The sequence below is a fragment of the Melopsittacus undulatus genome, chromosome 2 (genome assembly GCF_012275295.1).
Source record: "Melopsittacus undulatus isolate bMelUnd1 chromosome 2, bMelUnd1.mat.Z, whole genome shotgun sequence".
Lineage (NCBI taxonomy): Eukaryota > Metazoa > Chordata > Aves > Psittaciformes > Psittaculidae > Melopsittacus > Melopsittacus undulatus.
Genome location: NC_047528.1, coordinates 105,328,368 through 105,400,456, shown reverse-complemented (window position 1 = coordinate 105,400,456; position 72,089 = coordinate 105,328,368). Strand labels below are relative to the sequence as shown.

General features: G+C 38.6%; 2 protein-coding genes across 8 annotated transcripts; one reads left to right on the top strand and one right to left on the bottom strand.

Annotated features, from left to right (window-relative positions):
• Positions 1-37,578: 37,578 nt before the first annotated feature.
• CHMP2B (charged multivesicular body protein 2B) lies at positions 37,579-49,540 on the top strand. The gene is made up of 6 exons (XM_034060125.1): positions 37,579-37,743; positions 40,862-40,953; positions 43,523-43,717; positions 46,086-46,188; positions 47,284-47,390; positions 47,552-49,540. Exons 1-6 carry the CDS (start codon positions 37,710-37,712, stop codon positions 47,663-47,665), a joined length of 645 nt encoding a protein of 214 aa, XP_033916016.1. The 5' UTR covers positions 37,579-37,709; the 3' UTR covers positions 47,666-49,540.
• Positions 49,541-55,659: 6,119 nt separating this feature from the next.
• On the bottom strand, positions 55,660-66,561 carry POU1F1 (POU class 1 homeobox 1). Of its 7 annotated transcripts, XM_031045029.2 has the most exons (8): positions 66,420-66,561; positions 65,914-65,915; positions 63,585-63,650; positions 62,574-62,691; positions 61,332-61,573; positions 59,794-59,958; positions 57,849-57,909; positions 55,660-55,891 (listed from the first exon to the last, which is right to left on the bottom strand). In XM_031045029.2, exons 3-8 carry the CDS (start codon positions 63,589-63,591, stop codon positions 55,678-55,680), a joined length of 807 nt encoding a protein of 268 aa, XP_030900889.2. In that variant the 5' UTR covers positions 63,592-63,650; positions 65,914-65,915; positions 66,420-66,561; the 3' UTR covers positions 55,660-55,677. The 7 variants fall into 7 exon arrangements, with proteins under 7 accessions (XP_030900889.2, XP_005144549.2, XP_005144544.2 ...); XM_005144492.3 differs by lacking the exons at positions 62,574-62,691; positions 65,914-65,915 and adding an exon at positions 64,437-64,442 and having other exon boundaries at positions 61,332-61,577; XM_005144487.3 differs by lacking the exon at positions 65,914-65,915 and having other exon boundaries at positions 63,585-63,734.
• Positions 66,562-72,089: the final 5,528 nt, after the last annotated feature.

Genomic DNA, 72,089 nt, shown 5'->3' with positions numbered 1-72,089 from the left:
ATGAAAGAAATAAGCAGCAGGAGCAGAGGAGCCCTTAACCCACAAGAGATCATAATTTTCAGGAAAATGTACTTAGCAATTAAAAACAAACACAAAAATGTGCTGAAAACAATGCATTAACAGAACCAGCTGGTTAAAAAATGCAATGTTTTCCTGGTTTTTTCTTTTTTCTCCAGTATTTACCAGCAATTTTAATCCAAAAAGATTTGATTTTGAAATTATTTAGATGACTACATGAATTAATCAACATGAAAATAGATAACAGTTGAGGTAAAAACATATGATTTGCTTAGTGAAGAATGAGTGTCAAAAGAATGGAACAAATCACAGTATAAAATAATATGATATTGTCAATTAGCATTTGTAGAGTTGATTATTTGATATTCAGCTACATGTGAATTTGTTTTTCTATTTCTTCTAACATTCAAACACCATATTACACTACTGATCATTTCTCTTTTTTTTAGCACAAAAATAATTAATGACCACCATTAAAATGCACACACAAGTGAGTCAAGGCTCCCATAGAGATTTACTTCCCCTTTTATAGAACTGTCTTGAGTCCTGCATTATAAATAAAGTTCCTGGTTTGCTCTGTTTAGAGATTAGGATGACTTTTCACATGACAGAAATTTTTATCTCTGTTTGAACTATGACATCAGTATTAATCCTTCTGGGGTTTTAAACATTTACTATCTCACTAGCAGATTGAAAACCCTGGTAATTTTTAAGCAGATGTGAAGCCTATGGAAAGATTTTCTTTCTTTTTTCTTTTTTTATATAGAAATTGCTATTTTTGAAGAAAAAAATTACTCTGAAACCAGTAAATTATTCTGTGCTCAATCACACAGCCACCATGCCAAAGAACAATTACTTATAAAAATCCAAGGCAGTACAAAGCATGTGAAAAATATTTTTTCACATTATTTCAGTCCATCAAATTAGTTTTACAACTAAATTTAAAAATGGAATTACTGACACTTTTAAAAATTAGAATTTCTATACATCATGAGCCAGTTTCTCTGCTAACCTAAGGGAGAAAACTTCACTGAAGCCTCTGTAGATGTATTCAGCTTTACAAAAGCCACTTACTATTGTCAAAGCCTGTCAATTTTTTGTCATCTGTTGGAGTACATTCTATTTAAAACTGGGAGTGCAATCAAATGTGAAGCAGCAGAGGACTTTCCTGCTTTGTCTTCTATGAAGTGGTCACCAAATGGTCTGCTGGTAACAAAACCTTTGTTATTTCAGAGGAGAGCTGGGGGGGCTGCTCCAACATTGACCCATCTCTACCTACCTCTTCTGAAACAAAGTCAAATTCTAAATGGTTATTGCAGTCAGTTCATAAACAGATTTATTTTTTAAACAAAGCAGGTGAGCAAAAGGTAATCAGTAAATAAAAAAAAAAAGAATTAGTAAAAAAAAAAAACAAACAAGCTAATTCTCCATGATCTGAAGTGGCCATAATCCAGTGAAGCTACCAATAAGCACTTATAAATCCTGAAGCCTGAAGCAAGTGTAACAAATACTGGTTAGTTAGTAAAGTCTGTCTATAGTAAGGAAATGCATTATGTTATAAAAGGTATATGCATCTGCATGCTCATGTTTTATGGTATGATAGAATGGGGGGGTGGGGAGGTGTAAAGGTTCGCTGGCAACAGTTAATGCTGAATATATGCAACAGACGGTATGTACTCATTAGTTACCATAAAAATATGCAATTAAGAACAACTTTCGTAACACATTGACATACTTAAATTTACAGAATTTTCCTAATCCAAAAAAAATTTTCCATATGTAACCAGCCTTTTAAAGTTCAGTAGTCTATTCCTTACCTTGCCAAAGTATCAAAACCAGAAAGAGAACTATATCCTATCTCCTGTTTTGATTTATTACTGGTTTATTTTATGTTTCTTGTTAGAGTAAATGGCCTTCAGCAATATACATAACAGTTAAACAAATTCCAAGTAAAATCAGATCATTTTTTATAGGTCCTTAGCTTGAGTTGTGTCCTGGGCTGAAAAGGTCTTCCATCTAAACTGGAAAGCAATAGTGTAGTTTTATTAGCCCCATTGAAAACTTGAAAAGAATTTCTTCCTCTCAAACAAGAACTTTCTTTGAATTAAAATAAATACAATTACTGCAATATCCACTGAAAAGTGTCTTTAAAGAATACACAGTGGCCAGTCCAGTGCTATTTAAAATCTGCAGACATAATGAAGTGCAAAACCATCAACATTCCAAAAGGTGTATAAATTCACTTTTTAAAACATTATATTCTTTTATATGTCATAAAACAAGACTATTTAAAATTAAATTTAAAGCAAAACAATGTACATTAAGCTCCAAATTTACTACAACTTATTAAAATTTCCAAAATGTAATTTAATACTTAACATCTTAAGCAGTTCATGTTTGTGCTGAAGTTTTAAAGTAGACCAAACCACAGGATCAATGGGAAAAGTTATTAAGTAGACAAAGTTTATTGAAGTGATATTTCAGTTCTTGGCAGCAGTAGCTCCACTTGCAGATGTAAAGAACATTCATTCAAATCAATTATTTCAATACCTAGCTCATACAATGTTATTAGCTAACTGGTAAATTAACTAAGCAGAGCTTACTTTTTCATTCTAAAAACTGCTGTAGGATCATGTAATTCTGAAAAATGGACAAATACGGTATCTAGAATATTTACTAACCATATGTAATGTTTCCTTTGGTTTAGAAGCATGTGAAAAAAGGTGCAATTCAAGAACACTTGTTAACGTTTTATTGACTTGATGTTATTTGCTAATGTTTTTGTGCATTTTAATTAAATCTTCTTTTGTGTCAAGATCAAATTGGGTGGAAACTGAAGTTAATAGTCTTTCAATGATAAAAGCTCTTCTTGGTGATTCCTGACTAATAAAATAAAATACAAACAGACCAAATATATTTACTGTATTACATAATTTCTTAAATAAATGTTCATAATATTTCCCATAGCATATTTCCATTTGGAAATATGAGCTTTGTACTCACTTGCAATCAACATCTTTAATGGCTGCCAAAGGGAGGAAATCAACTCCCCTTCAGAGAATTTACTAGATCAGTGCAAATGCAAGGCAAGTTTAGAACTATTATTTTATTTTAGTCTTCCTGATTGTGGATCAGAATCATGATATTGATGATTTAATCACTTCAGTTCAATCTTTGCAAATTTTGTTGCAATGAAAGCATTGCTGATTGAATCACAGCTAAGACATTGCACTACAAAGATAGGTTCATAACTTATCTATCCCAAATCTCAATGCTTGAGAAACTGAAAGGATCACAAGAAAGATGGACAGATGGGTATTTTGTCTTTGGAGCTACACAAATGATACAAGCAATGTCCGGGAATGCCAAATATGCTCAGCCTTTGATTTGATTTTAATTTTCACAAGAACCGAAACTATTTGCTTGCTTTTTCAGGCAGTATCTACAAACGAAATGCCCAATGGATGAAAATCTTACCAGTTATAAGAATGTATATCCACACGGTCACCAATTTCAATATACTGGTGTATCAGAGAAAAACATTTCAGACAGGAACTGAAGATAATCTTAGCAGGTGCAGAGCTGCCCCCTCTAAACCAAGGTCACTGCTAGTCCTCTCCAAGTTAGAATCCACATCTGTGACATTTTCATGCCACAAACAATTTTAAAAATAAATACAGCTTCATAATAATGTGCTTTTCCTCTGCCCCCTCCCCAGCTTACCGGATTCACTCCCTTCCCCACAAGCAGGCTGGTTCCCATGGCAATGGATCCACCTTCATCTGCTCTTTTGTAGCACCCCCTACTTTTACACCCCCACCCTGGCACACCCCAAATATAATGAATGTGGAAATTCTGGCAAGTTTACTCATATTGGTAAAATTAGCAGTGTGGGGGCTTGAGGGATGTAAACTCAAACCTCCTCACTCAGATGTATATCACTGATAACCTTCCCAGAGCTTGAACAAGCAAACAAATGTAATAAATGCCAACCATGTGTCATGAAGTTACTTCTTCATGTAACCATGGCAAAATGTAGGCAGTTAAGCAAAACTGATAGTTTTGAATGGTTTAAAATATTCTTATTGTCATTAGAGGGGCCAACAGATTGCCAAATAGGGTTTAGACCAACTGTGTGATTCAGGATTAGAGACTAAACCAGAGTTGGTATTTGTTTTCATTGGATCCTGTTAGAAAATTCTGATTTGAGGAAACGAGGAAATTCAAAATTATAGTTAATTTTTAGACATGACTCCTTTCCTTTTATCCCCCAGGGTCTAAAAGTCTAGGCAGCCATGAAATCAAAGTAAAAGCAACACAGTAGAAGTCCCTTTACCCCCTTTTTAAATGTGGTGCAGTAGATAGCCGTCACTGGCAGCCCCTTGGCTTCCTGGGCGTTTCTACATAACTAAGCCAATGATATGACACATATGAGAAAACATTCCAAGGAAATTTTTGCTGGTTAGCAGCTATTACTGTTTTGAAGTGTAATGGTAAACTAACAGTGTAATAAGTTTTTGTGGCTGCTTGAAAATCTCTTATTAGCTTGCCTGAGCCATGATTTTTCTATAGAATTACCATTTTAATAACACTAGACAACTTACAGGGTTTTTTTTTCCCTTTCTGCTGCAGCCTGACCAAACTTATTGCAAACTGGTATACTCTTACTTAAAAACAAACAAAAATTCATCTTGTCTAACATTGCTCATATGTTATCATATGCAAAGCAACATCAGTAAAGCAGACAGCTATGCAACTTTGCAGAGCAATAGACAGAGCTCAAATTGACACATTTTAGGGTTGCTTGGTTTGTTGCTTTTTTTTTGACAGCAAGTTGACTAGAGCAAAGACCCAAGTGTCTGATGCCACTTGAAAAAATAGTGGTCTTTCTCATATCTTTGAGTCACATGGAATTGCAGAACGTATGGACATTTAGTTGAGTGGGCCCTGTTCAATGGCATTCCGAGAAGCAAAACTGACTGAATGGCATCCATATGGCCAACAGCTTGATATGCCAAGTAACAAGGTAAACATTTTGGCAGGAGAAGAGGGTAAGAAACATATTTTGAATATAATTTTTCAACTTATTTATTTAGCAGTAGGTAGCTATCAGCATCCTGTCTATTCATCTGGGAGAGAATAACTACCAATACAGCCCATTGTTTTCAGTATGTGCAATACCAGAATTGTATGAGACAGTTATCATAATGGTAAGACCTAGAGCTGGAAACTGAAGATAGTGATGTGATTGCCAGTATGTTGTTAGTGAAAAAATTGGCCTTAGAGAATAATGTCACTGGATCAAAGATACTAAGTACAAATAAGAAACCTAAAATCTTTCACTATTTATTTCTATTGAGAGTGTTTCCATAATATATAGTGAAGTACCTTTATGCACAGCATGTTTATATAACTTAGTATCAGCCTTGATGCCTCAAATTTCCTCATACATGAAAAAGCCTAGACACTCTTAAGAGTGTCATCCCTGCCCTGCCTTCTCAGTCATACACACACACACCATCTGAAAATTTTATCTATTTTTTCTCTCTCAATCATTCCTCACGTCTTTTCCTCTCAATTACTGCTGAGCAAACTTGATGTATACAAAATGCTTAAACACAGTTAAGGTAACATTTTACTCCCAAAAGGCTATAAAGCATAAAGTGATGGCATACCATACTATGTTACAGTTTTCAGGTTACATAAGTAAAAAGAGAAACATTATGAATTTACACATATGCAGTTTGCCAGGATCCAAAAGCCAATGAAAGCTGAACAGAGGATCCTCACTTTTTTCAGATTAAAATTGGTTTTGGCTGACTATATTGCCTTCTACCTAATGCAAAATTGCACAAGAGCAAGTATAAAAGCATTTTCAGAAAGTAACTGCTTTACTCTTGTTGGCTGGAGGATTTACAAACTCATACTTCTCAGTAGATACAGCAATTCATATTACAGAGGTTGTGCACCTTCATTCAATACAGCATGCTGGAAAAAGGGGAAATAACTTTGACTGGGAAATGAACCTTCAACCCCAAACTCAAGCCAGAATCTAACATTCTTTGCAAGTGTCCATAGTTCCTTTAATTACATATAAAACTTGTAAACACGAAAAGTGTTTACACATGTACAAAATGGCTAATTTCTAAGTCATTGGCCAACTCCCTCTCCCCTACCTCTTTCCTCCCTCCCCTCCAAAATCCCCGTGACTTAACCGTGATTTATGGGGAAAAAAAAAAGAAAAAAATAAGGTGAAATTCTTTGGTCATGTCTGTAATATAGAATTGGTAATAGCACATATGGGAACAATATTATCTTTATTATTTTATCAGCTCTGGGCTCCAGGGTGGTCAGCACTAACAATCACTAGAAAAGATGACATGGAAGTAAATCTGTGAGAAGTTATAGAGGAAGTAAAAGTGATATATTCATTCTTCCATCTTACTTGCTTAACGGAATTATCCTTCCATTTATTACCTTTATCCCTAAATTATAATAAACCAGGAACCTGCAAATTGGAATTCTTGACAGAGTGAGTTATGTTTCCTCTTCCCCATACAACACTGCATTAAGGACCACTCATTTCTAGTCTTCCAATTCATCATGTTTTCTAAAAGGTCTGACTTTTAGCCTGTATATTTTCTGATACATTGTTTTACATGTTGTCCTGGGTTCAGCAGTAGCAGTCATTTTTCTCCTCCCTAGTAGCTGGTGCAGTGCTGTGGTTTTGACTTTCAGCCTGGGAACAGCACTGATAACACTAATGTTTTTAGTTGCTGCTCAGTAATGTTTACTCTGACCAAGGACTTTCTGAGTCTCATGCTCTGCCGGGGGGAAGGGAAGCTGGGAGGAAGCAGAGACAGGACACCTGACCCAAACTAACCAAAGAGGTATTCCATACCACAGCATGTCATGCCCAGTGTATAAACTGGGGGCAGTTACCTGGAAGGGTTAGATCACTGCTCAGGTCGGGCTGGGCATCGGTCAGCAGGTGGTGAGCAATTGTATTCTCTTCCCTTGTTATTTCCCTTATCATTATTATTATTGGTGGCAGCAGCAGTGGTTTTGTGTGCTACCTTAGCTACTGTACTGTACTTATCTCAACCCATGGGAGTTATATTCTTTCAATTCTCCTCCCCTTCCCTCCTGCAGTGGGGGAAGGAACCGGGGGTGGGGGGGTGGAGGGGGAGCAAGCAGCTGCATGGTTCTGGGCTGCCAGCTGGGTTTAAACCACAACACAGGCCCAAGTAATTAATACATGTTTCTGCTGTACTTAGCAACTGCTTAGGCCCACTTCAGAATAATCAGTTGTCCTATTACCTGTTGCATTTGCAATCAACTACTTAAACTTGGGTGAGCAAGTTTCAGAGATCTGTCCTAAACCCCGTTATTACCTAGCTTATTGGTATCTTCAAGGGTATGCCACATACGTCCAAGAGATACCGCATAGAAAATTAAGTTTTTGCTCTCGGTGTATTTATCACTGTGCAGAAAGTCAAGGAAATTGAGTAACTGGCACTACTTAAATGTGAATTTGTACAGGATTAGTTTTTAATTCAAAGCATAAATAGGGCATAAAAAATACAGGTACAGAAGAAGTATTACAGAATGGTCAAGGGTGGAAGGGACTGCTGAAAGTCCTAGGCTCAATTGCTCATGACTATATCTAGACAGTTTTTGAATGTCACTAAGAATGGAGAATCCACAGCCTCTCTGGGTAACCTGTGCCACTGCTTGATCACCCTCACAGTAGATACCTGTCTCCTGATGTTCAGAAGGAATCTCATGTGTTTCAGTTTGTGCCCATTGTGTCATCTGCCCTTGGGTACCACTGAAAAAAGCCCAGCTCCATCTCCTTTACACCCTCCCTTCAGATAAAAGATATCAGCATATAAAACACTTCTCCCACACCTTTTCTTCAGGCTGAACACACCCAGCTCAGATTTTCCTCACAGGAGAGATGCTCAGTCCCATACTCATAATCAAGTGAGTGACCAAGTTACTTCGACTATTTCTGTTTCCCTCTTAGTTGATTGGGTTCATAATTTACAACCTTCAGTGGACCATCATAACACCAACTTCTGATTCCAAGCCTGCAGACCCTTTGGGCATCCTTCAGGTACCTCCCATTTGACCAGAGAACACCCTGCCTTATCTGTGTCCTTGTTACAGAGAAGTTCATGATGGTTAGAATCTTCATTTTCTAGTCCCTGCTGAGAGCAACCCAAAGTAGGGAAGGCAAGAGACCCTAGTTTCTTAAGCTGTGGCAAATTAATCATGCCTCCTAGAAGGAGCTGAACACAGCCTGTCTTTTCAGACAAGGTTATCCAAAGTCAAATAGATTTACTATAACAGATACCCTTTAAAAATGCATCTTCTATTGCAATGAATAAGCCTTAGAAGCAGTGGAAGAGAGGTTTAGCCATATATTCATAATTATGAAGAATAAGTATTTAACTTCTTGAGACATTTGTCATGTTCTTATTCTTTTGGACTTCATTCTGTGTCTCCTCATACAGTTTATCAAAGACAAAATCAATTACTTCTGAACCCTCACAAACCAAAATCCAAATCCTGTAAAACACACAAGCATATGTCTAGACCAAATCAAAAGGCCCTGTATAACTTTGCACATGCACACTTCAATGTTTTACACAAGGACTCAAAATAGTATTTTGTTTTCAGATATCTGGTATGGAAGAAGAGTCTCAATAAATTACTTGATACAGCATCTAATTGTTACTAAATGTCCAAGTCTTAATACAGGCATTATTTCCCCTCCTTGCATGTTCTCTCAGCATTTGGGTTTTGACTGATTTGTGCTGTGTATTCTGTTTATTCATTAAATCAAAGCATGTGACTTTTAGAAGACAGGGATCTCTTATTTTTCTGAAGTGCTGGGGTTTAAAAATACAGAACATGTGTTACTCATCTGCAGTAGTAGAAAAGAATTTCTGAAACTCTCGGGTTTTATTTGTCTTTTAGACAACACATGTAAACTTCTCATTTGCTTTGCAACACTTAGATGTGCAACAGTAAAAATGTTTTTTGAGCTAGTCAAGTATCTAAGAAACAGCAGATATTAATTTCAAATACTTTAAAAGCATCACAGAGCCATAAATAGATTTAAAAGTTATGCACAATTATCCATAAATACAATAAATTCCCTAGGAAAGCTTTGAAACAGCATTAAGCACCATAGGAACAAGAAAGTACAGGTGATTCTGACCAAAACTGCAAGAAACAGAAGCAGCTGTATGTTAACAGCAATCAATATCTAAATGTATAGAAATATTTGTCTTCAGTGGAGCATTTTTGTGTGGATACTTCTTAGCAGTACATAACCAAAGTCATCTGCTTTCTAAGCTGGATTTATAAAGCTCACCTTTGAGTATACCAGCAGACTTAGATGTACATAAAAAAGCAAAACAACAAAGGTATCATGCGCAAGGCAAGTAGATGTTTGCTTGAGGAGCTTCATGAAAATACATACAAATTTTGCACAGTAAGTATAAAACCATCGATTCAAAACACCACAGATAGCCATGACTCAGCAGTGACTTCAGTGATCTACATGAATGTTAACACTTCCATTTATGTTTGGGGTTTGTTTGCTTGCTTTGCTTTTTCAAAAGAAAAAAAAAGTGGGAAAATAAAGAATCATAAAAAGAAAAACAACCTCCCCCTGAAGAAAGATGTTCTTCTAGGCTGAAATTTTCCAAAACGGATCACTTTGGACTTGTTTTTTATGCTTAGAAGCATCTGGTGATGCTCTGAGATAGATTCTGGGTACCTAAAGATAAGGAACAATTGTGTAACAGGAAACTAAGGGGGTGTGGGGCTTTGTTGTTTGTTTGGGGTGTTTTTCTATCCCCTGAAGTCTGCCTTTCACAGGAGTACTTTCTTTGTGGAAGTATACATTCTGTACATACTACGGAGGCTGCAGACCTGAAACTTTTTATAAGACAAGAAAATTTACATAACTGAAAATATCCCTATATAAGACAAGTCAGGACTAGTGATGCTTTGTTATCAGTGAAAGGCATCTTACAGGGCTATCCTTCTGCTACTCTATTGCTGTTGTTTTGCTGGAAGATTTATTAAAACAAAATTGAACCTGAAGTAACTAAAATCTGTGAGACTAGAGAGAGTCTGCTCCATTTCTACAAGTGCTCTGAGAGTCTTCTGGAAAAGTGAGCTAAAAGCTTGTATCACCAAGTGTTGGTCTGATTTAATTCGTTAACCAGTTTAATTAAACTGTGCTGCTTTCATGTCCATAGTTAAACACTAAAGGAAATGTTTCTCTTCTATTCTGTCTATAGCATGCTTAAATGAAACTTCTGACAAGGCAGTCATAAATTTCTTTATAGCTTTTTCCTTGTCTTCCCTTCTCCATCCTGTCCTTCCTTCTTTAAGCACAACAGGCCACCAGTTCAGAGCTATTTATTCTTTTGTTATCAGAACCTCACTGAGTTGGTCCCATGTGAGAGTGTGAAGATAATAGAAAAAAGAACAATAAAAATGAATCTTTTCATTATAGTCCACTAGAGGGAAGTTTGCACTTGGAGATGCTTCCCAAGCTTTCTCTAAATCTTTGCTCATACTGCAGTGCATAAAGCTCTGAAAAAGCATGTAGATCTGTATAAATCAGAACTAGAGACCTCTCTAAAGATTTGTAGCTCAATCTAACAACTGGCTGCTAACAAATTAGGTAATCCCAAAGTCCCAGTCCCCATGCCCCTCCCCACCACTCTCCCCAACAAACTGCTGTTACTTGCTTGGAATTGCCATTGGGCCACTGACAGCAACCTTGTGGCTGCATAGCTTGCTTATCCAAGTTGGCCTGAGCTAGAAATGATTCCTTTTGACCCAGATCAGCAAGTTGCTATGGTGACCACACAGCCACATCACTGCTAGAGCAAAGTAAGGGAGGAAGCAGTAATACACAGGCTGTTCTTTCCAGGGGCTGCACACCATTTTCTCGAGGTTATGCTAAGCTTGAAACTGTAAATATATGTGAAACATCTGACCTTTTGTCAGAACTTGTTAACATTGGCCAACAGACTGAAAACATGATGTGGAAGCTTCAGATATCATGACATAAGCATTTGCACTGCAGAAGTTGTAACACTGTTAGCCTAACACCTTAGGTGCAAAAAAATGTAAAAGTTTACTCTCTTGTCCCAGGACAATGAGAAAACCTAACTACTACTGCTTTTAAAATAAATTAACAAGATTGGAATTACATCTCAGTACTTAACTGTTCCAATGACTGATTTCAATCAGAAAAGAGGCAGGAGCAAGATCTCATTTCTGAAGAGCTGCAGTTAGCAAAACTGAGCACATGAAAACCCTAAATTTGGCATACTATCAATTGCTTGACTGATAAAGGAAAAATACATATTTACCAAGACTGAAAGCGAAGGCATGGAATTGCATAGAAAACAGGAAAGAAATTAATTCTTTGGTCAACAAGTGTTTCTGAACTAGCTGGAGCAGTTTCTGGAGCAGTTCATTTCTTGCTCACTATAATCATTAACACATTTTTATTTTCAGCAGATGTTGTTTAGCTGTTCCAAATCTCAGTATTTTAAAATTCAAGGAAAAACAGCAACCTGGCTTCCAAAACTCTTAGACAAGTTTCAGTGTTATGAAATTTGTGATTCATAAAGCTTTGGCTTTTCACTTTCGAATCAACAGCCCACAATCAGCTCAATATTTAAAGAATTCCTCTGCAAAGGCAGACTGCAGGTTTTCTTACAGTATTTAATTTTAATGAAAGACAGTGTTCTCAGTGCAATTTATTGATTCCAGTAGTTAAGCCTTTTGGGAAAACATCGAACATACAAAACAAGTTATCAGAAAAGCTGAGAAGAAAGTTTATAGGGTTTGGGTTTTTCTTGTTTTCTGAATACTTGGTTTCATAAGTGTTTCCACAAAGAGCAAATACAAGGTAATACCATCAAAGTTTTAAAAGCATCACAAGCAAATCACACGCGGAGGACTGGACTGATTACAAAGGTTATCTATCCCAAAAGCTGGACTGCATTGGGTATTGTGTTTATATCACTTATTGGAGAAAACTGATTCATGAAATTGCTTCCAAAACAACTGCGTTTGTATATGTAATTAAGGCTTCTTTTAAAGTAACTCAAACATCATTGAAAAACAGCTTCATGCATGACTTCACCAAGATGTTACACTTTCTTTTTAAAGGTGCACCTCATAAAGCCAGTATATTAATTACCTTGAATCTAACTGTTTGGAATGGGGAAAGGAAATGCTACTGTCACTTGAAAAAGTCTGACAAAAAAATTCCTTGCATATCCACTGCTAAATGCCCAGTCACTGCTATAGGCAGCCAGTTGGTGGTAAAAATGCCTGGCAAGGCAGGGCCCCCCAGCTCTAAAGCTCTCTAATCCAGAGATAATTTTAAGAGACCTTATTCCTGAAATTTAGGTAGTCTCCTTCTTTTTTTTTTCCTAGAAGCAATATTTTTCTCTCCCATCACAAGATGTGATAGAAGACATTCTAATTAAAAAGATAAGTAGTCTCTTCTCCCTTTCTTTCATAACAAACATAGTGCTTTCTTTTTCCTACATGATAAAATTTACATAATAAATACAATATATTTAGGCTGGGAAAGACGGTGTTTGAATCTAGCATATCCTAAAGCCTTCCTAAACTTCAGGCATGTTAGCATCCTGGGAAGTGTTTAAGACCAGGTTGGACAGGGCTTTAGGCAACCTGGCCTAGTGGAAGGTATCCCTGCCCACGGCAGGGGATTAGAACTGCATGAACTTTAAGGTTCCTTCCAATCTAAACCATTCTACTATTCTGTTGAGATGGCCAAACAAAATTTTTTAGGGATCAAAGATCATATTTGAGATGTGCAGGTAAATTATAGTAAAGTTTGTGAACTAGTGAGCCCCACTAATCACTCTTTGCTGAATGTAAATTGAAAAACATTGCTGTTTCCAGCAGCAATTGAACCAACACTTTGTGCTTGAGAGTATTTTATCCATCAGGCTGCAGAGCGACCAGCTTTTAAAAATGCAGGAGATGCTGAGTGACAGATTAGCCACCAGAGGGAGGACCTCCAGCTTCAGGAACACAATCCAACCCAAAAAAGATGGACCAAGAGAAGTGCACTTGAACATCAACCTATATTAACACACAGTTGCAAAGTTCAAAGTGAAATACAGGGTTTACTCCGATCTCTGTATACATTAAATCAGGTTTAATTTCCTTATTTCCTTCCTGTGAAAGCAGAAGGATAGCACATCGCATCACGTGTTTATCTGTTACTAACACACCTCTTAAAATTTTTAGAGGCAGCAGCACTATGATGAGTGGTGCTTATATACCAAAAAGCTATAAAGTGAACAACTGAGATTGCCGTGGCAACATTCTGGCTCCTCAATGAACATAAATTCTGGGTAAAATTCTGACAAATCTCAAAAGGGGAGAAGAAACATGCAAAGGTAGAGAAGAGCAACCTTTTTGCCAAGAGAAATCTTGGGACAGCTGTGCACAAGCAGCAGTTGGAATGATTACTACACACACCCATCCCACTGCTGAAGTGAGGCAGTTTAATCTCTGCTGAAGGCATTACTGGCTGCTGTTTATGACATTACAGCTTAAATGCTAAATGCTGCAATTACATTTTACGCTGCTTATAATTCTTTTCTATTGCTTTAGCTTTCTGTTCTAATTCTTCTATCTGGAGCATCATTTTACTTTTAAAGACAAGGCTGTTGTCTACATTTTCACAAATGTTCCAGCCATTCAAGCTCCTCTCTAGAAAACCCATATACCAAATAGCAATTACAAGTTTATTGCTGTTCTCTCCACCTTCCAAGGTAACCCTGTAGGTACTAGAAAGTAATTGCACATGGGGTTTCTGGGTTTGCTGCTATAACTGAACACAAGCTTGATCTTCTGCTTTCCAGAAGAACCTTTTTTGGTTTTGTTACTATATAAGAGGTTACACAAATTCCTTGAATAGTACTAGTAGTTACACATGCTATGCGAGGACAGCACGATAGATGTGCTACATATAGAAACCAATGAGGTTGAAAATTCTATAGGAAATTGGAAGGTACATGCACATAAGCTATAGAGAACATTACAGTATGGGGCAATGTGTAAAAAGCTTATTAATACAAGGTTTCCCCAGTCAATGAATAAATTAGGAGGCACAGACCAATATAAGTTGAGTTTCTGTCAAGATCATCAGGAAGATAGTAAAAAATAATCCCTTACCTGTAATAAAAAGGTGAGCAATAGATATATAAAGCGTGAAAGCTCTCAGATTGAAGATTTATTCCTGGGAACAGCAATAAAACTAGCTACTGCAATTTAATTATGAAAGGGAAACAGCTTTGACAACAAATTTACGGTGAGGATCTAGCATACAAATTACAATACAGTATTCTGTACCCTACGTACCCTATAGAATTATCCCTACTCACCATAAATCAACATAAGAAGCCATGCAAGATCCAGCAAAGCTAAATAGATCTACCACTGCCTTCCTCAGGTTACAAACCAAGTCCTTAACTCAGAAAATTTCCTTCAGTTTAGAGGAAAAGGAACAGCTCCACTTCTTTTCTCCTACTGTATTCTCAAATAATATAAAATAAAGAAAAATAATAAAAAATAGAGTACTGCATATGAGCAAACTGTTGACTTTTTCCCTTTTTAAAAGTTAGATTAAAGAAAAAGAAACCTATGACATAAAAAGCAAGAACACCTCAAGCATCTACAAAAGATTTTATGAAGCTTTCACTCTAACCCTTAGGGGCTTATTCCATGAATAGCATAAAAGGAAATGCAGATTTCAGAATTCTGCATTAAATTTAGCTTCACGTTCACTCCTTTTGGATTTCTTCATAGATGCTTACAGGGACTGTAAAATATAAAGATGCTGCACTAATGGAAATCTAAAGCTTTCTGGAAAATTCTAAGAAAGCAAAGCCTGATGCTGCTCCCTGTTGACATATAGGGAAGATTCTAGCAACTTTCATTATGTCTTTGAAATCAGATCTAAAATGAAGAATAATTTGTTTATATATTACTGCTGATTTCCAGCCAAAAAAAAAGAGGGAAAAAAAGTATCTATATTCACAAATTAAACCCTGACTAAGCAGAGCATTGATGGAAATAGGATAACAAATCCTAGGTTAATAAAGCAGATATTTATTAATAAGTTCTGATTTTGAAACCTGTCCTTGCACATAATCCAGCCTAACAACGGCTTAAGTACTTCACAAAATCTGACTGGATTTGAGCATGTGCTTGAGTGCTAATATGGGCTTTGGAGATATCTAAACAGGGTTTATTGTGGAAAAATATATTTGTTTAGCATCTGTTGAAGAAGGATTTCTGTCTGTCATGAAACACACTGTATTACAATACAGGAGAGGTTTTGAATGGTGTTTTGGTTGCTTTCCCTTCATCCACATTCCTGCTGGACTTCTATCTTATTAAGTTTTCACATTAAAACCGTTCCCTAATCCAGTTTACAGTTATGAAGAGCAAATGCACAGCAAGCCAATGAATGCAGCTGCCACTGAGGGAAAGCACATTGGCAGTGCAGAATTTAACTGCACCACCACAGACTCATTTTTAGCTACTTTCTATATTCTATAATTATCCCTTACACTATCATTGTAATTACCTAGATAGATGTCCGCTGTTGAAAAGCATCTATAATCATACAGCTTAATTCAAACATAACTGAAATACTTGTGATAAAAATACATCTATTAAAAAAAAAAACAAAACAAACAAACCAAAACAAAACTCAAATGACCTTTGATTATACAGGAAGCTGTCTTTACGTTTGCTACTAGACCCGATGTCTGCCTTCTTGTACCCTCACAGCAGACTTTGTCCTGGTGCTTTGCAAGTTAAGCATATATTTGTAGCCAGTCCCCACAAGGACTGGAATAATACTGCTATTCTCATATTAGAAAATAAATCTGGTTCCAAACCTTACTCATATTTTATTTAGTCACATATATCTGTGAAAATCAGTCAGCAACTGGTGAAATCAAACAATTCAGAGCTGTAGTATTTTAGAGGTGCTTGCAAAGGTAACTGACTATCCAGGGAGGACAACTGTCAAGGAGATGGCCTATGGCTGTCCAAAATATTCAGAATGATAAACATCTTTATACCATGGCTGGCCTTTCAGAAAGCAGACTATACCCTAAGAGCAGTTACCACTTTTCAGGGTAAAATAATAAATACTAAAACTCAAAACAACCTTTATACCTTCCCTATACCTTGTCAAGGCAGCTGGGACTACTGTGAAAGAAAAACTGGTGTGCTATCTGTGCACACAGGGAGGCAATGCTTCCCTTCAGCCCTGGTGAGGGCACGTCAGGAGTGTTGTGTCCATCTCTGTGCTCCCCACACACTGGAAAGAGTCCAGCAAAAGGACATAAAGATGACTAAGGAAGTGGAGCATCTCTTGTATAAGGAAAGGCTGAGAGAGATGGGACTGTTCAGCCTGAAGAAGGCTCAAGAGGGATCTATTTATACATATAAATGAAGGGGGAAGGAGGGGTTTGAGATAATGGAGGCAGACATTTCTCAGTGGTACCTGGTGAAGGGACAATTGGCACAAGATGAAATACAGGAAATTCCATTTAAATATAAGAAGAAAAAAATCTTTATTTCAAGGGTGGGAGCACACACAGTAGAGCCTCAGCAGTCCCTCTCTTTCACAGTATCTAATCAAAGATAGATGTCTACACTGTATGCCATTTGTCCCTTCAAAATATGCAATGGTTCATTTAAATTCTACATTACTCTCTCTTTCCTGAAGACTTTATTTTTATTTTCTTTGTGGTCAGGCAGGTCTTATTCCTGACACTTTCTCAGTAATGTCTCATGATGAAAATCTCATTAGCAATGCAGATAATATAGGAGAACATAGCTGTTATAAGTCATCATGTTTATCAACTGATGATGTCTTCTATGTATACTGAAGAAGCATCTTCAATACAACTATAAATTTTTGAGAGAACAGAGAGTTTCCAGAAATTAATGCAGTATGTTTTTTATGCAATTTAGCTTGTTCCATCAATTTTCAAACTGTCTCTTAGCTCTCCGCTATTGTATGTATCTGGTAAACTGAGAGGATCATATGCAGTGCATTTTCTATTTAAATTATTCAAATTCAAGAGTCATTTAATACACTAGGAGGCACATTATAGGTTAAATTTATGAATATGTATCCTTATAATTTGTTTCATTGCACACGTAGGCGTGCACAGATTTTAAACACTATTATAAGACATTAGGAATTTAAATGAAATATTAATTAGAAAGAAATTACTGAGTTTAGCAGCAGAGAAATTCAAACAACGATTTGCTCAAGATTTGCTTCTAAGCGACCTGAGAAAAAGGAGACCGATAGTGCCATCTGTTGGTCAATTTAAAATGAATATCATTTAGCGGAGGTTTGTGCTCTAAAGTATTATCTGTTATGCATAACGTAACGCCAGCAAGGTTCAACCACCTGAATAGTCTTAATAGTGAACCGCGCTGCACTCACTTCTCAGTGGTGTGTGCAGAGCACTGTGGAGCCACAACACCCCAACCCAGAGCCAGGGAACTGAAGTTCTGCTCAAACATGCACTTGACCTTAAGAGACTTATAACAGTGTTTTGTTTTGTTTTGTTTTGGGCTTTTTTTTGATTGTCACATTTTGTAGTGCAGAGCAGAAGAATACTTAAAGCAAATCCTCTGATCTTCCCTGCAAACAGGTTCAGACAGTTGAGTGGCACACAAGAACCAGATTGCTGTTGGCAATGTGATCCTGGTACACACATAGCACACTTCAGTGGCTAATGGGGCAAAAAAAAAAATAGAACTAATGAGCAGTCCATACACCCATGAAGTCCTCCAGCATGTTCACAGCTTGCATCATGCAACAGACTGCTCTCAAGTTACTGAGAGCTCATATGAAATCTCAAGGTGGTACTTCTGCTGCGTAAAAAGTCAGATGGCACCTATGTCATTACAGTTGGCCTCATCTGAGGGCCACATACAGAAATGTTTGTGTTTTGGTTATTTGCTTCACATGCTATTTTCCTATCTCTCTCTTCACACATCCTGTTACCTCCTGTGCTCTCTTTCTGCTAATTTCCACGCGTTATGAATCATGCAGATGCAGAGATAGAAGTACAGCAAGACCACAAGGAGGAACAAAAATAAAACTCATTTTGCACTGGCATACAACCCACATGCACATATATACTTACAGACAAACATAATTTCTCTATGAATTCTCACACAGGAATTAAAAGATTAAATAGCTAATGAAGATGCTGGCAGCAAGTAGGAGCAGTAATAGGCTTAGGCATGATGCTGGGCAACAGCATGATATGAAGACAGAGTATGGTTCTTTTACAGATTTAATGTGAAGGACATAACTTCTGAAATACATTTACATATTTAGATTTATTTTTGGTCCCTGCTCTTTTTTTCCATTCAAAGCTATTTTTTCAGAGCTAAGCAAAAAAAAAAAAAAAAAAAAAAAAAAATGGTGGTGGGGTATTAGGGGAAAGAAACAGACATTAACAGATTATGAATTTCAGATCCACTCAAAACTGCAGATTTCTGCATAAGAACAGTAATGTTGCAGTGACTTTCAGCAATTTTGTCTATATATAATGAAGTCCTTGCAGGAAGAGGGTGAGGAAACCACTCCATAAAACTTTCTCTTCACTGCATATGTTTTGAGTTGAGAATTAAACCCACTGTCATATCTCAGGATTATTTACTCCACATACATACGATCTCTTGCACATAGAAGTAACAATGTACTCTATCGTGACAGAGTATTTATTCCAAACAGTGCAGGAGAGTACAGCAGCATGTTCCATGCCATGACAGCTTTTGGTCAGATTGTCAAAGGACATAAATGGCTGTAAAATATTTGCTTAGTTTCACCAAAGTCAGTTTGCTCTCAGTAAGGATCTGACCTTTTACATTTGCCATAGCAGAGACGTGCTCTGTTACTTAACATTTTTTCCTTTTTTTTTTTACCTTATTTAAATAAGAAGCAGCATAACAGGGGGAAAGGAAGCTTTAGGCAATTGACTTTTCCAAAGTGTTTGCAGAGATAATTGGAAAATGTATTGAAAATGCTGCCAATCACTGTAATAGATGCAAATATCTCATATACTTCCAGAGAGACTGAGATGCTCCTGAGGGACAGCAGGAGAGAGCTTCATTGTGTTTGATAGGTTTCCATTGGAAAAAAAAATTCATGCTACGTCATAATACCATTAAACTCCATTAGACTCCAGGTCTGCTTCCAATCATTCTACTGTATCTGCTAATTATTATAGAACAAAGCTTTTTTCTTATATTACACAGAAAAACATCTAAATATAAACACAAACCTCCTTTGAATGAAAGTACTTTAAGAATTTTGTAGTGTGAAAGCTTCCCAGAAGTGGAGACAAACAACCACAGCAGTCAAATACGTCAGTAGTAAAAGAGATTCCTGTATCATTTCCTTAGACATTCTCTCTCAAATCTGTGGTGTAAGACTGTTTCAAATCTTTGTTCAATACTTTTCCAACATCCACAGGACACTTTGCCAGCAACCACAGAAATTCTTTCCTTGTACCTCTGCATATACTGTAGCCTATATAAAATGATCAAGGAATCAATCTTTTACAGATTCACTACTTTTGCCATACAGTTTGCCTTCATTTACCAGTTGGAATTCACCAGCTGACATATTTGGATTAGTCTTCTTTGGGTAAGTATCAAAGAGAACAAATAAACATCACAAAGAAACAGACCTTCCAACATTACTGGTATGTTTTCAAAAACAAACACAGAAAATGGGGAAGGAAACAGATATCTTCTGATCATATCCAGTTCAAGCAGCAAGAGTTGAATCCAGTAAAACGGCAGTGTAGAAACTTGCATAGAATAACTGTTGGTTTTCAGAAGAGCAAGTGGCTCACTCAGCATATAGCACAGTCTTGACTTAAAAGACAGTTTTCTCTAAGCTGTACTGACAGCCTAGGCCATGTTCATCAGTAAAAGCAAGCCAGGCCACATACTGCTATTTATTCAGCTTCTGTAATCCTGTCTCAAGCCTTTGGTGCACACATTAAGAAGAGGAGCACATTTATATGCCAGACTAACACATTGTATGAAAAAACATTGTACTTTCTTCATACAGAAAAAAAGAAATGCAAGATTTACTACTGCCATCGTCGGTGAACTAGAAGAGCAATTGCAACAGCGGGTGGTTAACTGTTTTGACTTAGCTGTTACCTAATAAACTCACATAAAACCCACTCTGCATAACTAAATCTTTATTATAATGGTGTTGATTAAAACTGCAGACCAAAACAGGGCTCAAATGTTTGACAACTGAAAATGCCTGGCCAGAGAAATTATCAAGGATCACAGAAGTTATCAAGGATAACACAAAACTGTAGTAAATTACAGATTATGTATTTGCTTTCTGACTACAGCACACAAAAAACCTGCAGATTAACACATTTTTGAGCTCAGACAAAAAAGCAGCTCGGCTACAAATGAACAAAATGGCAAATGCACACATGTATAAAAAGACATCCACAGAACACAATCCTCTCTCTCCAATGGCAGTTTGGATGCCATCAGCTTAGTTAAATTTTAATTAGATTTTACTGTAACAAACACAGGAGATTCTGCTACAGCATGCATCCATGACCACTGCTGCCAAGCCTGCTAATCAAATATTATGTCTTTTTGCAATTTAGATAATAATAAATCTGCACTTTTCTTTCAGCCAAAACCCATTGTTAAAATTCAGAATGATATGGTTGTTTTAGGTTGATGAAATAGTCAAGATAATTGCAGAAACAGCTTGTACCTTTTTTTTTCTTTGGAAGAGAAACAATTACCATCCCTCAACCACAAAATCCTATTTATTATTTCTTAGGACATTTGTACAAATTCTGGAATGTACCAGCTATATGACACTTTTTTTTGACCATGTCATTATATCCTTCTTGATGCAGTGTTCTGAAACATATGCATGTTAGACATTTCAATGCTCTATATAGAATATTTATGTCAGATAAGTCATAAATTAATTAGTAGTGATAAAGTTGGTAACACCAAGAGGTAAAAACCAGCCACACAAAATACTAACTTCTCAGAGAACTTAATGACAGCCCTTTATACAGGACACCAGCCTGAGATGACACTTTTATCCTGAAAAAGATTACTTAGAATATCAATGAGGGTTGGTGGTTTTTTTTGTATATTCACCTTCCTCAGTGTGACAATACACTCTGTTCAGGAAATCTGACTAAATAAGGAATTAATTTGAATGTGTTACCCAATCATAAAAAAATGGACCTTAAGCCCTTCTTTTGGCAAGGAGAAACCTTGTTTCAAGTTCATATATCTGCATTGAAATAGTTCTATTTTGCAAATTTTCTGAAGTTCTCATTCTATAAATGACACACAGACCCCTTCTGTAAGGTGAAAACTTTTCAGATAATGTTGATTTCCATGTCTCTACTTCAAAGTACGCATTCCTATTGTCTGCTAAATGCTGACCTGACATACTCTTCTTTCAGATAATTGTTTAAGAAATTTTATACCTAGTTAAAGGCTGTCATACAACAATTTCATGATGCAACTTATAGCAACATAAAAGATATTTTGTATGCTAAGGAGAAGGAGGTTTTGGTACTATAATCAGTTGTAAATGGAAGATGACATCACAATACAAAACACTAACTGGTTACATTTAGAACTATTTAAGTTTAAAGACTAATATTTGCTCAAATATAAAAGTTTGGTTTCTTTTATTGAATGAATAAAGCAAAAGAGATGGTTTTTGTTTGTTTGGGGGTTTTTTTATTCATCATATTTAAACTTTTATGAAGCTGATTTGATGTCTCAGGTAAGGTAAAACACAAAATATGTTCTTGCATCTCCCTGGCCAAAAGACAAAAGCAAATTACGTAGAAATTTGGAGAGTTGTGACTTTCCTACATGTTCTTGAGCTGGATCCACCAGTAAACCCATCCTATGACACTTCTGAGCCAAAGAAAATATGAGAGTGTTACTTGAACTAAAGCAGTATTGGAAGAAATTATCATTCACCTCCTAAGAGATCTTGAATCAGAAGAATATATATTTGCCTTAACATGGACATTTCTGCAATATGACTAATAATTCAGTGACAGTATGAGATGGAGTTTCTAAAAGCACAAGATTTTTTTTTTAATTTGGTAAATAGATTGAAGTTCAGTTAAAACTTCAAATGCTAACACATTGTCCTGACACAGACCAGACTGTTCAGGCTATGTTCCCTGACAGAGAGAGAGATGTGAATTGACCTTGTTAAAAAGGCAAAAACTAGCAGAATTTCATTTGAATGCAAGTGTGTTAACACTAGTTGATTGGTTGTATCAGTATGAGACTGAGGAGCTAGTTTTAAGCAACAAATTTAAATACTGTGGTTAGGTTTGCAGACTGGAATTAAGATCATTGTCTTTTTCTACCGATGCACTTTATTGCTGATAAAAGCAGATTCACTAACACTTAAATAGAAAATTTCTTTGCCACCTCATAAGATGATTTAGTTACACTTAATACCTACAAAGTAGAGGACAGCTTGGTCTTATTATACTTTAGCAAGAGTGTTCCTTCAGACATATACTTTTTCGCTAATATAAAAAGGAATATTCTAGCATTCGTCAGCTATGCTTTGCTGAGATGACTTGTAATTTTTATAACCACACTTGGGTCTGATAGATATCTACACAGATCTGCTTTTCTTTGGTGGGATGAAAAACTAACAATTACCCAAAGCTTTGAAGCATTGATTGAATAAGAATAGATGACCATGAACAAGTATGAATAAGAAGACAAGAATGCAATAAAACTCAAAAGTCATACAAATTGGTTTTGTGACTATATTTAGCAAGAGTGACAAGAATCCTCCATTTTTTTCCCTGCAAGAGTTTTCAGTTCTTCCTGTCCCAGTGCTAATGCCCCTTTAGGGGTACTGATAACTTTGATATGAATACCTAGACCCCAAAAGACAAGTTCAAAAATCTGTGCAATTCACTGTTGCCCAATTAGCTGTGGAACTTCAAGACAAATTTAGGTTGTGGTTGTGATCAGGGGTAACCAATGTACAGGGGGGTAATACAGAGAAATTGTACAAGGGGTTTAAAGAAATTCCTTTGCTTAAACAAAAGTATTGTCTGTCCTAAGTACCTAACATGCCAAGACATTGATTACTGCTGGAGGGGGAGAAGCAGATGCTTAGCTAGATGTTTAGCTCTACTGGTAAGGGACAAAAGCAGATGTTTGGTTCTACTGATAAGCTGGGGAGAAGCAGACTGGGCGCCGGCCAAACCTTAAGGCCGTGTCTGAAGGTTAAAAGATGTAAAGGTTAAGAAGAGGAAGACTCATTTACTTCATCTTGAAGACCCCTACCCACAAGAGGAAGACTCGTTTACTTCATCCTGAGACCCCTGCCCATGATCAGAAGGGGCACTGCGCAGGTGCAAAGGACCTTCCGGCTCATTGTAATACGAAGCAGGGATAGATAATAAATATGTATAGGCGGATTGAGCAACCTCATGTCTATGTATACCTTAAAAGAATAAATGTAAAGGGAGAACAACCCTGAGGTGTGCATGCTTTGGAGGAGCTATCCCCATGCACCTCAGCGCTGAATAAAAGCATACCTACTTTACAACTTTAACTAGTTGTGGAGTCTATCCTCGCATCAGTTGTTGTTTTGTGGGTTGTTTCTTTTTTTTTTTGCATACAGAAGAATTTTTAATAATGTCTACAAAACAAACCCTCACAATTTTCCAAATGTACTAATTTATAGAGAAATCACTGATTAATCAGAAGACAAGATTCTCTTCCAGCTTCTACCAATCTAAATTAGGACAACTGAAATTAAACTGAACGACAGCACTGTAACAAAGGCATAAATTACAAAAGGATGTTAACTTTATTGCCTACAGCTTTCAGGAAACTGTAGAGAATACAAGAAAAACAGAATGTGTGAAAAGCCTTGCCCAATACTTCAATCTTCCTACCAGCCAAGGGTGCAATCTCAGCAATGCTCTAAGGAGTGAGCTGTGCATCATCTATTACTCCAGTACTTTAGAAATTCTATACATCTCAAAAAGTGTAATATCTTGGATGCTAGTGATTGAAACAGATAACTCTTTTGTCCAGATCTCTGTGGGCACTAAAATGTGCTTATGTCTAGAAAAGCTAACTCTAGGCAAATAACTCTTTTCAAGCTGAGGGAAGGTAGCACAAGGGTTAAGAAAAAGTTTAACAGCCATGTTATATTGGAGCAATCATGGCAATGCCAGTGCTCTGGGCAATGACAATCTGTTAGCTCTTTTCTAAACAGAGTACAAGCATTTGTAATGCAAATGTTAGAGCACTGAATATATTGTTCTGTTCCTACATTCATTTCATACCAGGAAGGGGAAGAATCATGTGGCCCCATCCTCCCTCTGAAACAGATTGCTCCCTTTAGCTCTTGTTTACTTCCCTGTGTTTTCTCTAATCTAGCTTGAAATGTCATTAAACAGAGATTCTTGTTCAGGACTGGTTATAGTATCTGTCAGCCTTGTCTCCTTCCCAGCATACAGCAGATTGATGTACACAGCTTGATTCCACTTTCATGTGATTTTTAATGGGGGTTTGTTGAGCTGCAGTGGTGGCACCCTGAATTTAGCACTTTATAAGCAATCTACTTTTTTTAGAAAAGCAGAATAGGAATAATGGCCAAGTGTTTTAAGAAATTTATGGCTCAATTTCCCTGAAACCTGTACATTTGGTAAACTGAGTCTCCAAATGAGAAAGGTTCAAAGTTAAAGAATGGTATGAAGGAAAATAATTCCTGTTTGATGTTGCCATTCACATAACTGCAGAAAATATATAGATAAATAATATGCATAGCCTTCTATGTGCATCACTGTCCTGTAGCACTGGCTTACAAACAACATTTTTTTGGAAGCCACCTTAACAATTTTATCATGGCAGTGCTGAATGCCCACAAAACCAATTTAAGCCCACTGTGGAGCTTATTCTTCTGACTTTTCATCAACCTACCAGAAACAGGCCTTAAGTTTTCAGAGAGCTCTGTAGAACAAATTGGAAATTGCTATATAAGAATATCTAGGGTTTTGTTCATTACAAAAATCATTCCCAGTGACAGCTATTACACAAGCAAATGAAAGGATATTTTAATTTTTTCAGCTTAAAAAAAAACAAACATGTCAGGAATAAAAGAAGTGAATCTGCTTACTTATCTTGGAGGAAATTAGCAAAGAGAAATATATGACAAAGTACATTATCCACATTCAACAGTTTAAGCAAGATCTGATGGCCAGAAACACAAATGAAAACTGAATTTTCATCTTACTTTTCCTTTCCTTCAAATGCACATGTGAAAACTAGGAACCTACCTAATGCTCAAGGAGACAGACAAGTTCTGATGAGATAGACACCTCTGAGAGAGCCATAGGTATGCAACGGGATATCAGGGATTATTTGCACAAGTTCTGAGGTATAGTAGAGTTCACAGCTTCTCACTTCCAAGTCTACAGAGATGGGAAGATAGTGATAACTGATGTGACTTAAAATTGACACTGGAGCACTTGCCATGACACACACAGTAACTGAACCACACACAACATGAATGTGCTAAGTGATCTGCACAGATGGTGAACTTCTATATTGTTAAGAAGCCGACAAAAGACATGCAGGGAGGGGCAAGGAATACAGTATAGGCAAGAAACATGGAGATCTTCTCTTGCCCAATCCCAATATTCAGTAGCAGAAGAAATTCCTATGCCAATTTGTGTATTTCTTTATTTATAAAGCTGTAGGACCTCAGAATCATATTTAATTAGTACAGATTAATTGGACTGAGCACTGCATAAATAAAAAGCAAAAGAGTGATTAAAAGTAGAGTTTTACCTGATAAACTAACTGTTGTTGCTTAATCCCAGCCAGTAACTCAGAACCACACAGCCGTTCACTCACTCCCTCCCTTCTTCCTCCCAGCTCCTGGCAGGATGGGGAGGAGAATGGAAAGAATGCATCTTCCACACGTTGAGATAAGAACAGTCCAGTAACTAAGGTATAACACAAAACCACTGCTGCTACCACCAATAATAATAATGATAAGGAAAATAACAAGGGGAGAGAATACAGTTTCTTACCACCGACCAATCGATATCCAGCCCGACCCAAGCAGCAATCTGGGCCTTCTGGTTGACTCCTCCCAGTTTCTATACTGGACATGACATGCTGTGCTATGGAATACCCCTTTGGCCAATTTGGGCCAGGTGTCCTGTCTCTGCTTCCTCACAGCTTCCCATGCCCCTCCTCATTGGCAGAGCATGAGACTGAAAAATCCTTGATCAGGGTAGGAGCTACAGAGCAACAACTGAAACATGGGTGTGTTATCAGCACTGTTCTCAAACTAAAGCCGAAACACAGCACTACACCAGCTACTAGGAAGGAGAACTGTTACAGCTGAATCCAGGACTACTAACTTAGCAAGTTTTATTTCAATCCATGTGTATTTACTTATTCAAGAAATCACTGCTTCCAAACATGAAGATAGAAAGTATAAAGACATAAGAATACATATTCAACAGCATTTATCTACAGAGCTGTTAACAAAACATGAAGTATTTAACAGTGAAGGCTAAAGTTAAACTGATATAATCTAACATGAACATAATTTCAGCGGTAAAATGTTCCTTTTTTCCCCTTCAAAAGAGGAATAAGCAAGTAACTACTATTACACTGTAGGAATGAGCAGCAATTGGTGTTGATAAGTAAATGAAAAACCTGAACACAGACAAGGGTGACTGAACATCACCTATTCACCTCCAATAGACTCATACCCCTAAACAAAGGAGTTTATTTTTAAAAATCTAACAGTTCACATAAAGGGCTTCAATGATTAAATGAAACATTATTTCAGTCATTCACAATCTAAGTAACTAAGAACCAGTACATTTCACCTACCTGGCTACATAGCCTGAAAGTAAAATCATAATGAACTGACATTCTAGAACATAGGTCAGGACAGGACATTTAATCTTGTACTTCATTAGAGTGAAGAGGCTGAACTAGTCAAAAACTGCCTCAGAGGAAAAGACATTTTTGGATTGACAGCATATAGCAGCTTCCCGTACTGTGTTCCTAAACATATAAAACAAATTTTTAATGAAATACAAACAAAATTATTACTACTTTAAAACAAGGTTCCTATTTCTTCCTCAAACTAAGTATTTAAGACATTATCATTATTTCTTGGGGGGGGAAGGGGGCAAGGAGATACAATTCTATTTAGCATATCAATGAAATCAGAAGAGAAGTCCTACTGAAGGACTAACTCTCCTTAATGCCCTTATTTTGCCTTCATTATGCCATTGATGTCCCATGACAACAACATTAATTTGACATGGATGAGTTATGACCCACTGTTTCTTGCACAACTCTCAAGGAGCTCAAGGCAGGGTTTTCTTCTTGGGGTATTGGGGCCAGAAAGACCATGCATAAAACCAGTGCAGGAGCAATTAAGCTACAGGTTGTTTTGCTGGAAGCAGTTAACCAGCTGTGTCTAATAAATTATTTGATTAGGCAGATCCTATAGTTTTGACATAATTTGTAACCATGCATAAAACTAACATTCAGTGACTTTGTATATTTACTTTTGTGATTATAACATTAATTCCTCCTGGCACTAATTATGGCACTCTGGCAATCCAGCACTATTGGGTTTTCCCTACAAGCAGTCAGTATGCTCACAGCACCTCAAAAACATGGATTAATAAAACACAACAATCCTGAGAAGGAAGTGGGAAATCATTGGCATTCCTATTTGCTGATGAGACAGACCTGTGCAAGACCACTCATGCATGGAGCAGAAGTGAATAAAAGGGTGAAATTGAGGCATGTATACATCATATGTGTGTGTGTGTGCATATGTATATATATATACACACACAATGGACATACACACATGTAAGTACTATACACAAAACAATTCAGCAGAAACCTGCACAAAATTCTTGAACTAGAAACCTGATATGTATACAAATATATATACATATATAAAAAAAAGGTAGAATACCATGCTAACATACACACTGTTTCTGGCTCTTGCACTACTAGACTCAGCAGCTCTCCATCACCTCTATATGCACTATTGCATGCTTAGGAGTTGTAGCTATGAAGATCATATTTCCCTGTCCCACATTGACTACACTACCCTGTCTTCTCACAAAAGAAAGGGAATTTGCTCTGAAAAGAAAGCCAGATTACAAGGTCTTGCACAAATTTGAATTAAATACAAAGTCACTGTGAAACAGACTTCACAACCACTGCAAGTCTAAACAGCTGCCCCTCTTGACCACGTTCATTTTGTAAGAAATGTAGGCACATGAGCCCTCTTCATAGAGGGGAGCCACCTTCTCATGTGATCACAAAACTATGGCAGCTGTAATTGTGAGGATCAGAAACTACCAAAATGACTCAGAGGGCTGTCACACATCACATGTCACAAAGCAGCGATAAAGTGACAAAATCAGATAACAATTTATAAACTATTAAAGGGAAGATCTTTAATAACAATTAGATGAATGTAAATTCAGTTCGCCATGGATTGTACAGATATAAAAATGCTAATTTCCAGGATAAGTTATTCTCAATGAGTCAACCATCCCTATTCCCTCACAGACCACTACTTCCAGAGGCTATTTATAAGCGAGACAAAATTGGTGTGCTTGTACCATCTATTTCTGTACAAAAGCAAAGCATGTGATAATCCTCTATTGTCTTTATTACAGCATTTCATGAACTTGAATGATAACAATGAACAAAAGAACTGTTTGCAATACATAGTGCAGTGAGCTAAATTGAAACTTGGTGGCTTTTGCTAGCATTACAAATTTTGGTAATTCTGTTCAGGCACTTCATAACCAAATGCCTTGTTTATTAAGTGATGTAGTCAGCAGAACTCTGAACAAAACAGCCTGTTTCAGAATTCTGTCACTACCACATAAAATACAGGTTGCACAGGCATCATTCCTAAAACAAAAAATACCTATAATTCACAAGAACAGTTACAATTGGATCCGTTGCCAAAACAGCCACATCACACAGAGCTGCTCCTCCCTGATTTCCCAGCCAGCTGTATTTCTCCCAGCCCAGGATACCCTCCTACTTGGAGGGACTTCGCAATCCTGGATAGCAGAGTGAAAAACGCAGTTTAGTTTTTCCCCTCTGCTCCAAAGATCAAGATTTCAGCATTTACAATTTGCTGCGCACTGTAAAAAAACACAGAAGCAGTCATCAAGTCTTCCTTCTATCGGATTAATTTCCAAAACTGGAGCAAGTCCTGAAAAAAAAAGGATTCTTCTGCTGGAAGAAGCATCAACTACTTGCATACAGGTTCCGAAGAACTTTGCTGAACTTTCACTTCAACAACTTGATGCAAATTATGAAAAACAAAAGATCCACTAGAGAAACACACTTTTCCAGATACAATTTAAAGGTTAAGCCAGACAAGTCCCTTGAATAGGGATCTAATTAGATCCAAAGGCTCAGCACAGGAGACTTGATGCTGTACAAGCAAAGAGGCTGTTCAACATTGCTTCTGTCAGTGACAGCTGAGTCTCCCAGAAGGCTAGATACTTGCATGTAGATCCTGGCTGCCTTGTTTTACCAACGAAACATCGCAATTAACTTATAAAGGGATTATCCATATGAATTCTCACTGAAATAAATGTGGCCAAATGTCTTTCCTGGCTTTGTAGAATTGAATCCTTATTTATATGTTGCTGCGCTCCTCCCCCGCTCATTCCTGGAAATGGCACATGTTTTACCCTAGCTGTATGAAGTGATGATGGCATTAAAAGGTTAAGAAAGAAATTGTTAAGTGTGATGTAAAAATAGAGTTTGAACTAACCTAAAATAAACTGAATGCCTTTTTAAACAGTGAAACCAACACTGGTCTAATTTTTTCAATACTGATTCAGACAGATACAACAAAGAGAATATAGATTCAACTAAAATCAAATGAGATTCAAAATTGCTTCCAGAGTTGGCACTGAAAACAAAGCATGCACAAGGGTCTACTATGCTGCACTCTTGCAGGGCATAAACCAGGTCTGCAATAAACTGCTTGATGCTGGTCATAAAGCTATGAAAAAAAGGGATATGCCATTTTTTATAACACTGCAGGGTCCAATGCAATATAAAATATATCTGGCTTTCTGGCAGTATATGCTTTGGGAACAGATTCTAGTGACTTTATATACACTTTTGTACTACAGGAACATGTAGGCCATTAAACAGCTATAGCTATTCTCAAAGGACAGCATAAGTGACAAGCATTCCAAACCCCAGTGAAAACATAAATCATTAACAAAAAGACGGAGAAATCCTTGATTTGACATTTCCAGTATGAAGAGATATTTTCTATTCCTTTTCCACTTAAAGAAACATTAACTTTTTAAAAAATATTAAAATTACTGTCTTCACATGGATGCAAGAATACCATCACAACTCCAATAAAATGTTTGCTTCTTCTCACAGCTAGTAAAAGATTGAATAATAAATGTTTTAAAATATTGCAAAATCATCATAACTTAAAAACCCCATAATCTTACCTTCTCAAGGCATGAATGTCATGTACTTTGTTTAGAATAAAATATTAAGGTACCTTCACTTTATCAAACCACAAGGAGAAGAAAAAATCCCCTCCATAAAAGTAATTAACAAAATGAAAAAAAAAAAAGCTCCTACATTAAGGATGCGCACTTTCATTTTCATAAGGCTCTGTCCTTGGCTTCTTTTTTCTTTATCTTCTTCTGCAAGAGTCTCATTCATTAACACAAAACCTCCACTACCCCACTTAGTAGAATGACTTATAGCTCTGCTTCTCTACTCCAGACTTCTTTTTGAAGTATCTGAATTGAAATGTGTGTCTCTCTGTACCATTAGCTTATAGATATTCAGCTCCACAGGGCAGTGCTGCCAATCTTTCACCTGCCCAGTGCTTCCAGGCTTCCTCCTTTCCTAAGCAATATTATTGAGGGTGATCAGTTGAACCTTATCTCCAGTTCCACATCATTTTAGCTGTATAAAGATCTTAGACCACCCTCTTGCAGAGAGCAGCTGTGCCAGACCAGCCTCTCCTTTTGAGGCACAAAGCTGAAGCTTTAGTCCAGATACTGTGTCACAAGCTGAGCACACCACCTTTTTTCACATCCTTGATTAATCCAGCTCAGCTTCTTCAGAAGGTTTTGCAAAAGGTCATCGTCTGAGATCACTACTCTGATCACATTGCCATTTTCATGACTGCCTTCCAAGTGGTTCCTTTGGTTATTTGCCACAAAGAGCGCATCTATTCGAGGCCTTCCCTGGCCTATCCCAACCTCCATACCACCCCACATTCATAGTTCATGGTGACTCCTTCCTTCAGTTCTCATTAACTCCAGCTTTTAGCAACCTGTTATTAATTTTGTTTCTGCCAATCACATTTTGTCTTCTCCTTACCTACTCATCAATGTCGGAAGGACTTCTCCACAGACTGACACAAAGGTCTTTTTCAAAATACTTAACACCTTTTTCTCTTGGCACCTATGCAGACAGTATGTGAGACTACATAAGAAAATTTCTGATTTCTTTTTTTTGCACTGACTAGTCTGTTGACATCCACATATTATTTCTGACTATACTGGGACAATATGTTCTCTGGGGGGTGGAATGCTTTCCTCCCCTTCCCCATTGGCATTCCTAACCCAAAGCAATCATGCTCCTAGGCAATAATGTAAAACAAATAATGAATAGTAACAGCCTTAAACTGAATTTCCTAGGTTTGTAATGCACTATTTTAGAAAAACTCCTTGTAGTGTCTTTTACTTGAAAAAATGTATGTATGTTCTCAGATCTGAACCTATTAAATACAGGTCTTGATGTGTTAAATCTTGATATGTAGTGAATTCCAGCTAAGTTAAACATAATTTTACCATTAATGCAGCATTTTTCCTGGGCAATATACACTGAATTTTATCTAAGGTACACACAGAAAGTACAAACAAGAAGAACATTACTGAAAAGATCTTCTTTTTTATGATCTATAGGTTTGGGTTAAAGGCAAATTATTTGAAAACAAGTTACTGAGGCAATATTCACTCAAAGTGACTACTATCAGCCACAAATATATGGGACCCTCTAACTACCTAGGGTAATAAGTCTTGTATATTATTGCTGGGAGTTCCTTCAAAGCCCAAATCATTTTTCATTTGCAAAGCTCTCTTAATTTATTTTCCATGGTTGGGAGGAATCTGCTACTAACCTAAAAACACAGTTTTACCCCCCATTATCTCTGCACATAAAGAGTCACAGAGCTTTAGGCTAGAATTAACATGAGATAGGCTATTATGACTGTAAGAACATTTAGCAGTCCCTGTTGACTTTGCAGTTTGCAATAATAAATATCCTCCCCATAATCTCTCGCTCTTTTTTTCTGAACTTGATGCCTTGAGGAGTTCTTGAAGCTTGTGATAAAATACTAACAGTATTTACCTATTTTGTTGATAGCCTGGATTTCCTTCTCTCCTTGGGCAAAGTCATTTAAAGAGATGATATCTGCAAGCAAACACTTTTAAAAGTATAACCCTTGATTTCATGAATGCCTTAAAGAAATACTATGTCCTAGTGTACTTGATTACTGAAGCAAAACTAAATCTGCTTGTAAAAAGTAATGGCCCTTTTTCATAATGAAGTGTTCACTCTTTCACAAAGAACCTTGCAATCAGATGTGAAGGTTATAAAAGATGTAGTCTGCAACTCCGAAATATCTTATCATCACCAATCAAGATAATAATTAAAACCAGATCTTTATAAGGAGGGGTTAGTCATTTAGAGGGCTTCAAAAAGTACTGAACTTCCTGCACTTACTAAATGGTGTAAGTTACTTATACCATATTAAGAATGTGCTGAAAGTGACTGAAACTAAGGTGTAATTTTGCCTACATACATATCTTTGACATGCAATTTCCATGCATCAGAAAAAAACACCAACTTACTTGGCTAGTTTCACATATATTAAGGGGAATGGGAGGTGTTAATATTTTTTTTTCTCTCCCAAGGTTGTTCACAAGCACATTCAATAGTAAAAGATTAAGATGAAGACAAGATCATTTAAATGTTCAGAGATCCAGTTCACTAAAAGCTGTTCAGCAAACTACAGTAACATTTTACATTTAAGATACTACAGTTTTTCTTTAACTCTTTCTTGCAAACTTTCACTTATTCAGAAGCTCATCAAGTGAATTTGGTGGGTTATCAGGCAAAACAAGCACATCACAGAGCCCCTGTCACAAAAGACAATTTCAGTCTCCATAGATGTCACACAGTCCCCACAAAAGCTAAATCAAACCATACTTCCACACCTAAATGCATATTTCCCTCTATCCTATACACTTTGTATGCTGTAAGGCATAGATAAGTAGTGGTCTATTAGCAATTGATCCTTTTTACACAGAGAAAGCAAGAGACAAGTTATACGTAAGACCAACAACACACACTCTGCTTCACATGCAGGCCCAATTCAACTTAAATTGTGAATAGATGGGAAGCAATATAATCACTTATCTTCCCTTACCCCTTCCCACTTCACCTTCTTCCCAGCATCCCACATTTTGTGCCGATGGTGTGTGTTGCCATCATCTCTCCACCCTGGAGAGCACCATCTGACTTCCAAGTACCATGACTAATGAAAGCAATTATACCATCATGATACACAGGCAGACTTCAGCAGAGCCATACATTAAAACAAAGCCATAACATTCGCCCTGTGCCACTACAGATTCTTGCTCGGGAAAGAAATTAAAGTGTTAAACCGAACTGCAGCCTGAGCTTCTTTAGGGTCTGCAGCTCTCTCCCTGCCTTTTCCCTTCTGTCCCTCTCCTAACTCAGCCTATCTTCATACAACAAGTTACAAGGTTACATAGCCTTTAGAACACAACCTCACAAACTTACACATGTAAGTGCCATGTCATAGAATCATAGAATCATAGAATAGTTAGGGTTGGAAAGGACCTTAAGATCTTCTAGTTCCAACCCCCCTGCCATGGGCCTACCAATTTGGTGGCCTTCTATGACGGGGCTACAGAAGTGATGTACAGGGGTGGAGCAGTTGACGTCATCTACCTGGACTTGTGCAAAGCATTCGACACTGTCCCACATGACATCCTTGTCTCTAAATTGGAGAGACATCAGTTTGATAAGTGGACCACTCAGTGGATAAAGAACTGGGTGGATGGTTGCACTCAAAGAGTTGTGGTCAACTGTTCAATGTCCGGCTGGAGACCAGTAACGAGTGGTGTCCCTCAGGGATTGGTGTTGGGACCGGTCTTGTTTAATATTTGATTTCAGTGGAGCTCTTCCAGAATAAAGTGTTAGTGAGCCCTTGCAGGATTTGGAAGATGGCCAGTTGCTGAGGCCCAAACCATGCTCTCCTTATTACCTTATTTTACAGCATAAGTGCAGTTCCTTTCATATAACACTAGATGTATACCAGTCTTATCTCATTCAGGGTTCTGTAAGTTTAAACTTACCCATTTCATTCTTTACTATACATGCCCTAATTTAATTTCCTTATATCTGCAGATGAGAAATTAGGCCCAGAATAGATCAGAGTACTGAATTTGGGTCATCATTCACTGAGCATCCCAAGACAGTCTGCTATAGCTTGTCAGCAAAAGTTCACTTGTAATATTTCCCTCACCCCAGAAAGAGAAATATGGACTAATAACGTTCATTAGATCAGCTGATATAGCCAGAAAGCTTGAAAAGATTTAAAGCATAACCTTGAGAGTTTCACAAATATCTGAAAACTTACCTCTGTTTTTTCTCCTGAGAGCATGTCAGAAAAGTCTTTTTCCAAATCAGCCACTTTTGCTACTATTCTAAGCAATAGTACCTGACAACACTGATTTACAAGAATTTCTTCACAGTAACCGTTTCACCTGAGCACCTGAACACATTTAGCATGAAACAAACTGAGCTTCGTTACCTGGTTTAAATTAACAATATGCTTAAATACTCCAAAGGACCAATTCTAGAGTAGCTTAGATATAGATAGATAGATTTTAAAAACAAACAAATAGATGCACACCCTCCCCACACATCTTTTTGTATAGTGCAGCTCTGGAATACAGACCACCTTTCCTGCTGCTAATCTGCTTTTAATATCCAAATTAATTTTTCATACTTTACTTTGAAGGTGCTCAGATTAATGCAGGATATTGTATCAGCCTTCTGAATCAGTTTTTGTATCTCACTTCACTCAATATCCAACAAACAGAAACTACACAGTCATGGCTTTTGTTTGCTACTGATATTTGCATACAGTCACTAATGAAAGGTTATTTATTCCATCTGGTTGATTTCTGAACTTTGTCTACGGCATAAAGGACTAAGACATTCTCTTTACATTTAGATTTGCAAATAGAGACTGAAACAAGGCATTGAGAATCTAAAAGAAACACTGAAGATTTAGCATTATTCTTTTGAAAGATAAATTCAAGGGCTTCTTTTATTGTATCAGTACTACCAAGGAGATTCAAATCAAGTATACAATAGCATCATAGCATTCAGGCTTATAGCACAAAAAAAAGTAACACTAGGCAAGCAATAGCTCAGACATACTTTGTTTATTGCAATCATGAAGACTATTATAGACATCTTTGTTTACCTCATCACACACAAACATTCATGAAGTAATGTGGAAAAATATTTTTCTGGTCTCACAGCTAATTAGCATGACCTAAGAGTAGCCATAGTTAAGATGTCTCACCTCACTCTCAAGGAAAGTGGAGAACTGAATCTAAATTACTCTCCTCCCCTTCATCTGTGCACTTTCAAAGCCAGGATTTCAGTTTTGCTTACTAGTCATCCCTGACCAATCTGATCTAACAGACAGTACAGACATACAGGAATAAACTTGTAAAGGGTGTTTTATTTAATCTATCTCATAGTGAATTGTTAATCTTCCATGGTATATATGCCATCACATATGATCTGGATTTCAGTCTAGCACATTCAGTGAAAAATAAGTGAAAGGCCATGTGAAAAACATCAAAAAAAAATGTTATTTGTGATAAAAACAGTATTTTCAGAAAAAATCAAGACATGGTGACACAAAATACGTAGTTTATACCTTCCTACATCCACGTACATCTTAACACAGCTATTATAATATTCTAATAGATTGTTTTTTCAGTGCAAGGTTATAAAAATGTGACTTATTAGGTACTACCACCATAAAGTTACAATCCTTCCTCAGGTTAAATTTATATCTAGCTATCAAAATGCATTACCACATTCCAATCATTTGGTTTTCCTTGCAAATTAATATAAACCCCGCAGTGCTTGTACTTTAGTGAAGGTATATCTAGCTATATCTAGCCAGTATTCAAACCAATAGCTCTGTATTTTCTACTATTGCTGTTTTTATTTCCTAAGGTCATGATGCATATGTAGATAATTGCTGATGATGAAACCACAGCTACATTATTGAACTACCTTATTAAAAATTAAGGATTGTAAGAAGACCTTGAAAACCAAGAAAAATATTATTCCTTTTTCCATACTCTCTCATCTTGTGCACCAGGGTAGCTGCGACCCGTAAAGGCTTATCTTAGAAAATTAAGGCTATCAGTTATCAAGATCAGGTTGAGTGGGGCCTGGAGCAACCTGGCCTAGTGGAAGGTATCCCTGCCCGTGGCACGGGGGCTGGAACTATATGGTCTTTAACGTCCCTTGCAGCCAAAAACGTTGTATGATTGTCCAGTCATGACACTGGCTCCAGGCAAGAGCCCAAAGTCTAAATGTTCCTTAATGAAACATCCCAAACCCCACAGTGTACTTATCAGCGGCTGCTGGAGCACTGCGCTCAACACACGGCTCCTTCAGCCTGGCGCTCCTCACACTGCGGGCAGAAACGAACCCCTCAAAGAGTTTAACTGTGATCCGAGCCCAGATCTCTACCGCTACCCATGCGCGAATTTGCACGATGAAAGGCGGTGAACCCGAAGAACACTATGCTGCTGAGTTTAATTTACTAATTAAACATAAAAAAATTGCCTTCCCCCTCCCCCCCCCCCCAACCATCCAGTGGTGCACGGGGGGTATGCCACGGCACTGCCCTGCCTGACCCGGTCGCACACCGCCTCCACTAGGGGCTTCCCCGCGCTCCCTCAGCCGGGACCCCAACTGGTACCCCCGGCACGGTCCTGGAGCGCTTCTCCCTCGGCCCGGGGGCAACCAAGCCCATGCACCAGAAAACCACCGCTACCGCCTCTGCCCCGTTCGAGTCAGCCTCTCCCCCAAGCCAAAAAGAACCCTCCCCGCTCAACTCGCTCAGCGGCCGCCCCAAGCCGCTGGGGAAGGCGGGGTCAGCGCGGCGCGGCCGTCCAGGCCCGGCCCCGTCCCGCCCTTCGCCGGCGGGGAGGTGGAGCCGGGTGGGTTTGCGCGGCCGGGCCGCTTCCTGGTCACCTGAGGAGGAGGTGGAAGCTCACAGAGGCGATAGTTGGGGTCTGGTGATTTCAGGTCCGGCTGCCGCCATGGCCTCTCTCTTCAAGAAGAAGACTGTGGACGGTGAGTGGGGCGCTAGGCAGCCGGCTCCAGGGGGAGGGCCCCACCGGTCCCCCTCGGCAGCCCGCAGTGGCTGCCCCCAGCCCTCGTAAGGTCCCGGGCGCAGACCTGGCCCTGGCCTGAGCTCGGGGGGCAGCGGGAGCCCGGGGGAGGGGGTGGCGATGATCGCGGGGCGGCCTCGGGCCCTGTGTCCCGGCGGAGCGGGAGCTCGTAGGAAGAAGAGGAGGCCCCAGCCAGCCGGGGTGACTCACCAGCCAGGCGAGGCGGCAGGGAGTCCCCGGGCCGGCCCCCTGGGACAGGGGGAACTGAGTCCTGGCGATCCCTCCCGGTCTGTGGGTGAAGGAGGAGGAATAACAACGTCTCTCGTTGGTAGCGAGGGAACGGAGCAGGCCCGCAAAGAGTTGCTGGAGCTGAGAGCGAACAGGGGTGCGAGCGGTGCGGGCCTGCGGAAGCCCCCTGTATGCGGGGCAGGAGGCGGTCGAGCATGACAGCATGACAGGGAGCCGCTGGAGCCCCCTCGGCTTTGTACGTGCGTTTCAAAACAAGTGGGTCTGAATGTTTTAGTAGTTGCTCTGTCAACAGAACGCTTACAGTTATGCAGAATTAATGATCTCCAAGGTAAAGCCAAGAAAAGGTCGCTTACCTGACAGCAGTCCTGTGGGCGATCAGCCCTCCAAATGTGCCCTAAGTGTGGCTGTGAGGCAGAGGCTGGCTGGGGCTTGGTGAGCCCCAGAGCTAGCTGGTTGGTGGGCATGTTGGGCGCCCTGTGACAGATCAGGTGGGTCCATGTTTGAAAATGGCTCACCAAAAAATGATGCTGTGCGTCAACCAATTGTATGTCGCTAAGGAGGCCTACGTATGTATTCCACTTGTCCCATTGTCAGTGCTCGGGGTGCACAGCTGGGAGGGGAGGAATATGGAGATGACACTAAGCTTCCGTGACCAAGGCGGGTTGTAGGAGCTAGGTCAAGCCCTGCTGGGTGTCTCTCGTCTAACCTGTTCTAAGGAATAGAGGCACTTCCGACCCTGGTGTGCAAGGCTGTGGAAGTGACTACTGGCAAAAGGCTGCCTCAGGTGTACCCCGTCTTGTATTATGCTGGGGTAAAGCTACTAATTTGTGTCAGCTACCATAGAGAAACAGAACCAAGTTCTTATCTTAGCCTTAAATTAACAAAAAAAACCCAACAAACAAAAATGAAAGGGCCTTTAACTGTGGATAGTTGTTTCAGTTTATTGCTGTCCCTAGTTTGAGCCACTGTGAGATCAGAAACAACAGAAATAAGCATTGTGCTCACACTTATTGTCTCATGACTGAAGTATAGTTCTTGTTTCTTATCATCTTGAAGTTCCTGCTTCTCGAGCTTTATACGCTAAGGGATTTTTTTTTAATAGTTATTGTACTTAGAAAATACAGTCTTGTATGTAGCTGTTAAGCTTTTTCATTTTCACAAGTACAGCTATGTTAGTAATATATTTGTCTACCTTCAAAATTACTTGCCTGTAGCGTTGTTTTCAGAATAATATTCACTGCTGCTTTGCCAGTGTGAAGAATGAAGTGTTATATTCTGTGTCATCTTTCAGCTCTTTGTTATTGTCCATAGAAAAGCCTACATCTCCTGAAGATCCTTTTTGTCTAGGTCTCAGAGCAGTAGTAGCACTAAAAAAACAGCTCTCTGAAGTTTGTTTGGAATATGCATTTATTTGGACAAAAATAATTGGCGGTAAGGAGTAGTGTATATGCCCTCTTTAAAATGCCACCAAAGGTCCAGTTTTTTTCTGAATCAAACTTAAGGTTGAAATAATTTCAGCAATGAAAGTTTTACAGTGTTTATGGTTGTGGGAACAAAGAACACACACGTTTCTTTCTGTTTGTAGAAAAAACATTGTAAGTCTTAATACAGAATTAAAACGGTGGCAGCAGTTTTTAGAATTATCCTACATGCCTCTATTTCCATTAGCAACTCTGATTCTTTGTATTGATTTTCACCTCCCTCAAACTTTGTAAGTGTAGTAGTGGTGCCCCGCCATGACGTTACTTCTGTGGATTAGAAGAACAAGTCTACACAAAGTTTATGTGACGGTCTCCTCCTTTTAAACTCCCACACAAAGTTTATCTGCTATCATGTAGACGTATACTTTAGGAGCAGATGAATTTCATCGTAAAAGTACTAACGCCTTTCCTCTCTAAAAGTCAGAGGATGCTGAATCAGATGCAAACCTCTTTACCTTTGTCCGGGTGAATCACACCTAAGCATGTGCTGTAAACTCTAACAAAAGTTAATTGCAACTAGCATGATTAATGTCTATATTGTAAATAATGCCATCTATTAATACTTGCTTTAATAAATAGATGTTACTGGTAAATAATTTTTAAATATTACAGTGGACAAAACTCCTCTGCAAGACGATAGTTGTACCTGACAGTGTTCAAGCTTCTGTTGCCTACACCAGTTGTCAGGAAACTTAAACTTGCTATAAAGGCCTGCACTTTCATATCTTAATTTTTTAAGCATCTGCTAATTGAAAAAGTTTGAACACTATTGCTTTATAGTCTGAAGTGAAGTTGGGCTGCACAAACGTGGTATGTTTGTGGAGCAGAGTGATATCCATCGAACTAGAGTAAGGACAGAGAAGAGCAGGATCCAGACCTTGTGTCTGAGAATATCTTCACTGTTTTAATGGACTTGGAACCTCCATAACTGCTCTGAGATGTCATATACAAGCTTTTTTCAGCTGGTCTATGTGTTGCAGTTATGCCTGACTGGTTGAAAAGCAGTGGGCTCATAATGAATATGTTATTGCCAAATGAGAGTTGAGCTTGCAGAAAAGTGTGTGTACCCAGCTCTTCTTGTGTGGTTAAGGCATTTGCTGTGGTTGTGGTGCAAAGAAACATATTAGGGAAAATTGCCATTTTCCTACAGGATATGGCCTATGCTGCTGAAACAATGATTTGTATACCTAAAATTGTATTTTGCTAATATTTCATTGATTTGAAATGCTGACAATTGAGTCTGAACAAAGGGTGGCTGTCAAACATACTGCATGTCTGCAGGGTACTTAGCAGATAAGATGTTCATGTAGTATTGAAAACTTTTCCCAGCTATAAATATTTTCTTTCCAGATATAATAAAGGAGCAAAATCGAGAGTTAAGAGGTACACAGAGGGCTATAACCAGAGATAGAGCAGCACTCGAAAAACAGGAAAAACAACTGGTAAGTAGAGCAGGGAACTTTATTTTACTCTAAAACCAAACACACCGGTCCAGTACAACAGAAAACTTGCAGAGTTCTAAAGATATAACTCAATGTAGAATAATTGTACACTATCAAAGTTGTCTTCCCCTTTTTGAGTTTTTAGTTATTGAAATTGTGTTGGAAAAAAATACTATATAAAAGTAATGCTCAGTCTTTAAGATAGGAAAGGCCTGAAACTGTTTAAATAAAAATAACCATGTTCATTTTTTCCTCCATTCTCAGAAGGAACCTTCTGAAAGATAAGAAATGCTCTTACAATGCAGGCTTGTAAATCAGTGGTTTTGTGGTAAAACTAACAGAAGTGTCAGTGCTGTCATGTTACCTAGTGGGAGAGAATACTTGGGAAGTTAGAATATCCTCAGTACCCCATAGGGACGTTATTTTGGTTTATATACAACTTCCCTAAAACTAGCTGCTAACAGGAAAATTGTCTGACTAAATAAGATCTATTTAAAACTTTTTGTGTGTGAGCTATCAAGTATTCAGTTGCACCTATGTGGCAGTATAATCAGATAAATGGATGTGACAGATGGTGGAGTTTTGATGCATGAAGGCATGCTCAGACTGTGGGAAAAGCTATGCAAATCCAGCCACTGTTTCAGTAGTTATTGAGGTGTTGTTCCATGGCAGCAGGTTGTATGAATATCAAGAGATAAGAATCATAAGCTAAAAGGGATCAGAGAAATTGTTTCTGGAAGTTTTGAACATGCAAGATATAGCAGGTTCCTCATAGATAAGGCATTTTCCAGTATGAGATATTCTGACTCTGGAAATACCTTAATTTTCATGAATACTTGTGTTGAAATTTTGGTTACTTACCACAGTAAATTGTTTCAGAAATACTGGATTTCTGAGGGGAAGAAGAAAGGAGAAGTGAAATATGTCTTTTAAAAAGTTAAAATCTGCTGTTAGGATGAGAAGATCAGTGGATGATAAATACTAATCTTCAGAGGCAGATCAGGTGAAAAAGGGCCAAGGGCCTGTCAGTCTATCTCAGAAAACTTTGTTGGGTACTTTCTTCAAAAAGACTTTTCTTTCCTTAACTGTGGTGTACTATCCTGAGAAAACTCAGTTATATTAATTCTACATATAAAACTGCCTTAAAGTATGCAGACAGTTCTGTTTCAGTTCAGTAACCTCGTATGACTATCTGAATTTTGATTATGTTTTTTTTCCAGAAGAATATAACTGCCATTAATAAGCTTGCCCCAAACCTCTCAGAAGCAAATAATGTATCGCAACTCTTTACCCAAATTATTCTTACGTAAGAATAAAATCATCTATATGTAGGGTATGATTTCTCAGAGGGATTATCTGCAGTGACTTAGCAACGGTTGGTGTAGGTTTGTATTTCAGTTTGAAAATCATGTTATGGATTTTACATAGGTATTTCATATCTAAGAAATCCCTATTTTCAAATGTTTGCTCTTAAAATTAGGCTGCAAACTAGTGTGTGCCAGTGTGCAAACTAATTCCTCCCATCCTTCACTGTTCTTGAGGTATAAGGAAAAAAAACATAATGTTCTTGGCATGCTACAGAAATTTGTTTTTGTGGTTTCTGTGAGCTTACTTAGAGAGAATAGTTTTATGTATATTTGAGGTCTCTGATGTTTAAGCAGCCCTATACTCCATATTTGCTTATCTGTACCTTCTTGGGTTAAAAATAGTACGTATGACACAGCCTTTCAGAAACGACAGATTTACAGAGATGACTTTGTGCCAGTGCCATCTCTGCAGTAAACTTTACTCCTTATTTTTCCTAGTAGAAAGGCTAATACAGTGGGTTGGTTTCCTTTTATCATGACCATTTTGCCTGTCTTGGAGATCAATATTACCTTTTCAGGGCAATATATCTTAAAAGTGCAGACCACCAGCACACATGAAGTGGAGTAATGGTGTTGCCATAGCAGATATATTCTTCCAAAGAGTCACAGGAGAAAGCTGGTCTTTAAAAGCTGCTTCTACCTAGTGGTAAAAATCAAAATATACAACTGTACATAGACAAAGAACTGAGCTATTATGGCAAGCCCTTCTTAAAAAACCTGACAAAGAAAAATAAGCTGGAAAGTTTACACTACCAACTCACAAACCAGAAGGCATACTTTGAAAAATCCCAGCTGACAGAATTAGTCTCAAACCTTTTCCTGGTACCTCTGGGCTAAATAACCCCTTTAAGGTTTGGATGGTTTGGGTTTTTTGAAGTGTTATTCCCTATCCAGATATGTAATTGAAAGTGCACATATAAATGAATGTGATGTTATACAGATGTTGAAGTCTTTTGGGGAAGACTCTGCTACCGTGCTATAATTCAGTTTTATGGTGTTTTCTTCTTCTGGTGAAGTCATAACAGCATTACATTTATTCTACTAAATAGTCTTGGTAAAAAAGCAAATATGACTATGTAACATTAAATGTTTTTAGAAAAATCAAGAGGATAGTTAATTTTTGGAATTTAATATTAGGTTTAATTATAGTCTTTGAATGAATGAAAAATCTGTACAATTAATCTTAATACCTTTTTTAACAGGAACTGGAAATAAAGAAAATGGCTAAGACTGGTAACAAGGAAGCCTGCAAAGTGCTGGCAAAACAGCTTGTACAACTGCGGAAGCAGAAAAATCGAACTTACGCTGTTAGTTCTAAAGTCACTTCTATGTCAACTCAAACAAAGGTCATGAACTCTCAGATGAAGATGGCGGGAGCTATGTCAACTACAGCAAAGGTAAGGTGTTACAGGACATTCTTTTACATTAGAATGCAGCATATGGTTGCAAAAGTTAAGTTGTGTTAATTTGGTTATGGTAATTTAAGGATAAATCCTTCTGCTTAATAACCCAAATGGTGTTGAGGATAAGTAGGAAAATGTAGTTTGATTCATACTATGAAATATTTACTTAGTCAATCCAGCCAGTTAGCACCTAACTAAGCATATTTTCTTGGGCTAGATATCTGTTAAATGTTAGCATGATAAAAATGAACTCTAATGCAAGTGGAAGAACTTGCTTTAAAAAAAATTCCAAACCGTGCTGCTGGTGTCTTGTCTGTGTATCTTGTCACAAGCAGTTTTTGCAGGACAAAAGTAGGGCATGCTTCATATAGAAATCAAGGCAGTGTGTCACAGTAGCTTTATGGCTTGTGCAAAAAGTAGGTTATTGCTTCAGATCTTAATTTCCTAAGGAAGTCAGATCTGGAGTTCCCTGTCATTCTCACTCTGTGTTCTAAAGAAACAGTATTGCATTAAGTTTTCTCACAAATCTTACTTCATGAAAGTCTGAAAAATCAGAGTTATCAGAGTTCATTTTTTTCATTTTTCATTTTTGAGAACTTTCCCTATTTCCCTGAATTAATAAGTAGGGAATTTGCTTTTGGCAAACAGGATTGTTTAGCTTGTGATGTAGGAAACAGAGTTGGCACACATCATTGTAGACAACCTGTGGTTTTATCACAGTCCAAGTTGAATCCAGTCGTGTGCCATTTAAATGCAGTAATGCTATGCAGCTTAGTGCAAGAAGTAATTACTGTTAAGGCTTTGCTATCAGATATCTTTTAGGAGCAGTGTGTTGGCAGTTGTCAGCCCTTCAGTGATTAAAAAGTTGTGGCTCTGCTGCAGACTTGTCATCCTTCCTGTCTAACCTACAAAGTGGGGAGGTTTGTCTGACTGTGCATCCAGTCAGGTAAAACAGCTTGCTCGGTATTCCTGCAGTGGTGTTGCGTGTGAACTAGTTGGTCTTGCTTTTTGATTATTACATGGTTAACTTGTTATCTGCAAGATAAATTTATCAAAACCAAAGTGTCAATAGACTAATTGTGAAGGGTAAGTCAGTAAGAAAAAACCCAACCAAATAAAAATATATATATAAAAAAAATGTCAAGCATCAGAAAAGTGCTGTTATTTGGAATACAGAAGCTACTTCTGTGGACTAGTTTGTGTAACTTTATTGGAGGGGATGGTGTTAAATTCTTTTGGTCACTTTTAAACTGAGTAGTTTTCCTTATCAACATGGAAAGTTTGAAAAAGTGTTCACTTGTGCATTTTGAACTTTCTAAATTATTCTTAATCTCATACAACTATCAGTGGAAAATATATAGAATCAGTTACTTCAACAAGCAAGATAAATACATGAATGTGAAGCTTTCAAAGTATTTTCTGTATACTTTTTAGCATGTTTGGCACTAATTTTGGACACCGTAAAGTCATCTACAACACTTGTAAAAGAATTCTAAAGAACCAACGCCCTCTAGATCCAGAGCAACTTTTTAAATTCTAATATGAGTGTGAGCATGGTCTTTCACATTCAAGTAACATTAGAAGCATAATACATTGTCACTTTAAACAAACTCAGAAAAGCTTCAGTGAAGCTGGTAGGAGCTGTAGTAGCTTGATAGCATCCATTTTAATTAACCAACTCTTACCTTTTCAAAGCTGGTTGAAACTTTGCCTGAATTGTTCACATTTATATTTAGGTTTAGATGTCCTATAAGAGGTACAATAGCTTGCTTCTTAGGAAACAAAAAAGTTTTAAATACGAGTGCCTGCATAGGCAATGCTGCATACTTGTAGTGAAACAGATAATGTTTATTACACTATGGCAAAAAAAGTCTCTACCCATTACAGAGGTTCACACTAAGCTAATATGTATTTCCTGAACACTTGGATATTTGCTTTTCAGAGAAAAGTATTTTTTTCCATTAAATTGACATAAAGAAACACTTGCAATTTAATGCCTAGTCTCCAGTAGTGGTTAAAATAAATATTCCTTACTGAATAAAAAACCTGCAGCCATTTACCTCTTTAAAAGTAAGGCCATAGCATGCAAGTTAAGAAGTGTTGTCTCATTCTTTTCATTTAAATCAGGCAGATTTTTCGTAATACACAGCCAAGAGAATGAACATGGTACAAAGAAAGATGCGTATGTTTAAAAGCATATCTGTTAGGATAATAGCAAAATTTCTTACTAGGTGCAGACTGTACTATTGATCTGTTGTATGTTTATAATTTTTTATTAGAGAAGTCTGATTTCTTCTGAAGGTATATATTGATATTTACTAATGTCTTGTTGTATGATAAAGGGTTTTTTCAATATTAATAGACAATGCAAACAGTTAATAAGAAGATGGATCCACAAAAGACACTACAAACAATGCAGAATTTCCAAAAGGAAAACATGAAGATGGAAATGACTGAAGAAATGAGTAAGTTCCACACTGCAAGGAACAGCTAACCCCAGCCCACACTGCTGTTGGAAGGGTACAACCTAGAAATACTGATACTTGAAGTTTTATATCTACAATTAATGAGATTAATAGCAAAAGTGAAGAGCAAATAAAACAGTGCATGTCTGAGCAGGGAGGCTGAGCCTTAGGCTTTTTAGTAGCTCTGTGTACTGAATCTACATCCAATTCCTTCCCGTCTTCATGCAAAACATCCATCATACTTCTAGAAAGAACATACTGGAAGGGAAGAGGGTTTAAGACCTGTTCAAACCTTGTTGGCATAACTGGTAGGGGTACTTGACAAATGTCCTTTCTGTAGCTGATGGTTCTGCATGTGCGTGTTCTTCTGGTTCACTTAACTTAGATATTACTGATAATCTGAGCTTTACATACATGGTGTTCTGTCTCCTTTTTTAATTTTAAGCTACAAACAACTTCTTGGGGAGTGGCAAGTTTCCTATTCCCAATTGTATCTGTCTACTGTCACCTTAATAATACCAAACTTCCTGGTGTTGCTAGCACAGTCTCCTTCCTGTCCTAATTCCTGTTACTGTGTTAGCTGAAGTAAGTAGAATAGACTCAAAAGTATATTGTTGAGCAAGATGTGAATACCTCAGCAGCACAGAACTGTTTTGTTGCAATATACATTGTTAGCCAAGTAGTTAATTTCTCAGCTTACTTGGAAGAAGAGGAGAAAATGGATTTTTGTGGAATTATGGAAGATACTTTTAAGAAAAGTTAAAATCTAGTGAGAGATAGATAGATAGATAGATAGATAGATAGATAGATAGATAGATGATAGAGCAACTGAACTGTTCTGGTGAAACTGAATAGTTTTTATAGCAGCAGGAATGCCTTACCCTGTTATTGCTGTAGGTGTGCTCACAGGCTTTGCAAGGCAGAGGTGAGAAACCAATATACAGGTGCTTTCTGTTGGTATCCTATACAGTGGTATTACTGTTACATTCTGGGTGGGTAGAAGAGTAGGAGTAGAAGAGTAGGTAATATTAATAATCTTTTTCCTTAATACAGCATGGGTTTGATTTTTAATTTTTTTTCTTTATTTCTTCTAAGTTAATGATACTCTGGATGATATTTTTGATGCTTCTGATGAAGAGGAAGAAAGCCAAGATATTGTTAACCAAGTGCTTGATGAGATAGGAATTGAAATCTCTGGAAAGGTATGGCAATTTTCATCCACTTGAGGTGCTTTTTCCCCTTTATTCCCTTTTTCTTTCTTTTTTTTTTTTTTAAGCAGCTGTTACATACAGTTTTATGCTAGAAGTCACCTTGGTCCCAACATGTATTATTGTGACTGAACTCAATTTCTGTCTTCTTTTAGATGGCCAAAGCCCCGTCAGCTGCCAGAGGCTTGCCATCTGCATCAACATCAAAAGCTGCTACCATATCAGATGAAGAGATTGAACGGCAGCTCAAAGCTTTGGGAGTAGATTAGCTCAGTGGCAATATACAGTCTGCTTTCTAATTATTCAGCTGCAGGCAGATGTAAAAAGTGCAAATACTCTTTCAGTGCAACTGATGTGTAGGGAAACTTGGAAGCTTCAGGAGCGACAACTTGAAGTTGGTACTGGGAGCAGGAGAAGGGAAGAATATTTTGAATCATTTTGCTCGAAGTATGCTTGGTATGTCCATTGCATGGATTCTTTCTGAGCACTGGACCAACCAAAGATGTAATTCTAATGTTAAATTTATTTATACCAGATCTGAATCTGTCCTCTGAATTCAAAATCTTCTGTCTCAGTTCCTGATCTATCTTTAAAATTGTCTGTGGCTGCTGGTGATGCCTCCTAGGATGGCACCCATATAAGATATGTCATTTTTATAAAACTATATCGAAAAACTCTTAGTCTGTCATCTTAGCACAAATGAAACTTCACATTTGCTCTTTTGAGGAGAAATAGCCTTGAAAGTCTAGCAAATTTAGGCAGAAAGAAAAGATATTTTATGTATTTCTTTCAAGTTCCTATATTAACTTTGAGTTGATTAATTAATAGCTGGTTATTCTTTTTGCCAAAAGGGAAGGATGCAGTCCTTCTGCAGTTAAAAGATTAAAATTTGGTAGTGAACTTTGTTGCATGAAAGGCACTGATGGAACTATATTGTACTGTAACATAGCTGGTTTCAACAGAATTGCTGTGCCTTTATGTATATAAATCTTGTACCTTGTAATTCTTTTCAGAGTGAGTCTTTGAAAAGTGAGCAAACTGGTAAATAAGATGGTTTCACAAAGACTACAGTGAGATCTCTGTGTGCACTTGATGGGACTCAGTGCTGAAGTTCAGAAATGCAGCTTGTGCACTTGAGAAAAGGACATTTGCCTGAAACAACATTTGTATATATTTTACAGTATTTCTTAATGGAAGATAACTGTGCATAATTGTATTGTTTACTAAGATGCAATTGATCACATTGATAAGCTAAATGAAATCTTAGTTTTGAGAACAATTTTGGATGATACATAATAATTACTCCCCTAAACACTATAATAAAAGTGTTCTTGTTCTGTGAAGGTTTTTCTATGGTCTCTGAACCACATAAGCATGATTCTAGCTGTAAGTAGAATGCATTGGGCTAATCAAGTAAAAAACTGCTGATATTTTAAATAGATAACAAAATCTGAGAATGCAGTTCCTGGTTGCGACTTCCTAGATAGTGTGAAGTTCCTCAGCCCTTTGCTCTGCTGGAGATTATTTGCCCCTCATTTGTGCTGATGTAGTGGGGCTGTTCACTGAACAGAAACAACAAAATCGTCTTGACTTTAAAAAGAGAAAAGTAAAATATCTCCTCCCAAGACTGAAACTGGGATAACTGGGGAGGACAAACTGCAGAGAGAGACTTTGCACTGATATAGAAGGTGTAGCAGAAAACCATAACCTCTATGATCTACTGTTGTTGTATCATCTGGGTTTTGGCATAGAAGTGCAGGTGTTTATTCTTTCTATTTGAAGGAAGTAATGGACAAAATATGCATCTGTGAGGTAGTGGGTAGGAGTGTGTAAGTTTATATATTTCATTTATCCACTATAAGGTGATTTTTGTTTTCTTTCTTACAAGTTTTGTAAAAATCTAATAAAAGTCTTTTTTTTTCCCACAACAACTTTGTCCTCTGTAGGGTTAGTCTTGCACATCTGCCTCTTAGTGGTCTTTCTTTGGACTCCTTTTAGCTGTGATAAATTTCATTTTGAACTGAGCTATAAAACAGCATAACATTTGTTGTACTTGCTTGTCCAACTTGCTTGCTTTAATTTAAACTCAACATTTGGTACAGACTTGATCAACTTTGCATTTCCTTCTATCTGTAACCAAATAGTGCTCTTAGGCATTGAAGGAGAAACCATCGTGTCAAATAAGGTAAAAAATTTTACTGATTGATTGTATTTTGATTGAACACTGTCATGGTTTGAGCATGTTTTGAGGGTGTTTTTGTTCAAGGTTTTTTCCAGTCAGGTGGAGGAGGGGAGGCCGGGAGGAAGGAGAGACAGGACACCTGACCCAGGCTAGGCAATGAGGTGTATTCCATACCATAGCACGTGATGCCGAGGATGTATATTGGGAAAGAGAGAGCTGGAGGGGGAAAGAGAGCTCGGAGGAAAATAGTGAGTTATGGGTCAGTGGCTGGTGGGGTGTTGTATTCTCTTCACTTGTTGTTTGCTGTATCATTATTATTTGTAGTAGTAAATGGCAGTAGGGGTTTTGTGTTATGCCTTAGCAATTAAACCGTTCTTATCTCAATCCGTGGGGGCTACATTCTTTGGATTTTCCTTCCTAACTCTCCGGGAGTAGGGGGACTTGGTTTAAACCACGACATTTTTGGCGCCCAACGTGGGGCCCGAGGGTTTGAGATAAGAACAGATCTGAGCGGATTTATAGTCTCTTGTCACAATGCTGATTTATTGGCTCTTAGAGGTTTTTCTCTGGATCTCGCGGTTTCGGGATTTTGCCGGGTACTTTGTGTATGGATTGGATGTGTTTGTGTCGGAGGCTTGTAATAAGGTGGGGCTCCGGCAGCAGGGGGGGATGGACATGGCCGTGGACTTGGACTTGTACCAGGCCGTCCCACTGCTCTTCGCCGTCCTTGTCCTTATCCTCATCGTCGTCTGCGTGGAGCTGCGTGAAGCCAGGAAGGAGCAGCCCCGGGAGCTGCCGGCAGCTGAGGCTGCCAGGGAGAGCGGCACAGGGAGCCAAACGGCTGTGGCAGAGCAGCGGGAACAGGAGGGGGAGGAGCAGAGCAGGGCGGTAGCTGAGCAGCAGGATCAGGCAGCGGGGGGGGTGAGTCCCGCGGCCGTTCCCGACCCTCCGACGGCCGAGAGTGTCCCCCGGAAGTCGCCCGCCGACCCCCAGCAGGATGCAGGAGACTACGCAGCACTTCCCAGCAAGGCAGTGGAGGAACCAAGTCCTGCCGCCGTTCTGAACCCTGCAGCGTACGAGAATATTCCCCGGGAGTCATCTGCCGAGCCCCAGCAGGATACAGGAGACCACGCAGCACTTCCCAGCAAGGCAGAGGAGGAAGATCCGGACTCAGGAGAAGAGAAGCTGGTGGTGGGAGAACTGGCAAGCACAGCAGCTACATCAGCCCCAGTGACAAGTGCAGCAGCAGCAGCTGAGAGTTCTGACGGTTATGAATGGCTTTTGGGTGCCCTTGGGACCTGCCTGCTGATTGTGATAGGGATCAGCATGGTGGCACACACACAGAGTGTGTTCTATCCACAATCATTTTGTCTGATCCCAAAAGTTAAGCAGAGTCAGGTTTGGGTCTTGTCTAGGGTTAGACAAGGATATAGGAGCACCAGGAGACTGTCCCCAAGGCTGGACAGTCATGAGTGGCTGGGCATGTGGGACAGTATGGCCAAGTATCTGATCCACTGGGCCCCTCCAGTGCTTTGGAAGCATTGGAAGTGGAAGGCAGCTGTATGGAGTCCCCAACAGCAAGCTGTAGAACTGCTGAAGGGGACAGTGAATGATTTTGAGCCTGGTGGGCCCAGATACTTCAGGCCATCATTCCACAGATGCAACATAGAGATGTCTCATGATCGAGGGGTGGACTTAAGAGTGATGGTGTATTGAAAATGTGGGATCTGGGCATGACGTGAATGGTATGGAATAAGGGGTGGATAATGTCATGGCTTGAGCATGTTTTGAGGGTGTTTTTGTTCAAGGTTTTTTCCAGTCAGGTGGAGGAGGGGAGTCCGGGAGGAAGGAGAGACAGGACACCTGACCCAGGCTAGGCAATGAGGTATTCCATACCATAGCACGTGATGCCGAGGATGCATACTGGGAAGGAGAGGGCTGGAGTGGTAGAGCTCTAGAGGAAAATGGAGGAGGTAGCATGCGGTGCTCAGCCGGGCAGGGTGGAGTGAGTTATGGGTCGGTGGCTGGTGGGGTGTTGTATTCTCTTCACTTGTTGTTTGCTGTATCATTATTATTTGTAGTAGTAAATGGCAGTAGGGGTTTTGTGTTATGCCTTAGCAATTGAACCGTTCTTATCTCAATCCGTGGGGGCTACATTCTTTGGATTTTCCTTCCTAACTCTCCAGGAGTAGGGGGACTTGGTTTAAACCACGACAAACACTAAGGTTTATGGCCTTTCTGAATGAAGTCTGCACTTTAACCTTGTAATGGCTGTCAAAATAGGGAATAATTCTGAGGTATTTATCTATGTGGTATTTCAAGAACGTGAATAAAGGTATTGCTTTTTGGTGTCAGTAAGACTGCTGCACTAAGGCTATTAGCTAGTGTTTCTGTTAACAGTTACCTTTTAAGTCCTGCAGTTGTAATCTGTATAAAACACTTTAAGTAGCAGAGTGAGAAGTGGTGTAGGTTTGCAGGCTTGTTTATATTTATTTCAAATATGGTTAGGACCTTCTAGCTCTCTATAACAAAATTGCATCCCCTATGGAGGAACAAATTCCTTTGTAAATCACTCTTAGCAGGCTGAAAAATACCCAACCCACTCAATCCTTAAACTCTTTTATCTTTGGTGACACCTCACTAGTAACTGAATTTGAAAGTCCTCCATCCAAGAACAGCAATGCACTCACCGAAGAATGGTTCCAGTGGATCATACTGAGGTCCTTGAATCCTTCTCCACCAGTGCCCTTGAGCAATGCCCAGGAAAATACAAGAACAAGATAAACACAAATGCCTCTTCCTCCCCTGTAACTCTTCCAACCTGTAACTGTTTTGAATTCAGAGCACTTCCAGAGCAATATATATTCTACTGTATACAACAGCCTAGGGTGGCTTTCTCATCTGTGAACTTGTCCATATAGATAAACTTCTGGCACCCACATTTTTTTTAGTGGAGAAGTTCCATAGATTTTTACCCCACCATATGAAAAAACACTTGTATTTTTCCTTAAGCTTCTTTCCAGCTTCACGTGTTTACTCTTAGTTCTTAACACGAGGCAGGATGGTGAACAGCCTGCTTTCATCCAGCCTTTCAACACAGCTTATGATTCAGTAGAAACTATAGCATTCAATGCACACACATTAAATCTGAAAGAGAGACAGTAGCTTAAACAGTTCCTCTTAACCTTTGATCACCAGCTTTGCCTGTATGGAGGTCTTTTCTAGGTTTGTTGTGTCCTTCAGATGAGAGGGACAGAATGCTACACAGTACTCCAGAGGTAGGTGAACCACAGATTCATGTACTCTCAAAACATCTTGGTTTAGCCTCTATTCTAGTTTTATCACCCTGCCAAAAGTTACCAGGGGAAAATTAGCAGGAAAAACAAACCACCCACAAAGAAAAATAGTGCAGCTCATGTTAGTCAAATGGGCAACTAGACCCTTACTTGCAGGTTTATAAAACTATCCCTCAGAAGCCTTATCTAGAGGTTTTTTTCCCAGTCAAGTGTGATATGTGACAATCAAGTCACTCCCTTTAAGTCTAATGGCTGCAGCACATCAAATTGGTTTCATCTGGCTTTTTTCTTTAAACAGTTCTGCTCTAATTTGTATTTCTGGGGCAATAGGTAGATGTGTTTAAATGGTGGCTGCTTTTTCTCCTCTTTGCCTTTTGTTATTCTTTAGCAAGAAAGCAGCATTATTTGTCAGTTTTTATTTTATTTTGCTATGCTGCTGCAATTAGCCTCTGCTGGTTACGGTAAGTCTGCTCTTGAATTAACTAGTACAACATGCTAAAATAAGTAAGTGCATCAGCACAATACACAACTGAAATAGTGTTACCAAAACAGAACTACAAACCATTACCTGGAATACCAAATGTATAAGAATACTTTATTGGGTGGGGCAGAGGGAGGTACAGGTTTATAGCATTTCCAAGAGTCCTTTGTAATTAAGAAAATAATTTAGAATATAAATAGGTTTTATATATATCAGATAGTTTCAACATACATAACACTAGATCATATAAGACGAAAGGTACACAGATATATGCCACCAACTTTACTGAGTGCGAATCTTCTCAACTGCATTCATCTTTCATCCATTTGGAAAGTTTATGATCTGTTGATAAACGGGGTGAATAAAGGCTACAGCTTGGTCTTTCCCTGCTGTAGTAGATAACCTATGCTAGTGATGAGAACAGCCTGGAGAGTACACAATGCAACACTTCCCCTTTGAGTTCTCAAATTGAAGTATTCTTTCAAATTAAGGGGTTACAGTAGTGCATTCATCCCTAAAAATGTATTATATTTAAATCTAGGGGCCTGATTTCCATAGCTGAACAGGGCTATGGTCACTGTAATAGGTATCATGGGTAATTTAACATACACTAGAGAGAGCACTTAACTTGTACATGTTGATTCTAAGTGGTCTTGAACACTAAACTCCTTTTGCTTTCTGTGGGCCTATTATCTAGATATTTTCTAAATCATCTGGTCTGTTTTATGGAAAACTAAAACGTACCTGGCCAGTACTACTGGTGTGTACTCAATTTCAGCCCTGGAAAAATAGTCAGAAAATACGTATATAGTAATGGGCGATTCTAATAACAATAAGCAGGGCTGATGAGATGGCTGGATAATCTATCCCTGGTGAGTACTACAGTCATTAATTCTGCTTTCTCAGTGCCTGACTTTCTGATAGCTTGAGCTCTGGCACTGGATTTGTTTCTCCCAATTATCTCTCTAGGCTAGGGAATGACAAATAAGGGATTATTTTCAATTAGTGGAGTGTAAGAGAATGGGAATGTGCAGTGCAGTATATACTTTGCGTGGGTATTTATTTCAGAGGGCAAGGGTCTTCTCTTTTTAGCTTAACACAGTATCTCTGGTGTAAGTATGTCCACATGTGAATTTAATCAGATAAAAATACAATGCAGAGAAAGCCCAAAGTAATACCACTTGATAAGTCCCTACTTTTCCCCTCAGGTCACTAAAGTCTTATGGTAAGGTAAATCATATCCCAATGTTTATATCTAAGGCCTTTCCAAATTAAACTTTAAGGTGTATAATAAATTAATTATCTTTGATAACAAGCAAAAAAAATCACTTCTACTTGGCACCTTTTTAAGGCAGTCAAATGGTACTTTGAGACAGAGAACACAGTAGGAACAGTGTTGACACCTCCATGTTGGTAAGCTTACTCTACCCTAATAATGACAGCATTTATGGCCCATTTCTAATGGCTTTGTCCTGAACTTGCACAAGTAATTTACGTGAAATGATTCAATTAGAGGTGCACAGCTGTTGTGAGCAGGTAGCTGAATTTGAGCCACCCTTTGGAAAGGCAGGTCTTCAGCTCATGTTCCTCTATCTGGCTCTTAAATCTAGTGGCAGTCCCACAAGGTCCCATGAGTATACCCCATCCTTGGCCATAACTAGGTATGCAGCGGTGTCACCACTGCTTGTTTAAGGTCCCTTGTTCACTTTCTTTTACTTGAAGTTCTCATTTCTCACTGATGTTCAGTGTACACTGCTGGAGATGTGACCCAGCTGTGCGCTTAATGGCTTACAGTCTCACAAAGGTTAGCATAGTTAGCTACTCCACATGGGGGTGCATGGGGGGAGTGAAGCACATGCATGGACAGGCAGAGGCAAAATATCTTCTATATATCTTCTATAGCTGCAGACATCCAGCTTTGTAACATTTCTTCACATACAAGGTGAAGGCTTTGTTTCTGAAGCTTAAAGGTACCTATATAGGCTTCTCCATAGAGCATTAAATGTACCACAGACAGAAGAAAGGCACAGCACTGGGAAATTGCAGCTGATTTAACTTGGAAAGCATTTCTAGCTGAATAATGCATAATAGGTTCCTTGCAGTTAAGCAGAGAATTCCAACTCTTTAAATATATACAGTAGCACTTCTTTCCAACCTTTTACATTAAAATCGGGTCTTCCACAACACACTGCATCTGAAGCTCGCGAGCTTATAAGAGAAACAAGTCCTTTAATGATTTTTCTTTTAATTTTAAACAACATAGTCTTTACAGTATTTACAAAAAAAAAAGAACAGAAACCCACATCTATAAACAGAAAAGCGTTACCGGCACTCATGGTGCTCCTTGATAATAGAACTAAAGGCATTCTGATGTAAACTTGTCTTCACTCTTTTTTCCCTTTGTCTTCTGTTGCAAAACCAAACTCTCACAACTTCTTTCTCCAGATTGAGCCCCTCAGCCATCCTCATAATTTCCTGAGAAGAAGGCTTACTCTGTTCTCCAAAGTGCCTCTCTAGGGCTTCTTTGGCAGCGATACTGGATAAAGGGATAAAATTTCACCTTTAGAAACTTCTCTGGCACACTTAGGCTTTCACCCCTAGTTCAGAAGAAAGGTCAAGTAACAGCACTGAAGGTGATGACTTGTTTCCTCTTTTTCAACATAAAGAAACCCACCCAGCTTACAGCACACTAGTTCTTTGCTTACATGAATAGCACAACATCACACAGAACTTCAGCACAGAGTAATTTAAAGGCAAAAGTGGCATCACTTCGGGTGCAATTTCAGTGGTAAACATGAAATATTTATGCTCCTTGGTGTTCTCTAGAAGAAACAGCTACTAACTAGACGTAAATGGGATCACAAGAACTGGAGCAAGCCTAACCACCCAGTCATTACTTTCTGGCAGAGCTTCAACCTGTTCCTTAGAGTCAGCAGTGACCAAAGTTGAGTGGTTCCATAAAAAAAGTAAGTTAAGACTCCTATATTTTCTATTGTCAGGTAGAATTTACGTCTCATTTGTGTTACATGTTGTCAGAAAGTACCTGTGACATGTGTCTGTGTGACAAGGATGCATCCAAAGCTAGCATCAGGAGTAGCTGTAATTTATTTGGACACAAGAGGGCACTTCATGCATTATTATGGAAATGAAGTGCAAGTAAGTCTGTTGTAGACAAAAGAGCTGCTGAAGTTCTGGTAATTTCATTACTTCATCTATAATATATTGTTAGTCTTTCATTTGCAGGTAAATATTTTGCAATATTTACTAATGTTACCAAAGCAATGTATTCTGCACACACACAAGCATTAAATTGTTACTTTTGACTAAGAGCTTTTTAGGATTTGATCAAAGTATGAAATAATATAACTTCCACGAATTCAAATTAAGTAGTTTTTGCTCAGGGTATAAATAACCTAATTCAGTTTGTGTGACTTTTGTTTTAACTCTGGTTTGCCTTCAAACATCCTTTAGGAATTGCTAAGAGTAAGGCTGCAGTTCAGATAAAGTCCATCTCCCTGGTTAGTTTCATGTTGGACAAGATGACCTTTGAAGGGCTCTTCCAACCCAAACTCTTCTGTGATTCTATGACCCAAAAAAACAACTCTTCAGCTGAATGTGAGAGGAGAAAATATGTGTTGTGGCTGTGGGACAATTGGGCAGCCTACGTCTCTGGGAGGTGACACTATCAGGAATGATCCCTGTTCAAAGAATAGGCACTTCAGTGTAACAGGTATGGTCAACAGCACCAGAGTTGTCCCCAGAGACACATAAATTCCCTTCCTGCAGCAGAATACTACAGCTCCTTGGAGGTCCCCTGAGTGAATTCTTCACCAAAGCTTCTAAGAGTCTGGGATATCTAAAGGAGAAGGAAATACCCATGTTCTCATTTTGTCTATTTGGTAATTGGTTTTGTAATGTGATTTACCAGCCTACTTGATTTTCATACAAAGTTAGGCTAGATAGATGGTAGATGTTGGCCACCAGAGGTGTGAGACACAGAAGGACAACACCCTATTTTCCCCTTCAGCTCATTAAAGTGTTTCTTTGGGAATTCCAAAGGATCCTGTGACAGAGAATAGTGATGCAATATTACATGTAAAAGCTGCCCTTCAAACTTCCCAGACCTCAATTTTCTGGTAAAATATTGCAATTTAATTTGGTATAAAGTAGAACCTCCCCAAATGAAAACAAGAGTGCTCTGATACCTTATTCAATACATAAATGTAATGAAATATGGGTAAAATTGGAATAAAATATTTCTTCATATTAAAGTGTGTTATGTTGAAAAAAACTCTTTAATTGGAAAAATTATTATGTTTGGAGCAGGTTGGAGGGTTATACTGGTTTTTTTTTTCACTGGAATGTTTTAAAATAGTGAAACATTGTCTACAGAGACTCATTAATAGAAAATAACACTTTAATTCTGAACTCAAGAAAAAGCAGCATCTTAGTCAATGTGGTTCCTAACATGTAACAACCTAAATATTTATTACCTTATGGTGGTTCTGCGCTTCCTCTTCCTCTCATTCACTCCGACTTTTTCATTGTATAAAGCTGTTGTAAAACCAAACCAAAACCTGACAGTTACCCCCACAGGGAATGGAAAACATGCAAAATCACCTCCATGAAGAAGCCCCTTTCTCTGAGGGCAGAGCAAAGCATACAGTTAATGCCACTGATTAACAGCAGCATCACACGTAGGAGCACTTTGTTCTTTAAGATGGCTGGCCCTTGTTTTACCTTCAGCTATAAATGGTTATAACCAAAAGGGTGTGCAACAATAGCACTGCAAACAGCACTGGCTCTGAGCCTGAGTACTTGCGTGTATCTGTATACCTTGTTCCTCCTACCCTGCAGGATACAGCCTAGGGAGATGGAGTCCAGCCCCATACCCCTTGGCTACCTCACCCTCTTTCTTCAGACACTGAGCCCCAACACCAATTATTCAGCTGCCTCTTTCACCCTGCTTTCTGAGGGACAAGTCCCCCCTCACTACTCAGAGGCTGTTGCTTGCACACATGCTCTTACCCTGCAGCTCCAGCCTGTAACACTGCCCAGGCAGGCAGCAGCTTCTGCCCACCACAGCCCCTCACAAGTGATTCTTGCACTATGTGTTGCATGCATTATGAGAGCCTTTGGTTCCTGTCATGGTTTGAGCATGTTTTGAGGGTGTTTTTGTTCAAGGTTTTTTTCCAGCCAGGTGGAGGAGGGGAGTCCGGGAGGAAGGAGAGACAGGACACCTGACCCAGGCTAGGCAATGAGGTATTCCATACCATAGCACGTGATGCCCGGGATGCATACTGGGAAAAAGAAAGCTGGAGGGGGAGAACTCTGGAGGAAAATGGAGGAAGGAGCACATGGTGCTCAGCCGGGCAGGGTGGAGTGAGTTATGGGTCGGTGGCTGGTGGGGTGTTGTATTCTCTTCACTTGTTGTTTGCTGTATCATTATTATTTGTAGTAGTAAATGGCAGTAGGGGTTTTGTGTTATGCCTTAGCAATTAAACCGTTCTTATCTCAATCCGTGGGGGCTACATTCTTTGGATTTTCCTTCCTAACTCTCTGGGAGTTGGGGGACTTGGTTTAAACCACGACAGTTCCCAGTGCTGTTATAGGGGAAAGAAGCTTTCTACATTTGGTTTAAAAGGAGCTGAAGTTTGTGGCAGAAGCAGCTGTTTAACAAGTTTTCCTACCATTTAATACAAAAGCAAATACAAAAAGTAACATTAAGACCATCTTTCTTCCCATGCTAGGCAAGTGCAGCACAGTGATAGTCCTGACTTTTGATGGCATTCTGCTTCTCAGCACCAGAATTCATTCAGTTGAAAAGGCTGTTCTTTAAGTCAACCCATTTCCTTCAAATCAACCAACCTGTCCTAATGTACACCTTGCCCAGTGAACCTGTGACTCATTCTGCAACTGGAAATTAACTGGGCAAAAGGAAGGAAATTCTCTAGCATCAAAAAGTTTGCATCAAAACCCTCTATGCCATGCTGTTCTTCTTCAGGTTTTAAAGACCACTGTGTCAGCTAAACTTAAATCCTTTCCCCAGCGGCCATATCTCATATGCTAGAGGTTGGAAGGAAGAATCCTCTGCTAGTGAAGAATCCCTGTATGCTGCTAGATGGGCTGTCCTGCAGATCCTAATAACAGCTCTGGCAGGCTACAGGAGGAGGGCTAATTTGCTGGGATGAGATTGAAATAAATTGCTTCCAGCAGGCCAAACGACGCTGCTGCTCTTCAGTACCCTCCATGCATTTCAGTTTGACTCTCCTTGCTCACCCCAAAGTACTAACCAAAATTTAATATAAGCACATTTTAGCACTTGGAGCTGGCAAACAAAAAGCTCTGGTTTATGGAAGACACCTACTAGTGCTTCAGCATATATATGGGATTCTGGTTTAAATGCAAATCAGTATTTAGAGGATTACAGATCTCTACCTCCTACTTGTTCTGCTTCCTCCAGCCACTTGGACAGTATTGATTTCAGTTTGCATGCATTCTTGAAACTCAGCTGCAGGTTTTCAAACCGGCAAATAGTGGTTTGGCTGAACTCCGAGCCGTGCACAGCAGCCAGCGCTTCCCCAACGTTGGTCTGGGTATAACCTGTCAAAAAGGAAGGGGAAAAAAATTCTTTTGAGCTTTCTAGAAAGTGTTAATTTCCCTGAGGTGCTTAGCTGACTCTTATGAATAGTGTGTGCTGGCAATGTCCGGGATGGGCTTTCTCCAGAGGTCTCTGTGGATGACTCTGAGCTTTCCTCAGAGATGTGTTAAGTCTCCTGTTGATTTCAGTGGAGTTTTACACCCTGAGACTGGCAATTTGAGAAGTATCCAGACACCCCATATCTTTCTTTCTACAGATAGTGCAATGGGAATAAGCTAAACCCTGCTTGCACCTTTGGTCTCCTGTTATTTGCTGCCACAACTAAGTTGAAGCAGAGAAATGCCGCAGTTTCCATGCAGACACTGACTTTATAACAGTACTCCCTGCTCCATGCTTTGAACAAGTATCTGCCATGTTCAGGGGTCTGGCTTATGGACCTCCGTTTCTGCCTCTGAGCCAGAGCAGGCAGGAATTCTGTAGATGCTGAATGTCTCATGGGGCATCTCTACTGCAATAACTGTGTCTCAGTCTCAGACTCAGAGCCCATATTAACTGTCTTCCTGTGGCTGACATTAAATGTTACATGTTTTATTTTGTGGGATTTTCTTGTGTTTGGTTTTGTTGGGGTTTTTTGGTTGGTTTGTTTTTGATTTTTTGGGTATTATCTTTTGTGTTGGGTTTGTTGTTTTATTTCAGTGTAATTCAAACACAGGTGAGACAGGCTTTTACTGTGCAATGTACCTCTGTCCGCTACAGGTGAGAAAGACAGTGTTCACTCAGTCTACCTTTGCCCTAAGCTAAGATTTTCCAGTGAAAGACAAGGACCCCACTGGAGACCCTCTAATGCAATACATCTTGCACCAGCCTCAGTAGCTATCAAACAGTAGCTACTGTACTTGTGTCCTGGAACAAGAAAACCAATCAGGAAGAGGAACTTCCTACTGGTGTGAAAGATTTGCTGTGGATGTGACCCATCTTGTATACTGAACTGACACTGCAACATCAGGTGAAGTGGGAAGAAAATGGGTATGAGAGGTTAGAATACGTGCTGCCTTAAGCTGCAGAAGACTTGTGGTTGTGCTAAATTACACACCTGCTGCTGAATGTAATTTAATGAACAATAATCATTTTCTCTGCACTTCAGAAAATAATTTAAGGGCAGGAGAGTCTAAAGTAACTTTCTGCATACTAAGTTGTGAAAAGTTGAAGTACACTAGTTCTGTGCAAGTCTCCTAGGAATGAAGAACCCTTGTCAGTGCAAGGAAGGATTAGTTGTGGTGAGACAACTGCAGAGGCAAGACCATAAAACATTTTGAAACAATTGGGCTTTCAGTGGCATTTTTCAGCCTGTTTTTCAGGGACATGAAGCACGTACCCAGCTTAATTCTCCGCAGCTTAAATTCGTTGGCGAACTTCTCCAGTTCCCTGATTTCAGGGGAGTCCATGTCAACAGGCTCTTCCACTGACTTGCTCTTTCTGCGGAACTCCTGCTTGAAGTCTGCAGCACTGGGATCGTCTGTGAGGAGGGACTGGTGCATGGGTGTGAAGCCGTGGCTGAGGGCACAGGAGCTGGTGCTCAGAGCGTGCTCCGGGAATTTATAAAGGCAAGGGGCCAGGCTACCTGAGCAAAGAGAAAACATGGTGCAGTTATTCTCTACTGCTGCACAATAAAAGCATATCTTCTTCATCTCATAATCTCTGCCTGTAGTAATTATTACATGTCATCTGTGAAAGTATCCAAGAGTGAGGATCTCCTAGGAAGCAGGGTCTTTATCTTGTCCCAGTACATGAAACCCAACCGACAGCCATTTTCACAGGCGACAACCATCCTATTTCTTAGACAACTGTGAGGTACTTAAATAAGATGGCAAATGGTCCAAACTTGAATGACAACTCAGGGTATCAGCAGGAATTAGGTGGCATAACAAGACTAATGGATCTAATGACATTTTGAACCAAAAATGTGCCAGTCTCTATCTTGCAGCACAACAAATTTTTCCACATAAATACCATTTGATGCCCAGACAACACATTACCTCAGTTTAACTTCAGCATAAAAGTCGTTTGAGGAAATTAAACAGGTAAGAGATTAAAGAAAAAATAGCCAAAAACCCCAACCAAACAAAAAAAACTTCCACAACCTCCCCCGCCAAACCCAGAATGCATTCAGAAGAAATTGCTCAAGGACAAATATTGTCTCGCGTTATCTTTTGCTCACAGATACCAGACTCAACAGGGAGGTTCATTTAAGAGTGAAGGCTGGGGTTTTTGCTAGATATTGTATGTAGAACTAAAGATTCTCTGACTTGAAGGGGAAAAGGAATCATTGGGAAAATATGAAATGCTCTCCAGTGTACCTGGAGCAGGCTGTGAACTCCAGGTTCTCAGGACATCCTCCCCAGTTTTCTAATTCACACAAAGCTTTGTAGCAGAACTCAGAACTTCATTAACCCCCCACCCCTTCTTCCATTTACTTTTCCTGACTTCACTGCTGCGATTGCTCTCCCCAGCATTGGAGTTTCAAACCCCACATATTTTATACACTTCACACAGGATAACCAGAAAAAAATACAATTCTCAAAGGATAAAGGAAAAGACTAAAAACAGAGAAGGAAACTTGCTTTGCAAGGTGCTGACACCATTCACCACATTGGGATGAGGCATGCTGCATGTCTGTAAGATACGACTCTGGGAGAGACTTGCTGACAGCATGTCTGGTGTTGCAGGCTTGATGCCTAAGAGAAAGTAAAGGTAAAAAAAGAAAGGAGGGTAAAAAAAAAAGAAAGGAGAAAAATGAACATGTATTTAGTTTGGAATGAAACAAAACAAACTTCTGAGCAGTAGTGTTTGTTTAATATCTATTAACTTTTCCTGGGGATCTGAGCAATGCCAGGAACATTTGCAACACATAAATGCACAATGAAATCACAGAATCATTTGCACATTTTCACACCATGAAGCAAGTCTATACTCTGTCCCTAAAATGTCCCTATACTGATGTATTCATTTATGCTTACTTGCTCTATTTTTTTCTTCACTTTTAAGTGAAACAAGGCACTAAGTTTGATTTGGACTTTCTGTGAGTCTGATTATTTCCTGGGAGTCGTGTTAAATTAGTTCACAGTATTACCTCATAGACTTCTACTTAAACTTGCATAGAATAACAGTTCCTCTTCCTTACTTAGCCTGGGATATGGAAAACTAAGCAGGATACTAGCATACATTCAGGAGTGTAAAAATCCACAGTCATCCATATGATCTATCTGCTGAATTCAGCCATTATGCCACCATTTTATTTTATAGCTCCAGTCAGGGTTCCATCACCCCAGGTACTTCTAATACACAGGTATTTTGGGTAGATCACTCCCAGCCCTTCAAAAAGTGATGATCACCAAGGCAAGTGGGCATAAATGACTGAAAAGAGCAGTACTGTCCCAGCCTTATGGGGAGATACAGTGATTTCCCAAGAGATACAGGGGTCTGGGGAAACTCGGGGCACTGACCTCTAATGTCCTAACCACTAGAAGTGCCTTACTCCCAATACTGTCTTCTTTAGGCAACTCTCCTGATCAGTCCCTGTAAAGGAACACTGACAAAAATCAACACCCATTTGAAGCTATGCTCTTACCTGCCATCACCCCATAGGTAGATGGTTGATTTCCATAATGACAGGAAGGCACAGAATAATGAAGGCCTGCCAAAGTGTTTCCCAAAGTCGTCATGGCAAAGCAGATACGGGCACATATAGGAATTTGGATCAAAGACAAAACAGATGGGACTGGTGAGAAAATATGTGAGGATTCAAGACACAGCATTTAAGTTCAGAGGCAGACAGTACCCTTGTATGCAGTTCTTGTGTGCATTCAGTCAGTATTTAACTCTGAGCCATAACCATGAGGTTAACACTTCTGGAAGTCCAGACACTGGGCCAGGTAACACCAGATGAGATAGCCAGTACAATTAGTGAGATACTCTCTGAGCCAAGACCATAGGAACTGCCATGCTGTGGTCTCAAAGCATTACTTTTAGAATAATCTACAGGCATAACCCAGTTTACACATACTGCTGAGCAAGGGAAATTAAAGACGAGACCAGTTCCTCACAGTCAGCTTCCTCATGCCATTTCATTTAATCTTACATAAAACTGATGGACTTCACTATTGTGCAAAGCCAACATTGAACACAGGCATCAAGGAAGACAATATTTTATGCACACCTAAGACCTGGACTTCTGAAAGCAGCAGTTTGGTACATTTGCTTTGAAGCATGCAGAAGTCACATTTTCTTAAGTACTAAGTCACCAAACCATGTTGGAGAACTTTGGCAGGGTGTTAGGGACACGGGATGATTGATAGACTCTGGGTTCTTCTAAAAGTTTAAGCCTAAACCAACACTTTCTGTCATCGACACCAAAACTCACACAATAAATTTACCTCTAGTGTTTTCACAGGATTGTTTCAGATCTGTGTTTAATAACCACCAGTGCCTGAACAATCAATTTTTTGCTGAATGCACAACGTAAGAGATGTGGTACAGAAACGCACATACTGTCCCCTCTAACAACTGCTATAAAATAAAATATTAATATTTAATATAATTAATATAATATATACGTACAATTTGTGTTCATGAACACTCAGATATGTAAACCTGCATTACAGAGTACACATTCCAGCTGTCCATATCAGTATCATTAATTAGGGATTAGAATCTCTGTATTTACAACAGTAATCATAACATTTAAAAGTCCTGTTTAGATATACTCATATGGATATAAATTCTTCTAAAACAAGCGTGCTTATATTAGTGTAAATGCACTGAAAATAAAGATTGCATTAACAATACTATAGCATTTAGAGCAATTCAACTTTTCTGCTGAGATAAGATCTAAGTGTTTACAGTTATTTTTCCATTACTTCATAATTCACAGACTAAAATTTTAATGCATAAAACCAGCATTTTCAACTGGCTAATATGGATTTAAAATTAACTAGCGAGGAAGATGCTATTTAAGTTCAATAATAACAAAATGCTGAAGATACTGCAGAACATCAGCTCTATCACATGGTATAGTATTTGAACAGGAATATATTCACCTGTATTTTGTGATGCAGAAATTTTACATGCATTTAACATAGGTCATTACTCAAAATTATTTCAGGTCTACTTTGTGCACAAATTCTCCTTTGGTGCCTTCACCAGTATGACATTGTTTATTATGATTTCTGAATCTATGTATGAAAGTTGTAAACCTTTACCCATTAAATTAGCACCCTCTGTCACTGCTTCCACTCTCACAGGGTCATCTGCTAGATGCGATCCTGCCCACAAAATTCGCACTGACTAGAGTGGTACTTGTTTTTGGGTTGTAACTACAAAATATCAAAACCTGAACCTGAAGCAGATAGCAAATGCTTTTGGCTGGTTATCATCATATACTTTTTATTATGAATCAGATCAATCTAGAAAATACTCCTATGATACAGATACATAAATTTGGCCTCATACAAAATTTAAATTCTCATATTCCCTACTACCCCTGCTAACAATTTAGGATATCTTGAGCCCCCTGTTTAATGTATAGGATTCTGTTATCTATCACCAATGCTCAGTTTTCTTTACTTACATGCTTTTTCTTCTTATTAAAATGTTTTATAAGCAATGCATTTCAGGAGAGGGCAGAGCTTTTGTTAAAACTCCAAATAAGGTTCTTACTTTAATGCAATTTCAAATAAATCAAAATTTTTTAATTTTCTGTTCCTGAAAGCTTTCCATCAACAGTTCCTGTGTTGCAGAATCTCACTTCTGCAGGTTTAAGGCTGCAAGAAAACTTTGTCTCTCTCTCAGATAGTTCAATGATTACATTGTCCTATTATTTAAATACAATTAATTGGATTATATACATAAGCACACCAAATTTAAAAATACTAATGAGGATTCTGCTACCAGTTTAGAACTCCTCACTTAAATCTTAGTATCAATTACGCATTATGCTTTGTAAGACAATGCTTTTCCTTCTTGAAAACTTCCCCTGAATGACATTAAGACTTGTCCTGCTTTAGATACATTTCCTGTTTAAGGTAATTTATCTTATTTTAAATTGTGGTTGCACAATAAACTAACTTTCACTTTATCTACACCATACTTGTCTGTAACACTTGTCATAGCAACAGTGACAGTGCTTGGACCCCTTCTAGGTTAATGCATTGGTAACATTCTTGAGCCTAATCTTGTAACAAGCTTACTTAGAGAAAAATACAAACTGAGGTAAAACCCACACATTCGGGATTTCCCCCATTCGCTCATCATGCAGTTTTGTGAAAATGCTCCTGCTTTAAAGCAGTTGCAATCACACACAGTATTGATATCAACCACTTGAAGTACTGCAAAACTCGATGAACACGTATCATCCAAAAGCATTACAAATGAGAATTACTGAAAGCAAAATTATCTTTAAAAGTACCTGTAGACACAACATTGGTGGCATGGTTAGAAACCGGTAGACATTCTGCTGCGCTGTGATGCATTATCAGAGGCAGAGAGGCAGAAGAGTCAGAATTCAAGGATACAAAGGTGTCAGATGAAGCAAATGCTTGGCAAGTCATACCCTCCAACAGGCAAAGAGCCGCTTGCCCGTTTTCTAACAGAACAGATCTTGCGTGATTAATGGCAGCTCAAACTATTCTGGGCTTTTTACTTTCAATACATATACAGGAGGGCTCCAGAGCACAGGGAGGTCGTGTGCAGGTATTTATACCACTAGGAAATCCCTTTATCCATTTTAATGTTCTTTTCCCAGCAATACTGCTATACTGCTATAGAGCCTCCTTCTTTCCCACACAAACACGATACGTTTCCAATTAATGAGGGGAGAAGAAGAGGGAAACTAGAGACATGATTTGACAGATATTTGCAATTAGGTCTTTTGTGAAGAACAATGACAAGGAAAAAAAAATACATAACAGTATCGTCTCCAAAGTCAGGAGCAATGAGACAAGTACATTTCATACTAAGTAGGTTTCCACAGTTAACACCTGCCCCCCAAATCTCATCCAGGGAACTGTCTGGAAGGCAACCTGGCTGAGACTTCAATTGAAAGCCTGCAAAAGTCAAGGATCTATAGCAAAATAATCTAAATTAACCTAATTCCCAGCAGTGCCACAATGATCATTTGTCTTAACTTATGTAGTATAAATGAGAGATGTGTAATATGGACCAGCTGTACACAGGAGGAAGTTTCTGAACAGATAGCTTTACATTAGCATGGTGTGCTAAATGTTTATCAAATGTAAACTCTTGAAAGAGCCTATAGTGTGACATAAAACTAATTCACAGTTTCTACTATTTACTTATATTATTGCAGCATCTAGTTTCATCCAGAAGGTCCTGGTCTTTATTGTGTTACACACTAAGTAAAACCAGGAATCTTCCTCAAAGAATTTACTAGAGTGATTTGTTGGAGTGAGATTGGAACTGCTTTAGAGCAGTAAAGAACATACAGGTTACCCTAAAAATGGTGATAATTACTGCAGAACACAATAGTCATATATTCTATGTATAAGCCATAAATTTCAAATGTAAAAATGTCACAGGTGCTCTATTTAATTTACTTTTACTTTATAGGAAGTAAAATGTATTGATGTGGAGGATTTGGTTTGGGTTTTTTTTTTGTGGTCTGATTTGGAATTTTTGAGAAGGTTTAGGTGGGTTTTGGGGTATTTTTTCTTTGGTTGGTTGTTTTTTGTTTGTGACCAAAGATGATTGGGTCAGAACTTTCATTTATTTTCTGTAAAGATGAGGTACTTTCTACATGTTTCATATTCCAAACTGGTTCAAACATCTGAACAAGATTTTTGATAGCATGGATTCCATACATATGACATGAGAGCAATCATACATATAATTGTGTCATTTGAGCAACATGCTCTAGTGTGAGGCATCCCTGCCATGGCAGGAGGATAGGAACTTGATAATCTTAAGGTCCTTTCCAACCCTAACTATTCTATGATTCTATGAAAAATAGCATTGCATCAAGCCATCCTGCAGAATCCTTTACATTATCTCGAAATGTATTTTGGGGAGGGATGTGTCAGAGGTTGTGGACAAATTTCAGAATTACTGCATATGGCAAACTGCACATGTTCTTTAATGGCTGTGAGGCTCTATGCTCATAGTTATTATCAATACTTGTACTTTTGTATTGCAAAATACACAAAAACTTAAAAATAATCATTGCAATATTATGAAAGATACTGTCATCAAACAAACTGCTATTTGTAGTATTTTGGGCTGTGCCTAATATTAACATCTGTGGATTCATGAGTATGCTGACTAATGAGTGAGAACTGAGTCACAAACTCTAGCATTTCATTCAGCTAAGGATATATCTGGAACCTATACAGTTCTTAGGTCAGAGCACGGCACTGAAGGAACCTAGGACAGAAGTCAACAGCAATGGCGTTGCCTTCGTTGCCTGTAAACAGCCTATAAACAGTTTTCAAATGGCACATCCCTCTTATGGTACTAATTATTTTGTTAGCTTCAAAGGCCAGAGTGCTGTGTATGAACTGTTACATGAGTGACAGGAAGTTCTGAATTTATTTTAAGCATTTTCACCTCTAATGACTAAGTCCGCCTAGCTACTGGGGTTTTGAAGCCATGGGAGAAAAAGAAACACTAGGAATAACTTTACAGCCATGTCCCTTGACAATTCTTTTTTCTCAAATCCCAGTGGGTAATATTTATACTGCAAACTCGTAGCTAGATGAAAAGAAGTTGTAGCCAGTCCCCAAGGTACAGGAATGGAGCTAACTTCCATATTTCCATTTTTTCCTTAAGTCAGGAGATTTACCCAGCTTTGGCCAGCTACTCAAGCTTCCCAAACCTATACAGTTCATTAGAGAAGGTAGTAGCATGTTTCTGAAGTGTACTCACCACAGAAGCTGGGAGCAAGAGACTGGAAAAGTATATGCAGACAGAGACTGTGAGATGCTGAACTTTTCTTCAGGGTACTGAAAAAACCTGTTTTGTGACACCATCCCAGACACCACCTCAAATAAGTTTTTCATGACACTGCTATAAATTGCTGTGTTTCATACTGCTAAACCACTTGGGGTTTTATTTTTTATGTGTTCATGCCACATTGCCTACTTCTCACTACAGGTAACAACTTCAGTTTTTCTTTTCTGTATGTTATGTTATGACTGTTCAGTATGTTATGACTGAGCTTTTAGTTGCAGTCAGTTTAAAATAAAGGTATTTGTCAATGTTTTTGAGGCTAAATAGCTAGACTCTGCTTACCAATACTAGTCTTTCAATAAATTTCACATTCGTCAGGTAGAGCTCATTTCTAACAAGAGTAGCATCTCTCCTAAAGCTTTGTTACAGTCCTCTGTGGATACTGTGCAAAGTCTGGTACCACATCTGTTCTGCAAAGAATCCCTTAGTGGTGAAGCCCTGTCATGCGAGCCACATGCAGATGTTTGGCTGAGCTTCAGATTGCCTTACCCATGCATCTGAGAAGTGCCTCATTAATGCTATGCTGACATCTCAAGAACCTTAAACCACAGACACTCCATTCTTGCCATAAGAACATGCTAATCATAAATAAAAGGATGGCACAGTGCTCTCCTCCTGCGTCAAGAAGCAATCAGACTTTGGGACTGGAAGAAGTTAGGTTGAACTAACACCAGTTTCTCTCACAGAAGACACAAGTTGTTCCAGACTGGTAGATCACATATGGATGCCTGGAAATACGTTGGGTTGTTGGGTTGTTTTTTTTGTGGTCAGTTGGTTTAGTTTTTTAAAAAAATCTTTGTCTTAAGGCTATCTGAGATACTTTTTCCCCCTTACTTTGTTGCATGACTTTTATCTGTCCTCCCTCCAAAGTGCGTTCTTTGGACACATCTTCAAAAGAAAGACAGGACTTTACTAATAAATCCCCACTACCGTGTGAATCTCAACACGTAGCATCCCAAGGTTCGACAGCTTATGGAAAACCAAATGGATGTATCCTCTTCTGGTGGGAGAGTGCCTTATGAATGAGAAAGGCTCCACTGGACATACTTAAGTGGACCAAGTAATATACATGGAAGTCACTATTAACCTGAGAGCCCTCTCTTCCTTTATTTTTGAATTGTCTTTCAGCACTTAAAATGACAGAGTAGCAGTTCAGCTGGAATTTCAAACCTACAGTCACCAACTGAAAGAGATCATTCCTTCCCTACACTTACAAATGCCCTTAGAAATTCAGTGGGGGGGTTCTGTCCTGAGACACAGACCCTATTCCCCATTTTCAATGTCACTGTCTGTTATGAGATAATGCTGAGCTCACTTAATTTCTTCCCTTGTCTCTAGTTTTTACTTTATGTCAGGAGACTGATTATTTTCCCTCTAAATCTGTTCTGATTGAATCCCAAAATAGTGAAGAATGCTGTCAAAAACCCTTTGAGGTTTTGTTTAGACATAATTAAGCTATTTGTTTTCATGGCAGAAAGATGCCTTCACATGGTTTTCCCATTTCAGAACAACCTCTCACTGTAGTCTCTCAGGTCTGGCTGTGAGGCAGTCAGGGAAAGCACCATCATTTTGCTCCACAGAAGCACAGCACCTCTGTTCCCAAGAGACGATCCCATGATCATCAACAACATGGATTTTCATTCTCACCTTTACCAAGTATTACATACTTGCAAAGGAAATCAGGAACAGTGCAGGTCTTGGCAACACCATTCCTTCCTTTTCCTGGGAAGTAAGCCATAAATCTATGATATCCCTCTGCCTTTGCTAGATAAGTTGAAAATATAAGGCTTTTTCAAACAAAGGGCTCGTAGAGATGGAATTCTCCATAAGCATAATTGCTATGCTACTCTTAAGGCTGAAATATATCCCATTGAAACATTCACTCACACATACATTTACATTCTGGAGAGGGGGTGTTAGTATATGTGTATATATATATATACACACAAAACTCAGATATAGCTCTGTCACAATAATGTATCTCAGAGAAACTTATTAAGCTCCTTGAGAAGTAAGCTTCACTTTTGTCCTTACTGCATGTGCAGTGGGGGATTTTTAATGCTTTCTATTTCTAATATTACTACAATTTGTGTGCTGTCAACCCTGTACGTATTTGCACAATGTTCTTGTATGTAAAAATTCCTTTGTCACATTTCATTGCTATACAGAACACCTAACTTCCAAGGTTTTAATTCCATAATATCATGGATAGTTCACTGTGTTTGGGTAAAACAAATAGAAAGGAATACTAGAACTACTTTCTAATTTGTTTCTATTTTGCAATTAATAGTCTTTAGCAAACACACAATAAAATAATGGTTTCAGCATGCTCCATCTGCATTCCAGATTTCCAAAGAATCCGGACTCTAAGGGGTATCATTCCTTTGTGTATTTTCTTAATTCATTTTACTATTGGCACACTCTGCATTGCTCAGCAATAGTGCAGAGCTGAGGTGTCTGTCATAACTTTTCTGCACTGAAGTTCCAAGCTGTGCCAGTTCAGTGCTGTGTAACAAGAGCACAAAACATAGTGGAAACCATTTCACATGTGCACAGTCTTTAAAAGATCCTTATTGGAACAGCAAATGCACAGTTCCTCCTCTCCCCATGTCAGCACAGTAGCACATTTGGGCCTCAACTCTGAGGACAAAATACTCTACTACTGCTGCACAGCCTACATTAGAAAGTTGGAGACTGGACTAGATGCTCACCTTCCAACCCAAATGATTCTGTGATTCTGTCAAAGCTGGTCTTTAAAGACCGCAGTAATGTTGAGGATGATCCCTTAAATACAGATGCTTGGACTGCTTCTTGGTATCACAAGTGCACTTTATTTTTCAGGGACTTGTCTCCACAAAGTTAGCAGTCCCAAATGCAGGTGGTTTCAATAGGAGCTGGGAGTACAAAGCATCCCAAAAAATGTGAGGCTGACAAAGCTCAACATGTATCTGCATGTAACCATTAAATATGCCAGTAATATCACACAAAACTGGTGATCTGGATGGAAAAAAAGCACTAGCAATATAATTACAGTTGCTGTGTCAATTTTGCAATATTTTAACATTCTCAGTAGTTCACAACTGCTCTACAGATCTGCATGTTTACCCAATTCTTC

Bases quoted from the DNA above. Each gene is read 5' to 3' on its own strand.
- CHMP2B (XM_034060125.1), top strand. From the start codon at position 37,710: ATGGCCTCTCTCTTCAAGAAGAAGACTGTGGACG. The intron at 40,954-43,522 runs GTAAGTAGAGCA...CTTTTTTAACAG, and splicing joins AAAAACAGGAAAAACAACTG to GAACTGGAAATAAAGAAAAT. The intron at 47,391-47,551 runs GTATGGCAATTT...GTCTTCTTTTAG, and splicing joins GAATTGAAATCTCTGGAAAG to ATGGCCAAAGCCCCGTCAGC.
- POU1F1 (XM_005144487.3), bottom strand. From the start codon at position 66,561: ATGACTTGCCAAGCATTTGCTTCATCTGACACCTTTGTATCCTTGAAT. The intron at 61,574-62,573 runs GTTTCCTTCTCT...TTGCTCAGGTAG, and splicing joins GTCAGCACCTTGCAAAGCAA to CCTGGCCCCTTGCCTTTATA. The intron at 59,959-61,331 runs GTACGTGCTTCA...CCTTTTTGACAG, and splicing joins GCTGCGGAGAATTAAGCTGG to GTTATACCCAGACCAACGTT.